This window comes from Nymphaea colorata, chromosome 2 (genome assembly GCF_008831285.2).
Source record: "Nymphaea colorata isolate Beijing-Zhang1983 chromosome 2, ASM883128v2, whole genome shotgun sequence".
Taxonomy (NCBI): domain Eukaryota; kingdom Viridiplantae; phylum Streptophyta; class Magnoliopsida; order Nymphaeales; family Nymphaeaceae; genus Nymphaea; species Nymphaea colorata.
This window is the reverse complement of record NC_045139.1, coordinates 11,932,507-11,993,454: the sequence shown is the minus strand read 5'-3', so window position 1 is coordinate 11,993,454 and position 60,948 is coordinate 11,932,507. Positions and strand designations below refer to the sequence as shown.

The following is a 60,948-nucleotide window of genomic DNA, read 5'->3' as shown; positions in this document are numbered from 1 at the left end:
GGATAAGGACTCTAATTCGATCTCTTTACGAATTCAGACCACCATCATGATACCATGCGATGACGTCTGACCACAGCAGTCCATCATCGTCAATGGCCATGGTCTCTGGAGGAAAAAGTGAAGATGTATTCGTTCTAGTGCTGTATCGACAGCAAGGTGTGGTGGATATTATGCATGCGGATAGCAAATATTTTGGGTCTTCTTTTCCCCTCATTATGCAAAAGCCATGTCATCCAACAAATTCTAAATTTTTTGTTTGTGTGAATCAATAAATCTGACTGGTGGTAAATTTCCTCAAGGCTTCGTTTGAAAATACTTGGTAAGAAATGTACTAAAACCTGAAACGGAGAACGTTGATCGGTGGTTGGAGATTTCATCATACAAGTCTTCGGAGAATTAAGAAAAGTTTCAAGTTCAGTGACTTGGTGGAGGCCGCGCGAACGCGTTCCCCCGCTACCACAAATTATGACGTCCACTCTCCCACTTGGGGAGATGGTAGAGGGACTCTCTTCCCGAGTGCAATGGAGGCAGTCACCCTAGGCCATCGGCCTTCTTGTTCACCGATAGACCCCGTCCAGGTAAGTATGATTTAAAATTGCCCAGCGAGCACATTTTATGGTTCCACTCAACTGCCCTCTCATGATTTTTTGAATACAGGACTAAATTTTCTTGACCGCTTATGTCCTGTCCCCATATTTGCTCCACACGGCTTCTCCCGGCGAGTAAATATGTCTAGGCTTTCTAGTATATCCTTCTCAGGCGTGAACAGTTTTCTGTTCTTGGCAAATTTGATTTTTAAGTTTATGGAGTCTCAATCTTCTTCCTCTTTTCTTTTCTTTTATTTTCCTTCTTTTTTTTCCCGCTCTCAGAGTTTTTGCTCCACTCCACAGCTCCACTCTTCATGTTCACAATCTGGTACCTCCTGCCAATAAAGAAAGAAGATTCTGTGCGAATTTTAAGACGAAGGAATTTATCTGCCTGCTTCTCAGTTCAGTGCGCCATGTCGTTGCCATTTCCCTTATCCTTATTTGATCATGTGTCCTGTGATATATTTTTTCTTACCAAATGAGTTCAAAGAGTTCGATCGTGAATGTCGTTTGACATCATTTTTGGTCAAACAAGTGCAAAAGTACAGCTAGTGTCAGGCCTTAGCATCCTGGTTAACAAATATTCACTTCAGTGTCCCCTGTCCATGCCTGATGATGTAACAGATACAGCTAGCCGCAGGTCTTAGCATCCTGGTTTTCAGAATCCGCAACTTTTCACATGCAGCTCTGGCATTCAAAGAAATGGGCGTGGTATCAGATTCGATCTCACAATGTATCTACAGGATCTGTCCGGAGAGGAGGAGAAAGAAAATGGAAAAATCAACAGGGGTGAGGACAAAGAAAGAAGTCGAGAGTTCTCCAACCAAACAAAATGTTCTTTGAGCTCAATCATAAGTAGCCAAAGATACATTTATCTGCTGGTTTTCGTGCATTTACCTCGCATCTAATACTATACACGCCACGTTTAAGAAAGAGAGTTGTTGTATATGAACAGAGTCAGATGTCTAAAACATGCCTGTGGTCATTGCACAAATAATCTTTGGGGAAGCTCAAACGTTTGGTGGTCTCAGTTAAACTGATGATTCATGTGAGTCTCCGGATTCAGTGAATCTTTAAGCAGGGATAAAATTAAGCTGCATGGGCCACTCGGTGAAATATATCTCACTTTTTACCCAAACTTGCGGTGAATGTCGACCCGCCGTTGCCCCCATAGAGGTGTGACGCTTTTGGGAGTGTCTCAGGCAAATCATCTGACTGTCTCGTGACTGAGAGTCCGATTTGGGAGGGGTGGGGGGAGTGGTGGTGTTTATTTGACGTTCTGACTCGATGATGCATGTCTATCATGCCCTTGTTTTGGTTGCTCCTTCTCTGGGCGTCCTTTCCTTGAGCACGATAATAGTTCTTTCATTCCTTGGCCTAATTATGAGGGGATAAACCTCCATCAATGTGGAGGCTTTCGAGCCAAACCATCTAATCAGGTGCATAGATAAAACCGTGCACTATGGTAGGATGTTTGGTTGCTGATCTTAACAATTAGTTCTTTGAATAAAGTAATTTAGTCCAGGCATCTAATCAGTTAGCACCACCAGTCATGTATTTCATACACAACTTTTCCTGCAACATAACTTAATATAGGCCTTTGTTTTGGATGTACATCCCTGTTTTTTGCTGTGTGGATGACCTTCAGTGATATTTTCAAGATGTTTGTGGTATCAGGACTCGTTTGGCTTCTTTAAAGTTTGGTTAGAGGTGAAAATGGTAATCATGTGCAGTACATTATGAAAATGGTAATCGCGTGCAGTACATTATTATCTGTATGTTTGTCATCTGACTTGTACCTCTGCATCATGTTGTTCCAATCTATCAGCATCATTGACCTTGGACATCACTTGTTCATGGATATCATATTGTCCTACAAGTTGAAGATTGATCATGTTTAGTTTATCACCATTTCTCATGTATCATTCTTGCAGTAATTACCGGGCCAGATGGTACCGTACTGTTTTTTGCTGTGTGGATTTTATTTCATGCCGATCATTATCTTCAATAAGGGGAACACAAGCCTCAAAGTTCATACTCCAATTCATCATTCAATGCAATTGGTTCTTGCATTTGTTGTCATAGAAGGAATGAGTAGGGAGATTGATGAACTTTGGTCGATATTGTAATGAAAAGAAACACTCAACCTTCAGTGGTAACTTCAATCTGGCGATGGCACCTGCATATATTGCAGAAGAAGAATGACTACGAATTACTTGGAGTTGGCCAAAATGGTCACAGAAGTTATTAGGTCATACAACAGCATATTAGCACGACCGACTGATCCAACAAGATATACTTTTTTGGAGGAAGGTTACTTCGATATTTTTCTCCTCCCACATATCTTGGAAGAATCAGTTCGGAAAGCCGCTGGAGATGAAGAATCCGGTCGAATGCCACCATCTGTGATGGGTGGCCGCTAGAGATTGGTTTTGCTTCTTCAGACATCGCGGTTTACAGTTGCAATTCTATCTAACCGTGACTCGATCCAATAAGTCGAAAGGAGAATTTACAACCATAGAAGTTCGGGACAGAAGATCCATTAAAGTTCGGTACCACCATACCATTTCATTTGAAGGAAACAAAAGACATTTAGTTAAGGCATTGGTGGGGGCCGCGCGAACGCGTTCCCCCGCTACCACAAATTATGACGTCCACTCTCCTACTTGAGGAGATGGTAGAACAACTCTCCTCCGAAGTGCAATAGAGGCAGTTGCCCTAGGCCATCGGCCATATTGATCACCGATAGACCCCGTCCAGGTAAGTATGATTTACTGGTTCCCCACGAACGCCTTTTATACATGTTCTCCAACCCCGCTCTCTTCTACGTCCTTCGATACAGGACTAAATTTTGTTCCCTACGGCTTTAATTTCTTGGCCCCATACTTGATACCTGGCTGCCCCAGTTTCTTAAAAATCACGGAGGAGGTCGGAGTTTTACCTAATTTCAGATATTCATCAGTTTAGCGCATTCTCTTTTCAGGGCTGAGCTATCCCCTTTTGGGTGGTTTTGATTTTAAGCCTATGAAATCTCCATCTTCTCTCTCTTCTTCTTCTTCTTCTTCTCTCTCTTTCTGTCTCTTTTCCCCGTTTGCTCCGCCCTGTCGGTAATCTGAGTAAAGATGATGACTCGTGTCAATGTTCCTAAAGGTAAATTCTGCCCATTTTGCAACACTCTATCTTTTGGATCTTGTCTTATGATATTTTTATAACTCTGCCATCGATCTTCCTGTAAATATATACGGGCATGTTTTATCTTGAAAATTTTCTTTTTCAGGACTTACTTTCCGCCCATAACCTAAAAAAAATTCAATCTTATGTAGATTTCCAGAAAAAGCTATATTTCTCATAGGAACTGTCAAATAAGATCGTAAAGTTTAAACATAAAGTGAAACATATAAATTTAATAATAGAAGGTAATGTTCAAAAGCTAGGGAAAATAACAAAGGATGAAAGCCCTCAAGTCGAAATCTCACTCACCAAACAAAATATTTGCAAGCTCAACCACAAGTAGCCGGTGGCACACCTTTTATCCACTGGTTTCCGTGCAGTATGTTGCATCTGAAACTCGACAAATAAAATGGTTTGGTGTTCATCATCTCCGTCGCACGTTTAAGAAGAGATTTGTTATGTTTAAACAATTACAAGATGGGTAAGAACGTGTTCATGGTCACTCCTTGAACATTGGACTGCGCAAGGCATTCCATTACATTGGCCCTAAAAGTCTATGAATAAAACACAGAGAATGACTTACATAAGGAGACCAAACTTTCACTTGAAGGATTGGTAGGGGTGCGCCTGGCCCGTACAGTAGTGCAACGCATGGGCGACGCTCGAGGAGGCCCCAGTAGCAAGCTACTGGTGGTGGCCAACCTCCCCCACAAGAAATTAATTTAATATCGTGTGGTCACATGGACCACGTATCAGATATTAAACTGATAAGAACAGATACTACACTTGATCTTAGCCAAAAGGCCGAGAAAGGTATGCTTCAAAACGGTGCAACAAGTCCCCTTTTATAGCTCTTCCACCGCATGTCCTTTTTACTTCAACTTCGATACAGGACTAAAACTAAAACCAACGCTCTTCTCCGTTTTCCCACCAGGGGCCTTGTCAAATTGAAACAATAGCTCTGCAGACTTCGGATTCCGCCCTGAATACTTTTTATCGGCTTCGGACCGGTAACTGGCTGAGTCCAAGAATACCTCCTCCCTCGCATTCGCCGCGGCAAGGGAAGAAAGAGAGAGAGAGAGAGAGAGTCTCTCCATGACAGAACACTCGCTCTGGAGCCATCTGCCATTGTTGGTGAGGTCTAACTCCAAGGACTCCGTCGAATTCATCCTCCAGACCCTCTGGAAGACACGCAAGACGGGGCTGGACCCCTATGACAGGGAAACCATTAGAGGCGTTCTCCAACTCTCAAACGACGCCGAACTCGACCCGGTATGCGTCAAACTGCCCACCTCCTCCCTCCCTCCCTTCTCTTATATCGCACCGGTGTTGCTTCCTTATAGCTCAATCCCTCTCCATTTAATATGTTAGCCACATGCGTCTTGGTTTCCTCCTTAACCGCTACTATTTTTCTTATTTCTTCCGTTTCTCCTTGTTGGGTGTTCTTGATTTTGTTTACGGTTTGTTTTCCTTAGCACTGAGTGAACTATATATTATTCTTTTTAACGCGCGACTGGTTCCCTTGTTATATTTGGGTCTTGTTTCCTGAAACGACGATGAGTCTCTGTCTATGGACCGACCGCGGCTTCCTTTTGCTTTTGTTGTGTTTGTCATGATCCACTCATCCCTTTCGATCCGTGTCGTCTCTTTTAATTTCGTATTTTATGATGCACCTTCTCTCTCCGCCAATACGTTTGGTAATTGAGAAGTAGAACCTTAAGTTTCAGACCGTGTGTTTAGGTGATGCTGGTCGGTCTGACTGTTCAGTATAGTGATTGACTGGTGTGGCTACCCTTTTGAGGATTATGGATGTGACTAGAATCCAGTGTCCATGCTTCCTCCTTTCAGCCTCCCCAACGCCCTCCTGAAGCCGGGTGTCATGAGGCTTAGTGAATTTGGTCTTCTCATAGGTGCTGTTGCAGACATAGAATCGTCTTGCTTTGGGAGTAGTAATGCACTATTTAGGGTTTAAGCTTCCGTTATAGTTATGAACTGGAGTGTTTTGAACTTAGCACTTTTATTGATAGAACATGTAGAAATTGGATTGCTTGTTGCTTTGCCCATGATGGAGAAGGAAGTTTGCTGTGATGCTTCTCGGCTGGAAAATATCTTACGATTTTTGTAAGAGCCTTTGTGGCAATTCCCATAGTTTTTTTTTTTTTTTTTGGGTTCATAGTAGGAACCATTATTTGAATTTACAACATTCGCATCTCTGAAACAAGTGAATTATTAATGTGGGATTCATCCTTTAAAATTTTTGTACATTATCACAGTAGAAAACCCCTGTCAAACGGTAGTCCCCTCCAGTTACATCGTTGAACATGTGCTATCTCTGGTTTTGGAAATGCAGCTATTGGTATGCCTTCGTACCTTGATCCGCAAGTGTGTACATGGAAATTGCAAAAGAGATGAGGTCCAGAATCTTTTCCCTCCTGAAGTCTCACCTGAAATACGAAGATTACTTACCATTTTACTACAGAAGTTTCAGATAGAATGGCAAGAGGATGCACGTGATGACAAGGTATTCTTTAATGCCATTTACTGAGTCATAAGATACTTGCCATTTGTAATTGGCATGGCAGTGAAGAAGTATCAATTTTTTTCTGCTTGAACTGAAACACTGCACGGCCACAATTTTTATGTTTGACTTGTACGGTTAACAGAGAGTAAAAAGTTTAGGATAATCTCTTTTCCTTGTGTTTTACTTGAAGTGGTTTTAGGACATTTATATGTGAAACTTGCAATTGTCTGTCAAGCATGAATGTTTCTTCTGAAACCAGAAAGATAATTATTGGCTAATTAAGTGTTTTTCTGTTTTCCTTGGGCTTGTTTAGCACACCCTAATTAGTTTCTCTACTGCATTTTTTTGTTTTACAAAGGTAGGTTCAGTATCATTCTTTTGTCTTGTTGACATTTTGCAGAACATGTTAGGACTGTGTTGATCTGTGTGTCATATTTCAGGTTTCTCTGCCTCGTCTGAAGGCCATGTCGTGGAACATGGCCAATCAAAATGATGAGCGTGTAGATCATGCTGCTATCATCAATTTGAAGGTATGTTGTGGTTTGGTCTTTTTACCACCTTTCCATTGTCCACTAGCATCAAGATGAAATTGCAGTTCCACTGATTTTTAGCTGTTTAAACTTTAAATCACTAGTACCTACAATGGTTTGAGAAGTATATAAGCTATTCTTGGAGCTGCTGTGACTTTTGGGTGTGCCGTCCATGTATTCTTAAAATACTCTCTCCAGCTCTAACAGCTTCTGGAAGATTTACCCTTCTCGCTAACCTTATTCCATTGAGGTTGCATATCAGCATGTTCCTTTAGTTATACATTTGAGTTTTGCTGTCTATAGTAGTGCATGTGTCTCCCTTTTTAATGGTTGTAATTTCTCTACAGCTTCAAGACGATACCCAGTCAGTTTCTGGTGAAGTGAATGTCAATTTTCAAATAACAAAAGACACCCTGGAGACAATGTTGAAGTCAATGTATTATATAAGGGACCAGTTGTCAAATGTAGTATCTCACTGGTTTGCCTAATACCTACTATTGGATTTAATTGAGGGCCTTAGGATATGCTCTATGTTTCTCATACCATGCCTTGGTTTTGTTGTTAATGTTGGTAGGGTGAGGCATCAAGCAGACAGCTACAGACCAATGGACAGCAGAAAGATGTTTGAAGATTTGCTTGTGAGGCAAAGTCTTTGTCATTTGAATGTAGGCTGTCATAACTTTATGGAAGTTGTCTTCATTCAATGTGATTTTGTAGATGTAAGTTTATATGGCTAATGAATAAAAAGCAACTCTTGGAGAGCCCTTTTCATGCTTTGAGTGAACCCAAAAAACAATTTTTTCCAGTCTCTATCATGAAAACTACAAAGAAGACAACACAACAGACTTTCTGGGTCTTTTTGCCTGTACTATGAAACTAATTCAAATGCCATCTTCAGTATGAAGATAAGTCGAATATTATCTTCAATAAAGGGAAGACAAGCCTCAAAATGCATATTCTATTTCATCGTTGATATTTCAGTGGTCCCAATTTGTTCTCCAGTTGATATCACATGAGTAATTAGTAAGAAAATTAATGAACTCTGGTCAATGTAAAATAAAAGAACTCAACCTTTTTTGCTATAAATTTCACTCTCTCGATGGTTCCTGCTATGTATAACATAGGAATGATTATTACAACTCATTTGGAGTGGGTCAAGATGATCACAACTGTCATCAGGCAATACAAGAGCATCTTAGCATAACTGGCTGATGTATCTGCGTTGGAAGTTTGAAGAATTACCATATCAAGTACTGGGCCACAGAAATCTAGATCTCTGTTCTGGCTCAGAGAGTAGCTTACAAAAGTGATGAGAGTTTCTTCTGCCACAGGTTTAAATGTCATTGAAAAATTTTGTGCAATGCCAGCGCCTTTACTTTGTAATGTGAAATTGTGAGAAGCTGAACCTGCTGTAGCCCCCAGGATGAAATTTCCAATACAAGAATCATTAGCATCTCCCATGGTGAATTGCAAGCTGTAAGTTGAATGTTGATCAAGCATCAGAGTCTGTTGCATCCCACCTTGAATGCCTGATAATTCAATGGCTGCATTGCCATGTGGGACAGAATAATGTTTGGAATCAATATATTTGACTATCCCTGTGACAGACCAACCTTGTACAGGTGATCCTGAACTTGGATCCAGTAATATACCCTCAGTGGAGTTGCCTAAAAGCTCGGGCCCCAACTCAAAATCCCAGTTTACCAGCAGGCTGTGTTCTGCACACAATAAAATCAGTAAGAACCAAACTGTTTACTTTTGACAGCATTAGTTGTTTCTTTTTGCTTATCTGTTCTCTGTCAGATTACAGAATGATCTCCTTTGTGTGAGATTCCAGACTAAGGGAATTTAACATGATCAGCCAAAACATATTGTCGTAGCATCAATTAAACACTTTTACATTGGTTCTGCTGATTCATACGAGCTTCTCTCTAACACTTTTGGGATTTGTCAGGTCATCCAGAGGGTCAGGCTGCCTTGCTGAACTGTGCTATAGAGTTGTTAGTAGCTTACATTTTCAAAGGGTCTTGCTTCTGGCCCTTTTGATTACCAAGTTTATTAGCATCTAATTTTTCTGTAATATTTTGAACGGTGTTATGATCTATAACAGAATTTGCTGATTTCTTGGGAGTATCCTAGCTTTCTCAGAATATTAATTGTCCAGGCTATCCGAATAACCCCAAAGTAGCTGCTGATTCTGTTGATGTTTGAAGCTGCTTACATCTTGAAAATATTGTGATCTTATGAAATGCCTCAAAAAACCATATTTTTAAATATTCTCTTATTTTGTGGAAATACCTGGACAAGGTTATCCATGAATGAGAGCCAATATGTTTGTGTTGGTGCGTCAATCAGAAATTTGAGGCATTTTCACATTTCCAAGCAAAATGAATGTGCTCGTTGCACCAAGTAGGCAATGAAATGTACCTTCCTGTATCGGAGGTGGAGCACCCTTGAGCAGGAGTGTGTCTATGGCAAGTCCACATGTGACATTGTCTCCAACCTCCAAAGCTTGGCTCCTTAAGCCTTACAGAGCCTCCCTTAGGTTGTGAATTGATCCAGCACCAAGCGTGGCTTTCCCACTTCTCCTTCCCATACTGCTGCTGCAGGTAAAACAGTGCGGAGCTATCTGAGGCGGATATATTCACTGCAACATTGCTGGAACAATTCTCGTTAGTACTTCCAGGGGACAGGCTGAATGTTAATGCATAGGCGTAGGAGCCATCTGATTTGAAAGATTGGCTGATGCTGCCATCTTGGCCCAACTGCTGACCGCCTCCGGGCAAAGATATGTTGGCTGTAGAAGTGATGTACTCGACGGGCCATTGAAGCTCCAGCCTGGAATGATGGGGTTTGCTGGTGTCAAGAGCAGTGCTGGTACGGTTTCATTCAGAGCTGCATTCTTTGGGGGCAGTTCAAACTTCAAAGTCCCCATTCTGCCGCAAATCTGTGAACAAGAGAGGCAGAAAGCGATAGATAAAGAGAGAGAGAGAGAGAGAGAGACATTACATATGAAGATTTGAATGCATTGTGAGTGGAAGCCTGAAGGAGATGATTACCTGCAGCTGCAGCTGCTGCTGCGAAAAGGAAGAAGATGAAAACTCTCATGGTTCTGAAGAGAGAGAGTTGACCCTGATGGGTGGAGGTGGAGGAGGATATTGTGGTCGTCGAGGTACTGCAGGTGGGGTTGCTGGTTGGCACTGGTTGAATTTGAGCACTTCACGCTACGGACTTCTGATACGTTTCCTTCTGCTTTTAAATAAACAGGATCTAATCACTTATTCTGCCCTCAGCTTGGGGCATATAGATACCAAGACGCGACCAAGGTGTGGACACAGAGAAAATGTTTTGGCCATATGGCGCTTCTTCTTCTCTCTTTGTGCGTAATTTTCCTTTTCTTAAAATGAAGAATTAGAGTGATGGGGAGGAAAAGAGCACGAAATTGACTCAGGGCCTCTGGAACGCCTTGCTTTACCAAGCAAGCGAGTTCCCGGGCTACCAAAGAGGCGTTTAACTGGCATGTTTTTCCTTAAATTGGACTGTTCTCACACCCTGCTATTGTACTGCCTAGGCTTTCACATGGTTTTGGCTTCCCAAGGCTTGATAAGAATGTAGAGAAGCAAGCCGGGCTTAGTCCGGCTCAAGTTAAGCTTTATAAGGCGAACTCAAACTCGACTTGATAAAGTGTCCACACGAGTTCGTCTCATTTAAGCTCGTATATATATATGACACGACCTTAAATGAGACGAACTCGAGTGGACACTTTATCAAGTCCAGTTTGAGTTCACCTTTTATATATATATATATATGACACGAGCTTAAATGAGACGAACTCGAGTGGACACTTTATCAAGTCGAGTTTGAGTTCACCTTATAAAGCTTGACTATATATATATATAAATGAAAATGAAAACCATGAAAAGGGTGTTAGACTTTGTCAACAATTATGGGCATACCCATGAAATGCGGTTGAGTTTTAATTTCAAGCTCATTCGTTTATTAAATGAGCTAAGCTTACACGGGCAAGTTTAAGTTCAGCTAACATCACTACGACTTGGTGGGGTTTACTTAAGGCTATTTTCCTTTTGAAGGTTTCTTTCTCCTGAAAAGACGTTAAATTTATTTGAGATGGTAAAATTGACAAAAGTTTTGAGCTTACTAATAATTGATTGGAAGCATGGGTGGGCACTGTGTGGGCAATTGCCACATATATCCACAGAAAATGCTTATTTTCATATTGATATTCTGGGATAATTTTTTTCATTTGCAAATTAGTGACTCTTAAAATTTTAAATTATTTAACTAGTATCCCTTAGCCGGAATAGATTTTTTGGGAATACTTTTTTATTTTTTTATAGGTTTGAAGCTTGGAGCAATTGGGCCCAACCAACGGCACCAATTTGGACCATTGCACATGATAGTAAGCATCCATAGAGGACAAAAATAAGATATGGTGGAGGCAAGTTGGTTGGGATCTCATAAAAGCTTATGCAAGTTAAATGTCAACATTTTGGGTTTAGATTTTAAAATATAGTTGTTCTGATAACTTTTAAATTGAAATTTTTAACGTAAAAAACGTATTTAAGATTAAAAACCTCAATAAATATTTGATATTCGGGGACAAAATCTTCACAAATATTTTCTTTTTCATGTAAATCTCCAATCTATGTCGATAGAATACTTAATCGTAAGTGATTGTGAATTAAATGTAAAAAGTAAAACCTGATGCAAATTAATATTTGATCTTAAAGACGTGTCTGCATAGCTTTTGTTTAACAGAGATGCCGCAAGTTAGAATAATTCCTCCCTGACAACATCGATTGTGTGTTTCAAGATAGAGGTAGGGATGTCAATGTATTCAATTTGGATCGGATATTTGACCGAACCATCTTAAAAAAAATTGAATATGAAAAAAAAAATTAGTTGATTAAAAACTCATATTGTATTTAGATTTAAGAAATGACATCTGATCCAATTAGGATATAAAATAACTACCTGATCAGATTCAGATTTGGAGTTGGATTCAAAACAAGCTTAGTTTTAAATAAATATCATATATCCAATGCTCTTACATTTTGCAATTCGACGAGATTCGATTCAAAATTTAGATCATATTGGATTCAGATTGTGAAATTGGTTTTCAGTTCCTGCTTCATTTATAATTTTTCTTCGTTGGTATTGGAATCGAAATTTGAATCCGAATATATGAATATTTGCAAAAGCATATACAATTAAATGTACATCCGATTTGAATCCAATCTATTAACAACTCTAGATAGAGGCCTTACTCATAGACCAAACTGCTGAATCTGAAAATGCAATCCAAGTCCAAACCCGATTAAGAAATATGCAATTGATATGATCCAATGTAAGATGCACTATGATCTAATTACTTTTCTTACTTATAACTGCCATGGGTGAACCAACATGGCATTACTCTGTAAAATTGGTGTTACCATTGATGGGTCTAGATTCAATTATCATAACTTTTTTTTTGGATAAAAATGTAGAATATTTCATCCTACCACCCAATGAGAGCCAAAGCCCCCACCATTCCCTCCATCCCCTCAAGTTGCTTTCGCCATGCCTTCATTATGCTTCAACTTACATAACAGTGTCTCCTACCATATAAGCTCGAAAGAAAGACCAGTTACCTAATAGGCCTCACTCTTTCTATTGCATCAGCATGATCGTCCTCGTAACCGTTGTTATTTGGTAAGGTGCTGATGGATCAGGTTTAGGTTAGACATGACAATTGCAATATCTGGTCACTGATCACATACCTTGAATAAGGGTTTTAGGGCTGAATTAATTTCCTTTGTCTTCTCAATTAAAGGAAAAAAACATGAATGAAATCTAGCTGTACCTTACTTTAAATTTTTAGACTTAACAAAAATGGGATATTCATCAGTGTCAGATATCTTAAATCAAAAGCTAACACTGATAATATCCATCAACTTGAACTCATTTTAAGAATTTCCATCATTTTATCATATATGGTTTGATGTATGTCCAACAAACAAGGTCCAAAAGTAAAGGATATTTATGTATTCTCGATTGTAACTTTAATTTGATTAAGCCCTATCTTGTTATTTTTATTTTCACAATACTTTTAAATAACATGCTTGGAACATCTTTCTTCTAAACATAAAAATTAAAATGAAAGTTGATTTGAAAAATAGAATTATAAGCTCATATGGGAGTTGCATCACCGACCGAAACGAAGCGATATTCTTAATTTGGAGTTTCTTCTCGATATTTTTTTTTTCGTTTTTTATATTTGCATTATCGAAGTAAACGTCCAACTCATTTTATAGTTATCCACAAAGGCTAAATTCGTCATTTCAAATTCAAGAAGTTCAACGCAGTCTCACTTGGCAAACGAAGTGGACGAGAGGTGGGGTTACCCTTGCGGTTGGCACGAGCAGGAGGAGCTTCACACGTGTCGACGGCCGCCATGATCCCACTCGCCGCCTGCATATATGTCCTTTCTCTCTCGGTCGAGAGAGAGAGAGAGAGAGTGAGTGGGAGAGAAAGAGAGATGGCTCGCGCAGAGGAAAAGTTGGAGATCAGGTTAGAGGGATTGAAGCGTCCGGACTACGCCAATTCGGAGGCTCTTCTTGTGGAGGAACTGAAGAGCCCAGAGGCAAAGCTTGGGATCACTGTGGAGGAGTTGTGGCGAGTCCAGGAACCGCTGCTCACCCCCTCAGAGAAGCTCAACTCCTGCTTCGAAAACATTCCAGTGTCTTCCTTCCCACCTTCCTCCCTGTCTCAGAGTATCTCCATAAGAGCTCCAACTTTCTAATGCTGCTGTTTAGTTGTCTCTTTTTGAGTCTTATTTGGAATTTTTTTTGGGTTTTACGTTTTTTTATCGACCTGTGGTGTCAGTTTGTTGCGGACACTTCAATTTTTTGTGGGTAAATCCATCTTTAGCGGGGGAATTAAGGTTTTCTTCGTGATGGCTTTGTAGTAATTGAGATCAATTCGCACGCGAGCTTGGCGGAGGCTGTCGAGATCCTGTCGAAACACAAGATTCTGAGTGCCCCTGTGAGGAACGTGGAGGCCGAAGAGGGTGCGGGTTGGATGGATCAGTACATAGGCATTGTTGAGTTCGCAGGCATTTCTGTTTGGCTTCTGCATCAGGTTAGGGCTCCCTCTGTTTTTACAATTTGGTATTCGAGCAAGAATTGAAGTTGATGTGATGGTAACGTTGATGAAAGGATTTAGATATCTTTTCCATCAAATAATGTGTTCATAATAGGAGTCAGGAAATTTCTAAGGAATCACTTGCTTGGTTTCTCGTAGAGAGAAATTCAATGCTTGATACCTCTTGTGATTTTCTCTCCCGAATTAGGAAACCAAATTAAGGACCTCATTTTGTGTGGCGCATTGCACATCCATCGCGATTAGCCGATCTATGGTGGTTGGAATCGAAGTTAGCATATATCGAGTCAGTCAGTCTCTTGTATGAGACAATTAATGAGTTAGGAGTAGGACTAACTTTGGCAGGAGACAAGATGTATCGGAATGGCATAGAAACTGAGAATCGAAATTGAAAGTTCGTTAAATGGAATAAGAGCATTGTGGATGAGTTCCTACCCGAAGTACAATGGAAAAAAGTACCCGTATTTTAGGATTGTCTGGAGTGTTTTGAATTGGCCTGCAATTGCTGCCAGCTTCTTTGACCACGAGCCACGTTGGAGGTGGACTTGGATGATCATGCCAAGGAACTTACTTTACCTTTTTCTTTTGCCAAATAGGGGCATGCTGGGGCCAGCCGGGCCAGGAGGGACATGCTTACGCTGGTTACTCTGTCCTGTTCTGGTTGTCCCTTATTTTCGAACCCCCCAAGGCGTACAACTCGAGAGTTGAACTATGGATCTCTTTCAACACAAGGGTCTGAAGTTAGCTTGCCTGGTCAGGCTCTGTTGGATCCCTTACGTTAAACGTACTTTGCATTTCTAAATAGAAGGGGGCATCACAGTTGTATGCTTTACATTTATAAACAGATATTAGGGAGTTAAACGTATAAAAGCATGCAGGTAAACATGTGGAAATGAGATTTATCATGGTCCACGGTTATCCAATTTTAATTAGCACCTAATGTATTTCCACCTGGGGCATAGTTCGTTTTTTACTTGGGTAACATAAGGCGGGCATGCCAGGGAAGGACCTTGCTTACCTGATGCTTGCCATGTGGCATCCGTGGTAGCTTTCTGGCTATTAAGTGACCTTTTGACCAAGTGTTCATTCCACTGGCTTTAGTAACATAATTAATCATCAGCACCGTCCATTGTTTTATAAATAAGATACGTGAAATTTTGAATCAGATATGGATATTACCTTCGACAAGCTTGCTTGACCTTGGTTGGCTAAGTATTGTGCTCTTTGATAGTGGAGCTGCGGATGTGTGGAACTTCTTGAAGTGTTTCAGGTCCATAGTATGTACCACCATTGAGTAGGCTAAGTTATTTCAGTTTTCCACAGCAAATACATATAAGCAACTGATTGTTCTACTTTATGAGAATGTCATCTCTGATATGCAATTTTTTTTTCACAATTATTTTATTAAATTTTTAATTTAAAATTAACAGATAGGAGTTAGACGTTAAGTGTATCATCTCATTTCAGCAAAACTCATCACATAGATCATGTGTAGTGCTTTTCCTAAAGTTCATACATATTTACCATTGCTAAGTCATCAATACCCTATTTGAATAATAATTTTCATAATGCCACATTCCCTGTTGACCCTAGCTGCCATCCTGGCATGTAGGACACTGTGTGGGTGGTGTCAGAGTTCTGTATGTTGCATGATGTGCCTTGATCATAAAATTTTCTGGTTTCCATACATGTAATGGTCAAAGGCTGATAATGCAAACCGCTTCTATATTTATTTGATCACATCATTGTGGATTTTTTTTGTATGCAAATGTTGGTTGAACCAGCTGAAACTGGTGTCTAAACCTATTTACATTTCCGTAATATGGTGCACACACACATTATCCAGGTTATTTGTAAGGCTTGTCAATCTGATGATCCTTGTGGTCATCTTTTTGTCCACCACTGAGCATACAGACATCTGGAAGTTTATGTGCATTCAACTAATTTTCAGTAGTCTTAAATAAAGTGACATGGAGCCTCTGCTTAGGAGCTGTCATTTCTGCCTGCATTATCAAATAGCTGTTATGGTAGTCTGTTGCTTTACTGCCGATAGCAAGTTCTTTGAAGGAAACAAATTATGATTGGCATGCTTCTATTGCAGTCTGAAGATGCAGAAAGAAAGGCAGATGGGTCCACTGTACCTGGGCTTGTTAATGGAAGTTTAGTTGGTAATGCTGCTTCTAGTGTGCCCAGACCCGGAAAACTAGGACGCTCAGACTCTGTTGCTTCAAGGGGAGCAGACTTTTTTGAAGCCCTCACTTCATCAGATTTCTATAAGAATACAAAGGTTGTTATCTTGTTAAAATTCAGATCCATCTTGGAGCTTTTAGATATTTTTGCTCACTAAGTAACTAAGGGCTTAAATTGTGCACATATTCGGCAGGTTAGAGACATAGCTGGATCTTTCCGGTGGGCTCCTTTTCTTGCCCTTCAGAGCTCAGACTCTTTTCTGACCATGCTTCTGTTATTATCTAAGTACGGGATGAAAAGCCTTCCTGTAGTCGATCTTGGTGAAGGAAAGATTGATAATGTCATCTCACAATCTTCTGTTGTACACATATTAGCTGAATGTGTGCGGCTTCCTTGGTTTCAGAATTGGGGCACAAAGAAACTATGTGAACTTGGCCTTCCAGTTATGAAACCTAATGACTTAGTCAAGGTGCTTCACCTTATACTTTATGCAGTTATTAATTTATGGACCTTCCTTCTGCATCAACTTTATTGAAATCTAGTGTTGTTTCTCCTATGAAATATGCCTGTTGTCAAATTGTACCAGATTTATGAGGATGAACCTGTCCTTCTGGCCTTTAATCTGATGAGAGAAAAGGGGATTGGTGGGCTTCCAGTTGTCGACAGTACCGGATTGAAACCACTTGGAAATATTAGCATAAGGGATGTGCAATATCTTCTGACTGCACCCGAGATGTACAAGGATTTCAGGTAGATATATCAGACCACTTGGTCAGTTTTTTAAGAGTGATTTAGTAAACCCTTCTAAGTGATGGTTCAACATGCATTCTACATATTGAAACCATAGCCACAGATATTATGTTTTTGTCCAAAAACATGCAATAATAACATGAAAAAAAGAAAATAATTTTTTTGGAAAAATTTGCATTTAATCTTTTTTTCCCATTTTCCCTTTTTTTTTCATTCTTCTTTTTTTTAAGGATAATATCATCATGTCTTCAATTTTAAGTTTAAATTAAAGCATCGGTCATCATTAAAATATTATTTTTATCATTTTATGTAGTTATTTTTTTATTGCTTATTTTTAGTTTACCTAATTATTAGGATCTTTTCTAATTTTCTGAGATTTTCCCAAGATTCCCTAGAGAAAAATAACTTTGCTGAAAAATACCTGAACTCTTCTAACATTAGGAGGATATTCATGGCTATGACTGAAACATACATGAAGTCAATAATTTTTTTAGGTTTAGATGTGATTTGAAACATAAAAGTTAACGGCTCTTATAACACTATATGTTTAGTGTACTATTAGATATTAGAAAGAAATCAAGATTGTTCATACAATCGACTTGAATAGAAACATATTTTGTACTGATTTATCACTTACTGTTGAGATTATTTTTGGAATATTTTTTTACATGCATTCTAAATGGTGTACCATTGGTCTTTCATGTAAGGGGTTTGAGATATAAACGTTCCTCTCTCTCTCTCTCTCTCTCTCACACACACACACACACACACACACACACAGTTTATATATATTATTTATCTCTTCGCGCAGGGTGTTGTAAATTGTTTCTAAAGATGGTTTTGACTTGGCTAATAACTTAATGTGCATCTCAATCGTATCTACTAGTCAAAATCTGGATAGTTATTTTAACCTGCTATGCAATACGGCCATCATATTTAGTAAATAAACCACGATGAGTCATCTGTACTTTTAGAGTTACTGAAAATACATATTAAATGAAAAGTTACTTGTTTGTTTAAATTTCATGGTGTCCACCTGTAGAAAACTTAATCCTTTTGTACGGCTAATGCACAAGTTTTACTAGTGCCTGAACTTTTTAGCTTTTGCGGAATACCGTCATTCATCTAATTGACCTGAAGCTAAAGTTAGTTCTCGGTGTCAATCAAATTATTATTAACTGAAATTTCTTATTTGCGCTAGAACCCGATCGTCAACTGCTGGTTCAGTAAATATAATTTTGCTGTTGTCCAATGATAGTGATTTCAAACCATTTCTGATATGATCGCATCAGTAAGGGCTTGCGATGCATAGACTGAAATAACCAAAACAACCAGGAAAGTACTTGTGTATGAAATCTTTTGATGTTTGCTCTGAAAAGAAAAGAACGAGAAAAGGCTGCTGAAAGCAGTGGATTGCGTAGCAGTTTGTAGTACATAAAGGTCACATGCAAGAATGCTGGTCTAAGTGAGGCAATAAATGGTGGTGCCTATTCATCAAGAAGACCAAATTGGTGTTCCATGAATAGTTGCAGAATTAATAATAAGCTGGAACTTTAGGTGGATGTACATAACTAACTCGTGTATATGCAGATCAATCACTGCCAAGAACTTTCTGACAGCCATTAGAAGCCACCTGTTGGAGCACCATGAATCTTCCCCTATGCTGCTGGGAACAATTGCTTGCAGGAGCAGTGACACATTACAAGATGTTATTTTGAAGCTCGATGGTGAAAAGATACAGAGAATATACGTTGAAGACGAAGGAGGTCACCTGGAGGGAGTCATAACTTTAAGAGACATCATCTCCAAGCTTGTTGTGGAGCCACCCGGCTACTTTGGGGACTTCTTTGATGGGGTAGTACCTCTACCCCAGAACAGCAGAGTCTGACTTGTTTATCATTTTAATGACGTTCTCTGCTTGTTGTCTGTGTATTAAGGACATAAATTTCTCTTCTGATGCTCTTCTAAGTAGTTGTATAGACTTTCTTCCTCAATGAAAATATTGTTGATGTCTTCATAAAAAAGGGAGCAGAGCAACTGATGGTGAGTGACCTCTTAACGTGAAACACCGCTAGAATGCACACGTTAAAGCTGAACATGAATGTGCGCTTCCTGTTAGTAAAACTATTTTATGTCAAGGCAGAGTGACCCGTCAGGCGACCTGAACTACAATAACAGGAATGAGGAAATAACTGAAGTAGTAGAAAAGTTAATGGTTTGAACAGTTGCCTTTTCCTCAAATTACGGGAGAAGGAGAATCAGGATTGCTAAGGTTTTCTCAAGGTAAATGATTGTTATTATTTGTTCGAACCCATCTTATTAGCATGTTTGCTAATATATAATACAAGCGTTGATAGGGAGAGATCGTAATTTGTTAATGCGTATCTTTAGCTTTTACTGGTCAATGGTGGCATCTGAATGTTTTGAGAACCGTTGAGCTTTTTCCTTTTTCCCCAGTAACTAGAGGAAATCACGTTTACACCGACTAAAGAGTTTACTTGCGTAAAAACACTATCGTAGTGACCTTTTTCTTTTGGCTTTTCCATTTGATACATAGCATATAAGAAGGACATTGATAGATGGACTTGAATGTCTCAAGGGCATTAGTCATTTTCCAGTGTCATGTACAAGCCACTTCTACCAAATAAAAGGAGCTTTGTCGCTTTGTCGGGGTACTGATTATGACGTATTAATTTTTAGTATAAACTTGTGAAGATCTTTTAACTAATGGCAGGTGTATTTACACTAGCCAAAAATGATGAGCACTCGGTTCACAGTAAGATGTGGTCTATGGCTTTCAATAGAAGAATCAGGAACGACAAAGGGCTGCCATAATGCGGCCAATCATGGATAAGTGTAGACCCGGGTGTAAGAGGGAGGCTATTTCACAGCAAAGGAGCCTTCTCAAGAGAAATCGCTTCTCCGTGGGGAGATATGAATGTTCCCGTAAGAAATAAGATTTAATATCTAATGAGTATATCTGCCACATTTCCCTCAAGAGAATGTCCTATCAATCTAAACGAAAATGGTCTACTGAAACCTTTTCCTTTTAAAAGAGAGAGAGAGAGAGACGAGCGAGGGAGAGAGAGAGAGAGAGACGAGCGAGGGAGAGAGAGAGCATGTTGACTGTAACCAAGCAATACTCTAAAAGTATATACAATTTTCATAAAATAACGATCGAAGCACAGGAGTATTTCGCCAGGAGCCGAACATGCAAAATCTGAAACTACAACTTCTATTGTAGCAGCTAGCACGGTAAAAATCGGAGTTTTAATTTAGATACAGGAAACAGTGATTGCCAAACAACTGGGAACATGGGTAGGGCAAAATCCACCATGGCTTTATCATCTGTTCCAATCATACAGAAGAGATTTCGTAGAACGATGAAGGTAAATCTCTAAATCATATCCCGCATCACTCATTCTCTGCACAATTTCCAGAGCCTCCTTCTCTCTGTCACTTAAGCAAAGATGCCGTAGCAATCTATTGCATATTGGCGGGGTTAATATAAAACCCTTCCCTAATGCGTACAAAAATACTTCTATAGCTAAAAGTAACCTCCCTTCCTGCAAGAGGCAATTTATAAGCACTACACAAGTGCTGAGACTGATGTCAAGGTTGCATTCTTGAAGAATATAAAAAATCTCCAGTGCTTCATCTACTCTTGCAGCCTTGCACAAGCCAACAAGCCAAATTACATATGGTGACGAATCAGACATGTTGCGTCTGACGTCCAAATCTACCAGCTCTTTAACTGCACCAACTACGTCCCCTTGGTCCACATATCCCTGCACTACTTCTATTGTTCTTGCTTCTTTGTCAGAATGATTGGCCTGAGATGATACGTACCTCAACCAAAGAGTGCATGCTTGAGCAACTTTCCCCTTTCTGCACAGGCAACCCATGACTGCATTGTAAACCTCCAGGCCTGGAGTACAGCCATATTTAACCATCTGCTCGAACACGCTGAAGGCATCATCGTCTCTATTGACCCGTTGAAGACCATCAATGAGGGTATTATAGGTGATTGAATCAGGTTGGTAGCCCTTTATCTGCAGCTCATTGAAGAGCTTGAACGCTCCATCAATGTTCTTATGTTTGCAGAGGCCATTGATCAATATATTGTAGGTTACTATATCTGGAAGAACTCCACTCGCAGCAAGCCCCTTCAAGAGCTTGTAAGCCTTGAGAATTTGCCCAGAATCACAGAGTTTCTCAACCATCTCCCGAAGTTCATCCTTGTTGTGAACACGATCAGCACCTTGTGATAGACGAAGAAAGAGGGAAGGATTGCTCCCCATTTCCATCCTATAGAACAAAATGTGCGCTTGCCGTAGATGCCCAGCGTTACATAACCCATTTATGAGGGAGTTGAATGTCACTACTGTGGGAAGACATCCGAGCTTCCCCATCTCGTTGAATATCTTCTCGGCGTCAGAAATTAAACCTTCCTTGCACAATCCGCAGATGAGAATTGTATACGTCGCAGAATCGGGGAAGCAATCGGTTTTCGAAATCTCAAGCTGGAGCGACCGAGCTCGATCCAGAAAACCACAATCGCAAAGACCTTTAATCAACGTGTTATAGCAATATGTGTCAGGAACGAGTCCCTTTTCTGTCATCTCTTTCAGGATTCCAAAAGCATCGTCTAGTCTGCCCGAACTGCATAACCCTTTGATCATAATGGTGTAGAGAACACAGTCAGGAGCTATTTCCTCCGTTACCATGTTCCTAAATAATTTGCAAGCGTTATCAAACAGACCAGCTCTAAACAATCCATCAATCAAACAACTATGACCATTCAATCCTAAACTGAAGCCATTTTTCCGAAACGATTGAAGTAATTCCGATGTTCTGTCAATCATACCGGCCTTACAGAATCCATCTAACAACGAATTGTAAGAAATGGCATCCGGACTACACCCGCTCTCTTCCATGTTCATCAACAACAACTGCGCATCATCAATTCTTCTAGCTCTACAGAGTCCAGAAAGAACGATCGTATAGGTCATGGTGTCCGGACGAATATTTTTTTCCGTCATTTCGTCGAACAGTAAGAGGGCGTCACTCATCCTCCCGGCCTTGCAGAGACCATCGATCAGAATATTGAAGGTCGATCGGTTCGGGCGGCAATCCCTCTTTACCATCTGATTGTAAACTGCGAGGGCGAGCTCAAACACCCTTTCTTCGATGAGAGTCCAGAGAATTGTGTTGTAGGTGAAAGTGTTCGGCCGAGAACCGAACTCTCCCATCTTCCCGAACGCTTCAACCGCCTTCTCCACCATGCCTGACTCTGCATAGGCCGAGATCAGCACCGCGAACACCTGCGGTACAATCAGATGATGCCCCTTCCTCATCTCCTCGAGCGATTCCCATGCCGAATCGAACCCGCGATTCTTTACCAGCGACCGAATCATGAACCCATGGGACGCCCAGCTCCTCAAACGCTTCTCCCTCATCGCCCACGCGAAGAAACGGAACTCCCGCTTCACGTTATCGAGCTCCGCGAGGATCCATGACACCATTTCCTGGGAGAGGACGTCCGCCCACTTATGGAACGCGGCATCGATGGGCGTATCATCTTTCAGAATGCCGACGATCTTCTCGGAAACCGATTGACACTCACCGTTTAGGACCACTGAAGCCGAAGGTGATGGCGGCCTCGGTAATGGGGCGAGAAATAACGACGGTAACTGTGCAAATGTTAGTTGTGATGATGATGAAAAGGCCCTTGATACCGATTCATGGAAAGATTTCCGGATGGTGGTCTTAGAGAGAATACGGAGATTCATCTCTCATCCTCCTCTTCCTCAATGAGCGTACATGGGCGAGAACTTCCGATTCAAGCAAAGAAATAACCATCTCCATCAAGGTCAGGAAGTAACATGAATCTGAAGAACACGAAAGTGCAAATAGTGATCCAGAGAGAGAGACGATTTGGGTAGCCAGAGAGGCGGAACCGCAGAGTGGGGATGGCGTGAAAGAGGATTTCAGGTTTAGTTTGACAGAGAGTCGGGCGCTACCTTCTTCAGACTCTCCCGATACAGATACGAACCGAGCAGATGGTGACTCGGTTCGGTTCTATGGCTGAGAGACGTCGTTTGCTCTGCGAGGAGTGCGTACTGACGTTGACGATCATACTTTTGATACACTGAAACAAAAAGAGGATTTGAAAAGGATAAAAAAAATATAAAAAATAAAAAGACTACAAAGTACAGTTTATCATAAAAAAATTATAAAATGTGTCTGTCATCTTTTTTTTTTTTTTTTTTAAACAAGGGCGGATATTTGGTTGCTGCATTGACTGTGCACGCAACTCAATCTCCCCGAGCAAAAGTTTTTCCATGGGTTGCAAGTTCTTATTGGCTTGAGTTTCTCCTCAGTCAACTTTGTCACTTGTTAGTTTTTTTTAAAAAAGTTTATTCATTTTACTCAGTGTATTTAGAGGTTATTTAGCGACAATAACACATTGTTGCTGTCTCATAAATTTACTCTTAAAAAAATAAAACAGATTCATGCAACACTTATTACAATGTTCTACATATACATATTATAATGTTCTGCCTATACGCTCCATATTTTGAAACAGGTTCATGTGACCATAACAATTACAAACAACCCCTTACTTGTTTGAAAAACATCTATTCATCCTGCTAGCATAAAATTTGACACTCATATTGGTTGAGTCTGAATCAAATATTGTACTTGGGTTCAGATTCACTTATACGATTGAAATATCAAATCAAAATCTAATTAGTAACCAGATCTACATATCTTTACCAAATCCAATTAAACGTTACAAATCGAATTGGTAATAAGATACCATGCATTTACATGCCTACTCAATTGCATTATTTGAGAGAGTGATGCCCACGAAAATGAAATAGTCATGGCTTGCCTACCACACCTATTCTTTTCAATTTTTCGAATTGACATTTTTCTATTTGTAAGAGCAGAAGATTGAATCATTTAGGCCATGTTTGAATGCCTGGTATTAATTTGGCATTAAAATGCGAGACATTTAACTTCAAGCTATGGTTCGGTGGAACAGAAGTTTGAGGTTTCAAATACTAGATCGTGTGTGATGACTTGAATTTTTTTGTTCTAGGCATTTTAATGACTTGTTGGAATGTGTATGGAGCTAAAATTCTACCCATCAACTTTTCAGCATTTGAGTGTACAAGGAAAGCAGACACCATATGAAATGCAACCGGCAGAAGAAAATGTCGGGCATTGTTTAGGTGAACTTCAATGCTAGTACAAAAAATACCACATCCACCCAAAAAAACCAGTATTTTAATGTTGTAGTATTGTATTATGAATCTGAATTTTAGTTCCAACGCTAGTATTGCTACTATGGAATACTGGCTATTGAAACATGGTCTTAGGTTGTGTTTGATTACTTCAGATGAGTTCCATGGATTTGATGTGGAGCTTATATGGAAAAAGATCTATGGTTCATCAAGTTAAGGATCTCAGGTCCAACTTGAAATCCTTGCTTTACGTTTTTATTCATAAAATGTTCGACTTAAAATAAGAAGATAGAGGGTTGTGCTCTTAAATCCATAGATCTGAAATTTTGAGGATTTTAAACCAAAAGCAATCAAATGCCCTCTTCTGGGTCAGCGGGTTTCCTCCTGTCCAAAAGAAGGCTGAAGTTTCTGCCCAACCCCCTTATCCCCTTAGGATACATGACCTATTTTTGGTGTCTTGGGTGCCATCCCTAACATGCTTTGGTTTGCACGTCAATAGTCCCCTTTTTGCAACACAAAAGGTTGATACCATAGGGATTCAGAACATGAACCAACTGCCTACGGCCCCTGCCCCAACCATTGCTCCAACCCCCCCCCTTCCACCAACATCACCATAAGCTCAATATGTTAAATCGAGCGGCATATAGTAATCAAGAGAGCCTGACTTGAGCTGGTGAGATTAAGTTTCAGCATAATCTGGACTTTTTGGTATAGGAAGGCGAATTCCAATATGAAGATCTAGGTTTTTATGTAAGTGAGCAAGGTTCAACAACTAAGAAATCATGTAATGGTTCAGACATGTTACATTTTGAGGACTGCTCACTAGGTTTATAGGACACTCAGCTCATCTGGTTCCCTTTTTCAGTTGAACAAGATAGAACCCAAGGTTGGGCAAGAAGCACACGTGTAGATCAGTTATCAGAGTTCCACAGTCTAGTAGTAGATAGATAACTTTTTGGCACATTTTGATCCACCCTCATATTACATACAAAGGAACGTGTAATTTTATCTAGAGAGAATAATTCATTTTGTCAGTAAAGGTAAGATACTGTGAATTGGTAGTTATTTATTTTATGTTACCATCAAAAATTTAAATTTCTGTTGTGATTTCTGTTAGATTGTTGAACCTGTAGTGGATTACAGGTTTCTCCTCATTCCTAAAGTTAGAGAGTGACAATTTGGTGCCAGAGCAATGTTTAAAATGCAATTAGCATGTATGCATTTAGAATATGTCGTTTGGTGTGGAACTCATTATGATGGCTGATTTCATAGGATATGCCGCCTCATGGTCACGTATGTGGGTGAGGGGTTGAGGCAACACAGAATAGTTATGTGGAGATGCCTCAAGATCCTCAAAGGGCACCTCTAGTAAATGCAGGAGGTATAGTCTAGCAGTATCTTAAGTAGGCTCGATAACTGGGTGCTCTGATTTTCTTAGGCACTACGACCCCCTTGTAATAGAAAACTGGTTGAATGAGATGGATAAAATCTATAAGTAACTGGGTAGCAATAATGAGGAGAAACTGCATTGTTTGGTGCCTTTACTGTGTGGTCCAGCTAATGCATGGTGAACGACTGTCCACGGGAGTTTCGTAGACGGTGGTGCTCTTACTTTGGGATGACTTTTTAAGGGAATTCGGAACAAAGTGTTATCCTCTCATGTATATAGAAAGTAAAACAAAAGAATTTTGGACCACATATTGTAGATGAATATGAGCAAAAGTTTATAGGTTTGTTTAGTTTTTTTTTTCCGATATCAAGTTGGTTGAGGTAGAGAAATGTCGAAGATTTGAATAGGGTCTGAATTGAGAAATCAAGAAAAGATTGCTAACAGCAGGATATCTATGAGTTTCCTCAACTCATAGAGGCAACACGATGAACAAAGATGGGACTCCCTGAGAGATAGGAAACTTTAAACCAAGAAAAGGAGGCATTAATATTGGACTATGTGAAAGTGGAATAGGTAAATCTCAGCGGTCAAGGGTTGTAGCAACGTCATTTGGAAACGACTTTTAGAGGCAATAATAATTTAGTGACCACATTGTGGAGACCTCCCTATAGTGCGGCTAGAGGTCCTAGATATGCTGCTTCAGGTGAGGGATCAACTATGAGAACGTTTGAATGTATAACATTATGAGAAAATTTTAGACGCAGACACCTTGGTAAATGTCAAAAAGGATTCAAATGTGTTATGAATGCAGCTAGCTGGGACATATTAGAAGAAACTGCCCAAGTCTTATGAGAGGCAGGATGAAGACTCCATATCCTTAAGCCTTAGGTGTAGCTGCATCAAGTTATGGCAGGTCTACAGGTTCAACATCAAGCAGTCGAGAGCACACCAACTCATCACATATCAGAACTTGAGGTAGAGGTCGGGTCTTTCCATGTCAATTCAGAAGGCCGTAGCTGCCCTAGATGTTATTTCAAGTAAATGTTTTTTTTATGATATGGAGGCGTTTCAAGGTCAAATTATTATTTCGTATTCCTTGTGGCCCATTTCATTCGGAAACCCAACGCCTTGCCCAATAGTTACCTCTCCCTTATGGCATGTGGTGGCAGTTGGGGATGTTTATGCTGCATGTGTTATTTCTTGGGGTGACCATCATATTTATGCAGATTTGATAGTTGATACCCATGCACATTTAAAAATTTCAGGTTATATTGGTCGTGGATTGCTTATCCAACTGTCGGGCTATAGTGGACTATAATAAGAAAGAAGCCACTTTTTGTATTCTAGATGACATAATAGCAGTATTTCAAGGTGAACATAAAATTTTACCCACTTCCACTATTTCTTGTCACTTGGTGCGGAAAACATTAAGTAAAGAGTATAAAGTTTTCTTACCATTAGTGATCAATATGCCACTTCAAAACAGGAAGTCAAAGATGTTTCTGTGGTATGTGATTTCCTGATATATTCTCGACTTGGATTGCCACTTGAACATGAATTTAAGTTTGCTATTGAATTTACTCTTGGAACTCAATTCATTTCCATTACTCCTTCCAGAATGGCTCCAACTGAGTTAAAAAGTTTGAAAGTTCAATTGCAGGAGTTAGTGAAAAAGAAAGTTATTTAGTTCAGTATGTCGCCATGGGGTGAACCAGTATTGTTCATGAAAAAGAAGAATGGCAGTTTAAAATTATGTATTGATTATAGACAATTGAATGAGGTGATTGTGCACAACAAGTACCCTTTGCCCTGCATGGCTGATCTGTTCGATCAACTTGGGGGTGCATGGTATTTTCAAAAATTGATTTGAGGTTTGGGAATCATCAATTAAGAATTAAGAATGCAGATGTGCTTAAAACTGCATTTCACACCCATTATAGACATTTTGAATTTCTGGTCATGCCATTCAGGCCGGCGAATGCCCCGATAGCTTTTATGGACTTGAAGAACCAAGTTTTTAAACTCTATTTAGATCAGTTTGTGATAGTTTTTATTGATGACATTTTGATCTAATGAAAGAGTAAAGAAGAACATGAAAGACATCTCAAAAGGGCATTGTCTGTATTGAAATAAAACAAATTTTATGTCTAGTTTAGTAAATGCAAATTATAACCGAACATAATAACTTTATTGGTTGATGTGGTATATGACAAAGGTATCAATGTAGATCCATTCAAGATTGAAGTAGTTATAAATTGAGAGCAGTTTAGCATCCCTATAGAGATTTGCTGTTTCTTAGGATTGGCTACATATTGTAGAAGATTCATTAAGGATTTCTCTCTTATAGACGCACCAATGACCCATTTGACTAGGAAGAATATTAAATTTGAGTGGGATACAACTTGCGAAGAGAGTTTTCAAGAACTAAAGAGAAGGCTCACAACAACTTCAATGCTTGCCTTGCCTAAAGAAGGGGTTGAATTTGTGGTATACAATGATGCCTCATGCAAAGGATTGGGATGTGTCTTGATGCAAAACGATAAGGTTATTGCATATGCTTCTCAGCTATTAGGAAAGCATGAGGAAAATTATCCTACACATGACTTGGAATTAGCATCTATGTTTGCATTGAAGACATCAAGACATTATTTATATGGTGAGACATGTCAAATATTTACAGAATATAAGGGTTTAAAGTATTTGCTCAACCATAACGAGTTAAAGTTACATTGGAGAATGTTGTTAGAATTGATAAAGATTCTGATTGCACCATTGGTTATCACCCTCAAAAAGCTACCTTGTTGTCGATGCATTGATTAGAGAGAGCTCAGGCACCTTGTGCATTTGTAGGTTGTGCACATTCCTTTATTGTTAAAAATGTGATCACTAAGAGATGAGCTGGATGTAGATAATGTAAGAGTCTTGTGTGCACAACTTCGAGTACAGCCTATTTTATATGATCGAATCAGAGAATTGCAAGCTCAAGATGAGAAATTGCAAGAAGTTTGTGCAATCACATAGTATGTCTCTAAGTGCTAGACTTGTCAAATGGTTAAAGCAAAACAGTAGAGACTAATTGGATTGTTACAAAACTTACATATACCAAAGTGGAAATAAGAGCACATTACGATGAATTTTGTGATAGGGTTGCCTCACACTTAAAGTGGAAACAATGCGATTTGGGTGATAGTACACCGATTGACTTAGTTTGTACATTTCTTAGCCAAAAGAGAAAAATTTTCATTGATAGATTGACCAAAATATTTGTCAATGAAATTCTCAGATTGCACAGAGCTCCTGTATCAATAGTGTCTAACAGACGGAGATTTGTGTTTTATGCCAAAATTTTGGTCGTGTTTTTGGTCATGGTGACCAAGTTGAACTTTAGTACTACCTTTCACCTATAAACGGATGGCCAAATTGAAATGTCTAGTCAGACATTTGAGGACATGTTACAAACCTACATATTAGACTTCCAATGCTTTTGGGATATGCATATACTTTTGGTAGAGTTGGCATATAATAGAGCTACCAATCAAGTATGGGTATGGCACTTTATGAGGCTTTATACAGAAGAAAGTGGAACATTATGTGCTGGGATGAGGTCATGAGGTCAGTGAAAGAAAACTATTGGGACAAGAAATAGTACAAATAACTACTGATAAAATTAAATTAATCAAGGCAAATATGAAAGTTACACAAGACGGAGCAAAAAGTTATGCAGACAATCGGCATAAAGATCGTTAGTTCGGTGTGGGTGATGAGGTGTTTCTTAAGATATCCATGAAAAGGGTAGCTAGCTTTGGAAAGAGTGCAAAGTTAAGCCCGAAGTATATTGATCCATATGAAATAACCAAAAAGATTCATGATGTGACTTATAAGTTAAAACCACCTTCAAAACTATCTAGAATCCATCATGTATTTCATGTATTCATGTTGCAAACATACATACTAGATCATGAGCACATTTCGAATGAGCAATCAATCATATTAAAAGAAAATTTGACATATCTAGTTAGACCTGTCTGTGTGATGGATCAGAAGAGTTCACATATTCATATGAAGCATGTCTTTTTGGTAAATGTGCAATGGACACATTCATCTGAAGCAGGTACCACGTGGAAAAGAGGGGATGACGTGAGATTCCACTACCCGTATCTTTTTTCTCCTTAGGTCAGTAGAAATTTCGAGGATGAAATTTAATTATGGAGCAAAAGAATTGTTACGCGTGAAATCTGTGGAGACTATCTATTTTGAAAAAAAAAATTATGAGGTATTTGGAAAAGTTTGAAACTAGGTGGGTTGATTTTAAAAAGATTTTCTTATTTGGGGAAAATCGCACCTCTTCTCCCCTCTTTGGTTTTTTCTTTACCTAAGCACCGAGAGAGCGAGAGAGAGGTTGGAGGAAGAAGAGAGAGGGAGAAAGGAGAAAATGAGAGAGAGATAGAGAGGAGAAGAAGAGGGAGAGATAGGGTTTGAAGCCCAAAATTGGTAATATGATTTCTTCCCTCCATTTCTTTGGATTTTTCTTGATTTATCTTAGTAGTTTGAAGCCCAAAATTGATAATATGATTTCTTCCCTCCATTTCTTTGGATTTTTCTTGATTTATCTTAGTAGGACAACAGATTAGAATACTTGATTTGTAGATTTTGATTGAGATTCATTTTTTTTTTTTTTCCGTATGGGTAGAAATTTTAGAATATATGATTGTTGTTCATCCTCTTTAATTATAAAAAAAGTTTTGTGCTTAAATTAATGGGTGGCTGATTTGATATTTTTTTATAAATTTTTAGATGAAAACAACTCCAGGAGTTGTAGTATAGATTTGAGGACATGAGAGGGAGGTCCATAGGTAAATTTAGTATATACTTACATTGTTTCACATGCCTAAGTGGATTGGCAGGTATAGGCCCACACGAAGATGGTCCCAGACACCCTACCGAGCAAGAAAGTTCTTTCCTTCTTTCTATGGTGAGCAGATTTATTTAGAGCATGCATAATTCGTTGTGTTTGACCCAATGCATGTTCCTGACATGATTATATATATATCGAAGGTAAATAAAGATTTGTGGGATAGAATAAAATCTAGAGGTAAAAAAAGAAAGCTAAAGAACCATGTAAGAAAGGAATACTTGTATGCTTAAGCAATTGTTTGTGGTTGTGATAATTAGGTATGTGTTGTACCTCTTAACACTCTTACATAGTCTAGAAAGTAGAAGCAATTAAATGGACCAGTTCCTAACACTCATTTCGAGTTTATAAACTGGTAGTGGATTTATAAGCAAACCTCCTAACACTTTTTTGAAGGCTAAAAGTTGGAGGTTGAGTATAGATTTATCTTCATAACATTTATTTGGAGTTTAAAAATTTGAAGGAGATTCATATTAAACCTCCTAACATTCTTTCAGAATTTAGAAATTAGATGTAAAGTTGTCACTAAACACTAGGTTATCAAAGAAATGAATGTTTTAATAATAGAAATTTCACTATTGTGCTTACTTGTTATTTCGTTCCATGATTTATGCTTACTTTGCTACAGTACTGTATCCATTGCAATTAAGTTTATGGTTTTCTTTTGTAGAATGCTCACTAGGTCTGTAGAACTCACAACTCATCTGTTTCCCTATCTCAGTGGAACAAGATAAGACTCAAGGTTGGGCAAGGAGCACATGTATAGATCAACTATCAGAGTCTACAGTATATAGTAAATAGACAGCTTTAAGGGATATTTTGATCTGTCATCATATTGTATATAGAAAAATGCATAGTTCTCATCTGAAGTGAACAATTCATTTTGTCAGTAAAGGTAAGATACCTTAAATTAGTAGTTGTTTGCTTCATGAAACCGTTAAAAATTTAAATTTCTAGTGTAATTTCAGTTAGATTGTCCTTTTTGAAACATGTAGTGTTATTAGAGGTTTCTCCTCACTCTTGGGGTCAGGTAGAGAGTGGTTGAAAGAGAGGGATTGAAAAAAAATGGAGGACTGACGATGGCCATTACGACCACAACCAATGGCTTTTTCAAACGAAACAAAAAAATAAAAAGAAAAAAAAAACGAGAAACCCCACCTGCCCCTACATTGGATTTTCTTTCCTGAAGCCTCGGCGATGTCGTCAACCAATCGCCGCCGGAGAAGGGTGATGGTGAAGAGAGAAAGAGAGAACGGTTGGGTTTTGAAAGAGAGAGAGAGAGCCGATAAAATGGGAATATATAACAAAATTTGAGGACAAGAGGTCCCCTAGGTACATCCGCAAAAAACAAACCGCAAAAACAGAATTAGGAAGAGGAAATATACAATACAATGCACAGAAAAATAAGAGAGAGAGGGAAGGCATCGTGGCACAGTCACCCAGTCGCAGACGGACAGCGGTGCTTCAACCGAATGGCAAACTGGACATCCCCTTGCACAAGACGAGCCACAGAATCTGGCGAAGAGAAGGTGTCCCTGAAGACTTTGTTGTTGCGCTCCTCCCAAATGTGCCACCAAGCTGAAATGAGCCACGGCCTCCAGACATGACCCCAAGAAGCAGTCAGGTGGGGGGAAGGACAAAAGAGGAAAAGAAGACGAATGGAAGGCGAATTTGGAAGACTACCAACAAGAGAAGGCCAGACATAAGCAAGGACACTAGAGAAAAAAGGGCAAGAAGTAAAAAGGTAGACCCGAGACTCAGTCGCGACAAGACAAAGGGGACACTGGTTAGCCAAACTGATGCCAAGGCGTTGCAGGTGGTCAAAAGTGTTGATATGGCCAGTAAGAAGAAGCCAGACAAAAGCAATGGCACGGGGAGACGGACCAGGAGACCAAAGGGACCGGGGTGGGAACGACGCGACAGAAAGACCAAAGGAGGCCAGGTAGCAAGAAGAAAAGGTGAACTCACGTGCAGGTGAAAGAGGCCAGGATGGGGACGTGGACGATGAGAGGTCAGCAAGGAGGAGGAAAAGAGGAAGGACAGAAAGCATGTCGCACCAAAAGTGGAAGGGGGAAACGAACTCATTGCAAAATGCAAACGTACGAAAAAATTCGACAGGGAAACCATCAATGTCGGGCGCCTTACCAGAGCGAAGGGCCCAGACAGCGTTCTTGATCTCTTGATGCAGGAAGGGCCGCTCAAGAGAGATCACACAAGAGACAGAGAGAGGGGAGATGTGAAAATCCGGCAGCGTGGCACGGAAGGGAAGATGTTTGGAGTAGAAATCTCGAAAATGAGCGCTCAGAGCCTGAAGGATGCCATCACCAAGAAAAACCCTGCCCCTGATATTCATGGACTGGAGCAACGTTTGACGGCGCCTTTGAGAGGCGACCAAGTGGAAGAATCTAGAGTTCTGGTCCCCATGCGCAAGCCAACCCAACCTAGAGCGCTGCTGCCAGTGGATAGACTCCCTAATCCACCACTCCTGGGCAAGACATTGCAGACAAAGGAGACGAGAGGACTGAACCGCTGAAATATTGTCAGAGGCCTGAAGGGACAGGATCTCCTCATCCCAATCGGCCACCTCCAAAAATTTGCCGCTCCAGAAAAAGCGCTTCCAGGCGAGGGCCTCCCTCCTGATGAAGTGCAACTTCCGCGAGAGCCTGAAAGCAGCCCACCTACCATCGACTGCACGAGCCCACCAATTAGGACGGTAGCCACAAAGGAATCATCTCGGAGCCACCAAAGCTCAAAACGGAACCTGGCGTGCCCAAAACCAGCCCTACCCCGAAGAAGGGAAAGGAGCAGCGGAGCGTGATCAGACAAGTGCCTCGGACCAAGAACAAAGGAGGACGAAGGAAAAGCAGAGAACAACTCAGGCGAGAGGAAGATACAGTCCAACCTACGGAGGATCGGAGGGTTCCTATTGTTGGACCAAGTAAACGTACAATTAGTCGAAGGCACGTCGAAAAGACCGAACTCATCAACGAACGACCGAAAGGCAGACAAAGACGGGCCAGAAGTGACAAGGGAGGATGAGTCAGCAGGGCTAAGCAAACAGTTGAAGTCCCCTGCCAGCAGTCAAGTTGAAGCTGCAAGCTGGCGAACCTGATGCAGCTCAGCCCACAGCTGTCCACGCAAAGCTCCAACGCAAGGGCCATAGACCGCAGTAACCAAGACCGGACCATTAGGCCAGAGTCCGCTGAGAGAAGCAGAGATAGAGTACCTACCGACATGCACAACAGCCCCTGTAAGGGGCCGAGACCAAGCCAACAGGATGCCGCCAGCAGCTCCACAAGCTGGAAGGAACCCAAAGGACGGCTGACGCAACAAAGTACGAACACAAGCGTGAGAGATGACAGGTAACTTGGTCTCAACCACGATTAGCACCGAAGGTCCATGCTGACGGATCCAATAAGAGAGATATCTACGCCGATAACGGGCACTAAGGCCCCGCACATTCCAACATGCAACCCTCATGGGGAGACCACGTGAAGCGACGCGCGCCTGGTCGCCCGGGCGGCACCAGGAGGGAGGATGGAGGCTGCGGAAGCCCCAATCCTACGCAATTCCCGCAGCAACCTGGCCAGGCTGGAGCGGGAGACCGGTGCCACAACGGCATCAAAAGAGGAACGCAACAAATCAAGTTGCTCCGGCGGAAGAGAGACCTTAAGAGCGTCAAGCGCATCCGGGAGGGAGATGCCTAACTCAGCATCCAACAAGGGGGCAACAGGTGGCAACCCATCGGGCAGGGAGTGATCAATTACTGGTCTAGTGGTGGAACCAGGCAACTGAACATGGGAGGACGAGGGGGCAGAGGTGGACGCAAACTCAGACCGCAGGGCGGGGGAAAAAGAGCCAACACAAGGGAGGTGGGGGAGGGCAGGGCTAACGGGTGGGAGGGGCAGGTAGGCGGGGTTTTGAGGAGAGCCGCGACTGAGTCTAGGGAGCAGAATATGTAGGGAAGGCAGGTCAGAGCTAAAGCTACTGTCAAGAGAAACAGAAACAGAAGAAACCCAAAGCAGATAGGCAAAGGAGTTCCTGAGTGTAAGGGGGGGCATAGAAGGGCCAGTAACCAATGTAAAGAGTAACACACAGGAAACAGAGGGAGAAAGGCTGACTGAGGGTGCCGAGACGCCAGAGGCCAAGACAACGCAGGCCGCAGTCGAACAAGAGCGAGCAACAACAGCAACCTCACGAGGGCGAGCCCCAGCCAATGGGCGGGCAGCCGAAAGTGACGGTGCGGACGATGGGGCGTCGCCAAGGTCAGACTGATAAGCAAACATCATCTGGTCGAGACATCTCGAGTCGCGTGAAGCCCCAGCTCGCAAAGCAGGAAAAAGGGCAAGCAGGGTACCTCAGGGGAGCGCGGCAGAGAGCAGACTAGACTCCTACGCTGAGGAGAGGCTGGCGCCCGCGGTGAGGGAAGCAAGGGCGGAAGCTGTGAAGGCGCCGAATAGCACTGGTGCGGCGGATCACCTGGGCTGTAGATTTGCGGAACCTGTACCGAAAATGGCGGACCCCGTGCACCAGGACAGGCAGGCCCAGGCCAAGGAAGTCTGATAGAACCAAAGAACATATAGCTCTCATCCGAAGAGGGTGACCGCTGAACAACTGGCAGAGGAACCTGGACCCAAAAGGAAGAAGTGACCGCTGCAAAACCATGCCGTTGAGCAAAAAGGCGACGATCATTCTGACAAGTATGAAAACAGCATCGGGAACACCTGACGGCCCGGTGGCCGTTCAAGGAAGCACACCTCTGACACCACCATTGGCCCCATCTGACGCGGATAGAAGCGACAGACCGAAGAAGGTGACGAAGCCTGGAAGCACGCCGAGAAGAGGGGACACACCGAGGTGAGGGGGGCTGGCCTACCAACGGAGACCACCTTGGGAAGCCGCGGCCGCAAGGAACAATCGCCCATCTGCAAAAGGAGAAAACAACAACGTGCGGGCGGGAGGAAAGCCTGGAGGAGTCCGCGAGCTTCTCTCAGCTGAAGTGAGCCGGCGAAAACACAATTGTAGATAGTAGACTACCAACTGAAAGACAATGCCCTAGCCTGACGAACCCCCTCAGGCGAGCAAAGGAAACTGATCGCCGCACGACAAAGCAAGCGGTTAAGAGGGAGGGGGTTACTCGGCCTGATACCACAAAGACTAGGACCCCCACCCCAAGCCCCTGGGGGCGATCGCGAAGGCGGGGGAGGAGGAAGGGCTGCCATGACACCAGCCACGTGCAAGAGAAAAGCTGGCTACGCCCCGAAAAGGGCCTGTTCCTCACAGGCGATTCAACAAACAGGTAGTACGCAGCTCGCTATAGGCCCAGGGAGAGACGCCGCCCGGCTCCAGCGCGCCCCAAGCGACCGAGAGGGAAAGGGGAGCTGCATTGCGCGGGGAGAGGAACAGCGCTGGGCGGCAAGGGGTGCGGGAGGACGCTGGTCAGACGGAGGAGACCGGTGGAGACGGAGCCTTCGAGGGGCCGGCAGAGACGGAGGACGCCGGTGGAGACGGAGCCTTCGAGGGGCCGACAGAGACGGAGGAGACCGCCCACCCGAGCGAGAGAGAGCTGGAGGAGGTCGCCCGAGGGGCCGGAGGAGATCACCTGACAGGAGGAGACCGAGCAATGGCGCACCGGGAGATTCAACGGGATTTGCAGGCAGGATCAGCCAATTTCAACAATGTGAAGCAGAACACTCGAATGGAGTCCAAAACTCCCAAATCAGAAGCTAAGAAGCGACGAACCAGGAAAGAATCCACGGGAAAAGGGAAAGGCGAGATTAACGGGGTTGCAGGAAATGCATGCAGATGAACGTGAAAAGGGTTGCGTGAAAAGGGTTGCTGGAGGATACAACGCCGGTGAACATGGGTCGCGGAAGAGAGAGTTACTTGGGCCACTTCCGGACGCCCAGCTCGGAGCGAGAGGAGAGAGAGAGAGAGCAGAGAGAGAGAGAGAACCTGGTGGATGTCTCCGTTAACGGCTGTACTGACCAGAGAGAGAGAGAGAGAGAGAGAGAGAGAGAGAGAGAAGATTATGAAAAATGGGAAAAAAAAAACCCGCACTAATGGCTTTATTAGCGGTTTATAAAAGAATTTCATATCCACTCCACTATTTTCACACATTTACAAACGGTGCAGCCTCCTTTCTAAAAATACTTCAACATCCTCCCCATTGTTAAGAACTTTTAGGAATACTGTTAATCCCTTAAAAAATCTTTCATGAATAACCCACAACGTATAAAGAAAATTTAAAACAAGGTTTTAGTTCCATTTTTGATCCGTTCTTGTCCGACCAAGACAGAAATGGGCTCCCAAGAAACCCAAGTTACGCAAACACTAATCACTGTTGGTGTCACGGGCCGAGTTTCTCCGACCCGCGCGGCGCCGAAGGCGTTTCCCAAAAGCCTTCGGCCAGCCTAACACCTCTTTTAAGCTAGCGGAAGCATTCATCATTATTCGGGACTGTGGACTAGACGAGGAGTGCAAAGCACTCGGCACACCATCACCCAGGTTTTATCCCCTTGTCGACCATCGGCAAGCCGTGGCCATGAAGCCCTGTCAGAACTTCACCATTCTTCCAAGTGCCTATCTACATCCAAACGAAATCTGGGTGGGGGTAGACTTCCCTTGGGAGGAAGTCCCCAGCCGAAGCCAGTTGACGACTATATGTCATTAAGTAAGGCGGCCGACCATCGCCCTACTCGACGATGAGCATTCACTTGCTCACCCCCGCGTGACTCTACGCGGTTGTGGAACGCAGCGTATGCGCCCACTGGAGGAATTGCCCCTAACCCACGCGCACCCCTTGTGTATCCAAACACTACGCGTGGGGAACCCACTGGATTCCCCAACGACGGACTTGTACTTCCAAAGGGACTGCTGATCATGATGCATTTAAACGCCTTGTCACTGCACCACCGCGCTGCACATTCCACGTGCATTGCTTTCTGCTTGACTCGGCGACCGATTTGATCCCACATGCCTTCCAACTATGCCTAAGCTGGCCAAGCAGCATTCCCTTTTACTGGCTTGGCCGGGCCAGACACAGTCGACCGGCAACAGTTGGAACCACATTATATATTTATATTTCTGATTCCATCAATTCCAGAATCAACATTCTGAAGTTAACATTCCAGAATGTTTATTCCAAGGAGCAAACGTTATTTAATTCCAGAATGTTGATCACAGGGAGCAAACGTTATCCAAATGAAGTCGAAACCCATTCTGTCAAATGCACGGATTTTTCTCTTTCTGAATTATAAAACCATGGACACGTTCCTCACAAAACATTCGATCCTTGGATCCTGTAAACAAACACAGTGACTACCTTCATCGTGGGAATATTTGCTAAAACCATACATAAAGAGTGGCCAGTGATCCAAACGTTCGGATAGATAATCCTGCTCAACATGCTGGAATTGAACATTACGTAGAACGAAAGGGGCCAATGCAAACTGCCTCAGAAACCCTCTCTCCCTCGAAAAGAAGATGGCAGTCGAGTAAATGCAGCAGTGAGAATCCTGAAGTTACTCTTGTAGCATGAACACGAAAGCATTCAGACACACTACAGTTTACATGTCATCAATACGTAATAAGAATGTTGGCTGAACATGCTTTTTCATGCAGAGTCGTCGTCCTCCAGAATCCAGGTTTGCCTACCCGGCGGCTGGCGCCTAGGCCAGAGTCAGTGACGACGATGACTTTGCCTTCAGAAAGATGAATCCCGTCTCCCTTGCTATCTATGGAATAGGATAGAACAGAGAAGTCAACATAGGAATAGCTCCACCCCATTCGTTGGCCAATCCATCAAAAGAGAAATGATTCGATGCAACCCTACTTTTTCTTTCGATAAAAACCATACTTGCTGACGTTGTGGTTTATCTCCAATCCACCCACTGAAACAAAAATCCAGCAACACTTCACTATAAAGATGTCCTTACATCCATATCTCTGTTTCACTCTGTGCAAGACAACTACTTTAGACAACAAGCTGTCAAGTTCACATTGCCAAACTCCACATCAAAATGCCTGCCTATCAAAAATGAAAAGAGCCTATGCCTGATCTTCCCTGTTTGCTGTGATTCAACCAATGACATGAGTTGGCAAACCTGAGAACTTCTACATACCGCACTAAGAATGCACCCTAGAAGAAGGTGGAAACACAGAAATCAGAGGCTGCACCTCTAAGTGAAGGGTGTGCAAGCAATGGTGAGGCCTGTAACCAACACTGGTAAGGAAGATTCAAAGGGAAGGCAATGGGACCAGAGACCAACGTGCAAAAGTTTATGCACCAAAACCAAGAAGCACAATCTACTGGACCTCTAACACCTAGCAAAAGAGGAAAACTGTTTGCACATATCAACCCACACTGAACGGTCACTCATGACCGAAATGATAGATTTTTATACAAGGAAACGATTCCACATGCACTTTTTACAAGAAGTTGCATCCTTGCCTGGCATTACGAACCTTCCATTATCCCCCCTTAGGCATTGGAATACACGACTGCATACAATCGTGCGCACAGATATGATGCTGTATAACTCCGGCTTTTGGTTATACAGATTCCAAATTCTTTTTCCTTCAGAAACTTTTAGCCGCGAACATAACCATCCTCGATACTCTCACCACTTGTACCATACCTAAAGCTTCTAGTTCTGCTCTTATGCCATCATATTCAGATGGTATTGGCACAAACAGGAAAGCCATGGTACATGTATAAGCACAAGCGTCGAGCAGCAAGTCGAAGTAAAAATGATATTTCACAAAGGCAGCATTCTAGAGTAGGAAAGCTCTTCTAAAATGGACCTTACAATCTCGCCGTGGTCCAATGAAATTCCCGAGAAATTACGATCTCAAGACCTATGAGAAGTTCAGGAAGGAAAAAAAAAGGTAAAAAAAAAAAAAGCTACCCACCAGTATGATGCTTCTTTCAAAAGAAAATTGAGTAATCATCATTATATGATTAAACATACATAAGGCCATAAAAATGGGTTATCCAGTTTAATCAGGCTTCATACAAGTTCACCGAACCCAATAATCCAATATACATGGTTGGAGTCATGAGCATATGTACACTCCTGAAAAAGGGTACAGCAACAAGCATCTTACAGACATATAAACCATAACAATAACTCATAAAAGCTACAGCAACCGGCTATGCATTTGTATATTCATAAAACTGGAGAAATTCGAACAGATTCAATAAGTAAATCACTTGAAATAAGCACAGCAACCTTAGTCTGAGAGCCAGAGCCTACCAGTTAATTACAACAGCTGGTTTTTAATCAATCATCAGCTCTTCCTCCGTTGATGACCCAACGTTAAAGGCACCCCTTCGAATAAATCTAGCAGATAAGCCTCCAAGTCCTCCGGCGTATACTTGATATATTTATCCGCATGCCTCCTTGTACTCTCTAAATGACTCCTGAATCTCCCCATGAACGATCGGTACGCTGGAATAACCTTCTCCGATATGGATATGCGGAGTTCCTCCCTGAGCTGCGCGTGCGGCACATTCCAAGCCGTCTGGTTCCTGTAAATATCTTCAAATCCCAGGTTGAAACTCTTGAACCTTTCCTTCAACGCAACTTTAGAGACACTACCCCCTGAAAGCGAACCCCCGGAACCGCTTCCAATCCCTTCATCTTTTAGACAAGACAAAACCTTATGCCAGGCAGATCGTAAATAGCCAGTCGCGTATTGCCTGACTTGGCCCCTCCGTTTCTTTACCCACCGGTCACCAAGAAGTGCACTTAGCTCAGAGTCCTTCACTCTCTGCACAATGTACTGTATGTTGTTCATTAAGAAAATGTACTGAATTGCTGCGTCCTTGTAAAGCTTCGATTTCTCGACCACGTTGGCCTCAAGCAAGGAGAGCAATGAGAAGAGTCTTCTTGCCATAGGCGAACTACTCCCCAAGTACTTGATCTCCTCGTCCTCTTCCGAGATATTTACGTCCTCGGAGTCCATTAACACATTCAGAGTGTCACTGTAATCGACCAGCAACTTCAAATAATTCATGACGTACCGCACCAGCGGGTGGATTGCGCCTCCCTGGATAGGAGTCCTGGAAGTCTCCCTTCGAACTGCGTTCTCAAATTCTGCGAATGTCCCCTTGGCCGCTTCCCCTAGGCTCACCAGCAAAGTCTTTGCCTCCTCAACCACGTGATCGCCGGAATTACCGGAGAATAGAGACCCTAGATTAGGCAAGACCTGAGCGAGGGCGTCATACATGTCCAGGATCCTGAAGAGCTTCTCGGGCGATCTCCGCACGATAGAGACGGCCTCGCCGAAGTTTAGGAGCTGCAGAACCGCTCCCTTCGCTGCCTCTACGAAGCACATGTCTCCCATCTTACCATCGAGGTCGCCGAAGATCTGGTCGCAGAGCCGGTGCTCGCCGGAGATGATGCCGCCGATGACTACCTTCACGGCCTGGATCCATCGGCGAATCTTTCCGTCCAGAGTGTTCCACTCCATTTTCTGAACGTCGTCAATGCTAAGTTTGTCGACGCCCAAGATGGAGAGGCACTCCTCGAGGACGTCCCGCCGGACGCTGCTGTAGACATGGCAGCACTCTTCTCCATAACCCGATCGGATCATCCGATGGGCGATAACCTTGAGATCGGAGATCGCCTCCTGCTGAATCAGGTCCAAGGCAACAACCCCCTCGTCGTCAACGCACTCGCCCCGATCGGCCGCATCTCCCTCCTCGCTCCCGCCGCCGCACTCGGGTTCGCCGCCTTCACCAGAGCACTCCGAGCCCACATCATCCTCCCGACGGGTCGAGATGCTCCCCTTCAGCCGATCTGCCTCAAGCGGCACGGTGTTCCGAATTAGAACCTGCTGGAACTCGTCCTCAAGGCGGTCCATCGCTATCTGGAGGGCGAACTGCGCCCGCTCGAGGAGCTCGCGCTCGTCGTCGCTGGCAAGAGAGAGCTTCCCCAAGCTCTCCGTCAATCCGGCCACCTCGTCAACGGCGCCCAGGAAATCTTCGGCCTCGTCGGAGAGATCGCCCCAGAGCGAGGAGTGGCGCCCCGCCGAGGAGTTCGAGTCCCAGTGCATGATCTTCGCCTCGGCCACCTCGAGGCGCTCCTCCATCTCTCCGGTGCTGCTGCCCCCTAGGAGCTCCGTCATGGTGGATAGCCGGTTGTCGAAGCTGGAAAGGATCATGATCATGTCCTTCGTCACGTTCTTCGTCGTGCCGAGGCTCTTCACTATCTGCTGCGCCGTGGCGATCACCCTCTCGTCCCCTTCCGCTGCCGCCATCGCCGCTGCTCCTGCTCCTCCTCCTGCTCGGGAGCACCAACCCCTAAAATGCCCCAAATCAGAACCCCCGAATCACCGCAGAAAACCCTAATCCCAACCCTAATTCCTCCTCCCGACGGATAAACCGAATCTTCTACCCTTCCTCCACCCCCTTCTTCTTCCTTTCCTTCACCTCCCCTCTCTCTCTCTCTCTCTTCCCCCCCCACCCCTTGGCTACATCGCCCGCGCCCACAGTGTGGACCGTCTGGTTTCCCCTTTCGCACCGCGTGGGCCCCACTTCCGCCCCTCCTCCCCTCTCTAAATTCACTGTCACGATTTTCGGTGACTTGTCTTTTTTTCTTTCTCTAAAATTCTTCGTTTTTCCCCGAAGCGTCCTTAGAAACAGAAGAAGTTAACAACTGCTTTCTCCATTAAAGTATGTTATAACCGAGCACCCTTCTGTGACCGCATGGTATGTTTCTGACTTTTCTTTTTCGATATTCGTTAATTATAGAGCCTGACTGCAGGATGCATTTTTAATTGATAAAAATTCATATTTATTTTCATTAACATAACTCTTCACCAAAAAAGAGAAAATGACATACAGCACCCTCCTCCCGTTTCCTTTTTTCTCTTTTACATTAGAATGCCGGCGGCCGGCCCTTTTTCTATTGTTGTCTGGTTTATACTGACTTTATAAGTAGACTCGCTTTGCTCTAAGACCATATTTTTGTATTACATTTTTTTTAAAAAAAGAAAAGTGTCAGCACCAAGACCTCGACTTGGAGCGATTTTGGTTAAAACGGTGCCGCACGTTAAGAGTTCGAAACCGAAGAAGGTGGACACCTCTTAATACCAATCATTAGTTGCTTTAACCTTCAAGAATATTTTGCCAAATCACATCAAACTTTTGGAGAAATGACAAATTCGTGTTGGTTTTTTTTGGCTGAATCCAGAGTTTGTTATTTTAAGGCTTATCCTTTGCTTATAAATTCAGAAACAAATATATTTCTGATAGTTTTCCTAAAGAAAGTCATGGGTTTCTTCAGAGAACCATCAAATAAGAAGGTGAATTTATGGTTTTTTTGATATTATATCTATCATAAACTTACTTTCTATTTTTTAAATAGCATATTAAAAGTTTATCGAAGTAAAAACAAGCTAAAAATGTAATTTAATAGAGAAAAATATGGAGAACGAAATCAGAACTAAATAATCTGCCTTTTACTTCGGGTCCTTATTTGATAAACAAGCTTTTGCGGTTGACATGGTCAATTTGATAATTTTAGAGCATGAAAAAAAAATTCATATTCTACTTTTGCCCTTACAGGGGGAGAAGTAGTGCATTCAACAAGTAGGGGCATGTTGGTCATTTTTAGTATAGAATACGATTAATGCCATAATACTACTTGTTTCTAAAGATATCAAGGGTTCATGTGCTCGGAAGTTGAGAACAACTATGACATTATTTCATCTGGGATAGTAAAATACACTAACCCAATTAAAGGGCATAACAAATTGTAAAAAATATAATAATTATTAAAAAACTTATAAAAGTAATAATCATTTCCAAATTACAACGAAATGGTGAGCGTAGATTTGTGCTGTATATGAAACAATTCAAGTAAAAAAAGAAAAAGGTGAAAACTTCAGGGAATTTATTCTGTCGGCAGTACGGCAAAGTTCTACTTGGTTTTTTGCATTTGATACATGGATCGGGCTGAGAGGGAGATCCAGGTTTAGAATGCGGGAAATACCAAAATAATTCATATATGTAAAAAAGGAATCGGATACCCATAATCGAATCCGGTATCCTTCAAATTCAGCAAAAAATGATCCGCCCGATTCGAATCCAATTTGCTAATTAGATTCAGATTTTCTTGCCAAATCCAACCAATTGGATTCTAGCTTGTAACAAATATCTAACAATTATAGAGCTGTTGCATCCCCACAATTTCGGGCATGGATCGGGGCGGGATGAAGAGGGTCAGATGGAGCCAGGGCCAACCCTCCCTAATTTTCTGGATTCTGTATCTCATTGGTACGATCTAAGGTTTTACCTTTTTGTTATTTATGGATTTGAGTCCAGAGACCCGTGACCCACAATCACCTGCGCGGAATTGGTGAGACAAATATATCTAATATCGGGCGCAGATTTGGCAGTTTATATAGTCGGCATGCTTTTTTCTAAGAAGGGATGTCAACGGATTGGATTTTTAAAAATATATCCGATTTGTTTCTGATCTGAATCCAATTTTTAGATTAACGTCGGAATCAGAATCCAAATCCAAATTTTAAGCTAAGTCCTACCAACTTTCAGAATGTAAGGGCATTGCATATAAGATATTTAGTTAAACTAAATCTGATCCCAATCCGATTGGATATTTATGTATATCCTAATTTAAATCTGAATTTGATCGGACGTCATTTCTTAAATCCAAATGTAAGCTGATACTTGAATCAAATATTAAAATTTTCTCCATATCCATTTTTTTAAAATGGTTCATCGGATCCAAATCAGACATATTAATAGCCTATTCACGAACTTGCTTGTTTATAACCACTTTGATAGTGCCGAATCTAGTCATGCTTTACAAATTGACGATGAAGTTAGGGGCTCAAATCAATTATGAGTAAATGTCAAATCTTTCTTTAGTCAGATGCAAATTGGGCTTGAGAAAATATGGGTCTGAGTCAGAACACAAATCCAATTACATTGCATTCAATTACGTTGAATTTGGTAACGTCTAGATTTGATCCAAGCCCGGACGGTTTTCACCAAGTAATTCGAAGACTAAAAGACAATTCGCAAGGCACTGGAACAATTTAGGAGCAAAGTGTATATATATATTCTGTTGATCGGTGGCTTGAAGACGTTTTGGAAGAACCTAACTATGCAGACGGATTCTACGAATATAAGTTTCATATTTTCAGAACAATCATGAATATGATTTATAAATTTAATTTCTGACCATTTAAAAATCAATGATATTAGGATTAATTTGTCAACTGATGAAGAGATCATATAGACATGAAAAGGGTCAAAATTTATTTAATCCTACATTTTTTAGCATTTTGAGCTCATTCGTTTAGTTGGATATATTTATAAAAGATAAAAAATATTGCATATTTCGCATCATATATACTTGAAGAATCTTATAAATATATTTGTATTTATATTTTCTATCCTTGGATGTGCAGTGTAGTTTAGCTCTCATAATTTAAGTTTGTTTACTTATGCTAATGAACGTGGTTAGAAACCTACAAATTGCTTTCTTTTCACGCATGGTTAGGAACCCAAGCAATATAAGTTTGATGCATTTTCAGTCATTGATTTTAGATTGTAGAAAATAACTTACTCTTCATACTGTGACAAATATTCAAAGTCCAAAGGCTAAGCCCATAATGAAACACATTATATGGTTGAATTAAAGAAAAAATGAAAGATGTCTGTCAAACTTGGATGGAGAAATCAACAAATGATATATATATATATATATATATATTTATATATATATATATATATATCTTAGTTGAGATTGTATAGTGTAAGGTTGTTGAGCGAATACAACAGCGTCGACGTGATAAGTATGAACAAAAATGTACGCCAATGGAATTCATTTGATGTCCTTGCAGCCAGTCAGAGGCAGAGCCATAAATTTTTTACGAGGAAGGCCGAATTAAAGTTTCTAAAATTTTGACACGGTCCGAGATATTATTTTTTAAAATTTTTATATAGAACAAGTAAAATTTTCAAAAACTTACACGTAAAATTTTTTTGAGGTGGGGCCAGGACCCATGCGGGCTCCCCCGGTGCAGCAAATGACACCAAGCCGCCAATGAGGCCGTGATATACATGGATGGAGTTAAAATTCACAATCTGAGAGTTGATTTCCACTAAAGAAATTTTTTAAATCACATGTACAAGGCTGATAATCCTTTCATCCCATTGTAGATGTGCTTGCGGCCCCGGAACCAGCCTGTGCTGAGAGACCTTGTTGCTCGCCCCAGATATAAAACCCCCAAAGACAAAGTTCCTTACCCCCTTCGTCCTGGTCCATGTGGAACTCCAAGATGACAAAAACAGTGTCCGCAGGACACGCTGGACAGCGTTCCGCATGTCTCGCATTTGAGTCTTCCATGGGTCCCGCTGTTCCGCAAAACACGGTGCTTAGATGAGCAGAACAACAGTCTTTGGGTCCACAAAGAGACGCTCTTTTGTTTGCAGTGTCAGTGGTACAAACATTGAAAGGCGGAATTGCTCCTAGTGGGTTTCACTGCTTCTTTAGATTATGTTTAAGTGTCACGGTAGAGATAATGTTCAAACTTGTCTCTATTGAAGTGAAAATATGCTCAACCCCCGACTATTAATGGTCAGGTCAGGGGATCAAAACCTGCCTCACGGCCATTTGATAGTAAGGATACTTTGTAAGTGGTGGCAGACCAATAGCACTCATAGAGCACCCCTGCTACTAAACGACACAACAAGCCAATTAGATCTGTTTTTGTTAGTTTTTGATCCAATTTTTCTCGTTATTCTTAAGAAAAATTAGAACAATACTTTCTAATATTCTTCACTCAGATTTAGCAAGTTCAAAATTTGCAACTGGAGTTCTCTTTCTCAGGGAGCACAACCATTACGTGGGTGGGCCTTAAAGCTTCTTCATTAATAAAATTAATAAAGAAAAGACACTAGTTAGTTTCAAAGGTTATAGCATAGCTAGTCAGCCTAAGCATCGTTTTGACATCGCATCCTCAGCTTGATTCTCGTGGATGCTACTCTTGTATATTGTAAATGGCTAGGGGTGGTCATCATGAACGGATACCCAACAATACCTGGCACCCAGCCCAACTCAAGCCCAGCCCTAGGCCTTAAAATTGGGCACTAGGCCGACCCCAGTCGGTCCAATAACTTATTTTTAATATTGATTTAAATAAATAAATATAAATAAATACAACTATATCTATTTTCTTATAATTAATTATATATATATATATATATATTAAATTACATTTTTATTTTAATCATGCCCAATTGGGCCAGCCTCAGCCTAGGTTTTGGGCAGTCAGGCGAGGCCCAGGCTACGGCTTGGCGTGAAACCCGACTTATTGTTGAGCTGGGTCGGGCCAGTGCCTAGCCCTAAAAACGGTGGTTTGCATATTACTCAAGTTGGAAGATATAATGTTGGACTATTCGAGTCTCAAAGTAGCCCTAGGCCCTGGGATGGGAGCGGAGGGGCGAAAATGGAGGCTAGCTTCGCCTCTCACAAACCGTTAGAATCTGATTCTTTGCACCTAAAAAAATGCCACTAGCTTTTCATTTTCTTTCGCATTTAGGCTCCAACCCTATGAATCATGTTAAATTCGGCTAGGGTACTGTACAAAGCTGTAAGCAATCTGACGCTAACATGTTGCCTAAAATCACAACTTCTATCAACCGGACAATCTTCTCTTTTCAATGCTTAGTGACCATTGTGTGTTATGGGGAGTGCAACTTTCCCTACCCACCCGGTAGCGTAGCTACGGTGTGGCTAGTGTGGGCCACCAGCCACACCAGGCCTTCAAAAATTTCATTTCTGTATGTGGTTTCAGTCATACATGAAGTCCAAATGAAACCAGAGATGATGACTCAAAGTCATGAAGTCCACATGATGATTCAAAGTGCCTTTTAAGCCAAAAAATCCTAGCTCCCCCGCTGCCCCATCCCTCGTGCTGATAAAAGTCCCCCATTCCTAGCATGTCAACCATCTTGAGAGGGCGCAGTAAAGGACGAAATGACATTTTTGGTAATTTATTAAAAGAAAATATCCTCCATTGTCTTTTTTACTTTTTTTTTTCAATTCCTATTTTGTCTTTACAAAAAGTTTTCTTGTTCAATGTGAACTAAGGGTATTTTAGTCATTAGCCATACCGAAAAAGCATTATAACCAAGTTGGAACCATCTTTGCCCGTAAGGCATAAACTGCTAGTGTCAAGAATCTTCAGAAGTGTAAATTAGCAATTTAAAAATTCTACTTGTGGAAATTAGGCACAATCTGAGATACTTAGCCCGAGGATACATGGATCTTGGTACAGAATCTAGCCATGAACATCAACCAATATGGCTTTCTAAATAAAAGCCACCTTTTTCCATAAAAATTCTTAAATAAAGACTAAATAGAAGAACTTCAATTAACACGAGAAACAAAAAATTTAGCTGCAAATTCTTTTTCATATTTCTCCCTATCACTGAATTACATTTTATAAGACTTGTCATTGTAATTAATGAAAGGGATTATTGAATTGTAAAAATATAACTTAATGGAATAGATACTGAGAAAAAAAAATTAAAAAGAGTTGCACAAGTTAACTCATCGTTTAAAGTTACAGCTCCAAAATTGTAAGACCGAAAAAGAGTGGCAAAAACACAGTTATGTTATATTTTCAGGTGAGCAAAAAGTTAACAACCAAACCTCTCCATTCCCCTTGTTTTTGAATTCATGAGCTGCATAAGAATCAGTAATGGCAGCGCTGCACATATTGCAATGTTTTACATTTGCATGTTTAAATTAAACCTACCCACCTGAAAATTTTCCAAGCTTGGGCATGTTTCTATCATGTCATTTAAAAACAATATGCGCCTTTGCAAGCTCTAATCAATAAATTCAACAAATTCCTGATCTCCAATTGTTCGTATAAATGCAATACTACCAAACTTTGCAGTGAACATTGGAAGATAGCAAGTTAAGAGAAAGAAAAACTAGGAAACAGTTTCAAGTGAATCGTTTCTTGGATCCAAACACTAAGAGTTGTTCATGCAACTAGAAACAGTTTTAAGCGAATCACTTTTCCAATGCGACACCGATCCAAACACAGAACCACAGATCAAGAAAGGCGCAGGCAGAGGGTGACACCGTCACCGATACAAACTTGTGAGATCTCGACTCGGTGGTCTGAGGCCAAAATCTTGTTGAATTCCTTGGTGTGCCTCCGCACTCGATCAAAGAAGTCTTCACCAGGGGCTTTTCCGGGTTCCGTTACGGAGGAAATTTCCGGTTCAGCCACCGAACCGAACCAGAGCGTGTTGTCATATGCAATCAGGCCACCAATTCTGACTAGCTTCAATAGGCGCTCATGGTAATGGGCATTGTTCAGCTTATCCGCATCCACAAACGCAAAATCATACCTTCCTTCTTCTCCCTGTGTAGTCCATTAAAGGGACAATTTCTTAGATTTTTTTTCACGAATTTCATATTATTGGAAAAGCCTTTCTTTCCATTAACAAGTTAAACAATTGCGAATGCAAACCACAAACGATAAACAAATTATTGTTGGTAAGAAGTTTTAGTGATTGGTATTATTAAGCTCTTTTGAAAAATGGTAAAACTGGCGATGTTTTTGAAAGAATACAAATTAGAATTTAACTGACACACTGCAAGGGGCATAGCATAACTGGTCGGGGCAGGTCTCCAGTTCAATTTTGTTTTAAGCGGTGGGGTGCGGTACCTAAGTTAAAGAGTGCAATGCTACCATCGCAATCGGTGGGGCCCTGGGGGATTGGCAGTGTGTTCAGACTTCTTTTTGGGGTAATGGGTTGTTAACCTCTCTCACACACCCAAAAAGTTTTAAGTGACACATAAATAATAAAGTTTAATCTTTGAAAGTTTTCTCTCGGGAAGAATATTTGCCATGTAAGGGCCTCAAGTACCTCCATTGAAGAGGGCAATGATTTGAACATGGTTGCATATATTGATATGAATCAAATTCTAATGTGTAAAGCAATCAGATCTATACTTAGTATAGAGTTTTCTTACGAAATCTGAAGGATTCCCAATTTTGACACCCAATTTTGACAGACACAAGTACTTAGTTGTATGTAAATACTTAGTGGTTGTTTAAATACTTAGTGGTTGTTTGGTACTAGTAACAAATTGTTACTATCTAATGAAGCTGCCCAAAAATTGTTGCAGGAGTCATATAACATAATGTCCCACGAATTTAACCTAATTTTTGGAACATAATCATAGGATAGTAACAAAGTAACATATTGTTACCGTCTAGTAAAAAATTCTCCAAAAATCAGGGTAGATTCATAAAACCCTATAACATAGTGTTTCGTAAACTTAACCTAAAATTTGAGGTTAAATCATTGGATAGTAACAATATGTTATGAGTGCCAAAGGACCCGGAAATACTCTTTCTATTTCTATATCTTTCTATTTCTATATCTGATTTGAATCCAACTTCCAAACTGTTTAAGTAATGTTCTATTAGTAATTAACAACTAAATTATATGTCAATTCGATGCATCGACATTCCTAAAGACAAGAAAGTCTATGAAGTTAAACTGATGAATTCAATTTAAAAATTCGAACCCGATATCATTTCAGTGTCTTGGATATGGAAGCAACAGAATGAGTCAAATCGAAAATCGACCCAATCGTAACAACAAGAAAATTTGAGTCCATAGTACTGCTTACCTCTTCCAAGAGCTTATCTAAAAGTAGGTGTGCATCTCCTTCCAGGAAGTTGATCTTGTGCTCCACTCCCGCCTCCTTGATGAATGGAAGCCCAATATTATAGAACGATTCTCTATCCAGATCGATTGCTGTTATCTGAAACAATCTCATAAGACATGTCAAGAGCATATATACTCACAATGATTCACACACATATATATATACATATATAAGGAGAGAGAGAGAGAGAGAGAGAGAGTTTTCTGAATTGATATAAATATCAATGTGGTGAACGGGTGCTTTCGAAATCACTTATTATGAAAGTTTTGTAGTTTTTTGCCATGCGATGTAGATGACAATATTTTCTATACGTTAGTTTTGTCTGTGCGTTTGCACACATTATGTAGTACTAGTTTACACTAACAATTTCCAGTTTTTCATGAGGAAACTTTCATGCCAATATTTCTCTCTTGATAACAAGATATTTGAGGGCTTGTATTAGTTTGTTTTAATTTGACAGATTATATAAAGCAGTGGTGTGAATATATATCACCCGTGTATGCGCATCATATCATCAGACACCATCGACGCAAAGATGGTAAGTGGAACGCATGATATGTGTTGGGGGAAAATGCAGCAAAATTCATATTTAACAACAATTATAACGCTGTTTTTTATGAAAAAACAATCATAAAGTTATTGTTCAGAAGAGCACGGTGATAAATACCACTCACTTTTGAGAAAGAAATTAGGACAAAGAAATCAACATAAACTTCACGTCATGTTTTTTTTTTTTCCCCCTATTTTTGATTCAACTTGAGTCTGGTTGATCTCTTAAATCGTTTTTAGAAAAACGATTGAGCCCTAATTCATACCTTGCCGTTTTCTGGCAAGGCGAGGGCGGTGGTGAGAAGAGAATAGCCGGTGAAGACGCCGATCTCAATCGTCTTGCTGGCGTTCATGAGCTTGAGCAGCAGAGACATGAACTGCCCTTGTTCTGGCGGCACACTCATCAAGCTCCTAAAACAAGGACAAACAAACGTATAGCTTTAGTAATGAGAATATATTGGACCAAATATTAGCATATGGTAGGGTCTGGGGGAAGCAGAAAGGTTAACGAAAATGAATCGTTCTCGGTTATAATTGCATGGGAAGCAAATATTTTATGATATTGTGCAGTTTCTCTTCTAGGCAGGAAGAAATGGCACAATTAAGGGCATTGGACTTCAAGAACTGAGGCATGCAATGCAAGGTGAGTTCAAGAGAGAGAGAGAGAGGGAGCACCATTCATGGGACATGGTTGCCTCTCTCAGCTTCTTCAGTGCCTCATTTTCCCTCGGCAAGACGCTGGTTTTCATTATGTACTGTGAAAAAGAAAAAGGGAAAAGGAATGAAATAAGATCAACACCATGCAAATCACAAGTCTCTGATTCTTCAGAGAAACAAAAAAGCATGAAAACAAAAAAGAAAAAAAAAAGAGAGAGAAAAGTTTGGAAAGAGCTCATGGTAGATGCCTCTTGAAGCGCTTCGCTTTTGAGGATATGCTTCTTCTCCTGAAGCAACCTCTCCATCCCTAATCTCTTCCTCTCTTCCTCCCCAAATCACTTCAACTCTCTCGATGGAAAGAGACGCAAACGCTTACAATACAATCAACACAGGCAGAAGGATGGAAGGGTTGTTATTTATCTTTCACGAGAAAAACGAAGTTTTTTTACTGGGACCAACTTTTTAGATTTAATTCCATAAGTGAGGCTGGCTCTTCCATATTTCGTGACAGGCGGCTACTCTTGCGCGGATAATTGCTAGCATGCCCTTTTATCCGGGAGGCTGTCCTGCTCGCATAATTTAGTGTGAAGTGGTATTTTTGTCTTTTTCAAAAAGTAAATCAAAAGGGTAATTTTTTTTTTAATATTTGCACTTATAAAAAACAGTGGCAATTTGGTAATATTTGATACCGAACACAACTTCATGTAAAAATATAATGCAAGTCTGTGCGAGTACCCACGTCAAAAGCACTTAATCGTTCTTTTAATTTCACTTGTGAACACCATAGTAAGCAACACCAGGACTAGCATGATTGAAAGAAGACAATTTGGCATGGAATGATCCAACTACCTGATGTCATGCCTGAGGCATTTCCATTATTACAGATGAAATACTTTAACAAATAACCTGCCCTAGCCGATTTTTAGGTAAATTTACAATATTTTGTTATAATTATTTTTGAAAAATAGATAAGATATACATGTATAATTTAATTTTTTAACAAAAGAAAATAGTGTATAATATGTGGTTCCCTGGTTCGAGTGGATATAAATTTTCTAAGTGCACCATTTAATGATGGTCAACTTTTATGTATCTCAAATTTTATTACAAGTGTTTTGCCAAGCAGTTTATATTTTATGGCCGCTGACACAGGACCAGGGCAGGAAATGACTAAAATGCCCTCACCCTTAAACTTAAAATGTAAGAGTGAAATAAAAAAAAAATGCTTTTCATCAAATGACAAAAATGTCCCTCTGGTTAAACAATAAGTTAGCCAGAAAAGTTATATGGTCAGGTCTCAACATGCTACGTGTTTGGGCCATAAAATAACGAAAGAAATGCCCTTTGGTGGACAAAAAAAAAAAGAAACTCCCTTTCATAAGGGAAAAAAATGAAATAAGAAAGGTTTTTTGTTTTAAATGACCAAAGCACCTATCTTTCTTTAGAAAATGACCGGCGAATCCTTCAGGATCCGAAGATGTGCACTGGACAGGGTTTTCCGGCCAAGCAACACGGTCTCCTTGTCCGCCACTTGACAGAGAAGGTATAAGCAAAGAAATGAAAACATAAGGCGCTCTTTGGAAATCGGATAATAATGTGCCCTTAAATGAAAATAGAAAGCTCTGACGCCAATATGGTCGAGTGCGACCGCTTCCGGAAGGACGATCCCGAAACTGTTTGGAGTTTTCCGGAGTCCGATCGACCACCTGTACCAAATCGTTCAACACTTGGACCTCTCTCTCTCTGCAACGTGCAAATGGATCGGGTAAAGATCAATTCTTGCAAGGATTCGGATATAAGATTCGGGTCCCAAGCACATCTTTTGCAGCGAAACGAAACTTACGTTGGGAGGCCAAAATTCATTTTGAAGCTTTAAAAATTTTAACTACCAAACCCGTTACGGCATTTTGTTTTTGAACTTTTAATATATGCATCTTTTTTGCTAATAACTTACAACTCTCAGTGTTTTTATATAATGGTTTCGTTTGACAATGGGAATAGTTACTTTGTCACTGTTCCATGAATTTATTTAAAATATTAAAAAAATATAGAATATTATATTATAATATTTTATCCAGACTTATCATGTTCAAGCTTATGCATAAAATAACTAGATAGGACACTTATCAGTTCCTGCCATGATGCACAAGAAGAAGAACTAAGACTGAAAATCTCCTCAGCTAACGGCCACCCTCGATGAGCATAGGCATATAATATTGAAGGTGATCTGGGACCGATCCTTAGAATTTTTTTTCCGATGCTTAAGCCGCTTTCATCCTGCCGTATAAATAGAAAATCAAGAGTCACTTTGAATGGGTGCGAAGATGAAGAGATGCAAGTTGAAGAGCTGTTGAAAAGAATGGTCACAATTATTGGACTCTTCAATGCACGTTTTCCACTCATCCAAGAGATGACACCACCTACTAGTAGGAAACATATCTAGCAGTATATTTCTTACTATCAGAACATCCACTCAACCTCTAAGTGATCTATCTTTCTATATGTTAACATGTAATTTTTTGTCTATTGTATGTACCAGATTACCTTCTTGATAGCCTTCCAGTGAGCAATCTCTACATCTAATTGAAATCTGCCAAGGACCTCAACTGCATACGATTTGTCGGGTCATATATGGATCTGCGCATATTACAAGCTGCCAATCACTGTTGCATATGGTATTATATACGTTTGTGCATTTTCATCTTCAGTCTTTTTGAGGCTCAATTTATCTCATTTCGCTATGGATGCTATAGAAGGAGAACAATTCACAATTCCATATCTTTTGAGGATATTTTCAATATAAATTTTTTGAAAAATAACTAATGTGTTTTTATTTATGTCTCGACGAATCTCAAGGCCGAGAACATAGGTAGCTTCTCCCATATCTTTCATTTTAAAATGAAAGGAAAGAAACTCTTTAGTCTTTGTCACCATATCCTTATCGTTGGTTGCAAGTAAACTGTCGTCTACATACAATACTAAAATTATGGACTTATTCCCATTTATAATCTTAAGGTACACACATCGATGAATGATGTTTTCTGTAAAAATAAAAATCAAGATGACTTTGGTAAACTTGACGTGCCATTGTCGTGAAGCCATTTTAAGTCTAGATATTGACTTATTTAATTTGCAAAGCAAACGATCTGACTCTTTTTCAAAGAAACCTTCAGGTTGTTCCATATGAACATCTTCATTCAAATCACCATTTAGGAAAGTTGTTTTTACATCCACTTGATGTAGCTCTAAATCAAAATGAGACAGGAAAGCAAAAGTAATCTTTATTGACTCTTTAGATGAGACGAGAAAATGTCTCATTATAGTCAATGTCCATTATTTAAGTGAAGCATTTAACACTATTCTTGTCTTGTAACTCTCAATTCTGGCCTTAGAGTCTCTTTAAGTCTAAAATGCCCATTTACATCTTATGAGTTTGACTCACTTAGGCAGAGTGACAATGTCCCACACTTGATGTTTAGCTATAGAGTCTAACTCTTCATTCATGGCTTCTGTGAAGTGTGCAGATTGCTTGCACTCAACAACTTCCATAAAGGTGATTGGATCATTTATGAAATCATTGGGCTCCTACAAGTACACCACATAATCAAGATGAACAACATATCTCATTGTTCTTGTGGATCTCCATATAGGTGGTGCCTAGAGTTCATATCAAACTTGCCCTTCCTATAATTGCTCACCAGTGTTTTACGTAGGTGCTTCTCCTATAGTTGGGATATTAGTGACTGAATCAACATTCATTTGATTATTTGAGTGAATGATGATACAAAATTTGTTATTCACTTTATTTTCGGGTTTAAATATTGTGTCCTTAATCTCCTTAAAAAAGAAATTTTGAAATACCTTTACCCCAACAAATCCATCTTCAAGAAATTTAGCCTTATCCATTTCTATTATTTGTGGTGAATGAGATGGACAATAAAATATATAACCTTTTGACATTTCCAGATAATTAAGAAGAAACCACTGATTGTTCAAAAGCTTTTATCTGATAGTTATACAATTTAACTTTTGTAGGACAACCCCAAAAGTACATATACAACAGTGAAAGCTTCATAGCCGTCCATAACTCATAAGGAGTTTTAGAAACAGCTTTTGTAGGTACCTTGTTTAACATGTGAACAGACCATCTCTTTATATGCACTGCTGAGCATGGTGAATTGAGGCACAATGCCTTCTTATTTAAGAAAATGTGATAAATGTCCCTCTCCTTGTCTCATCTTAATAAAATATCCAAAATACTCTCCACCTCTATCCGATCTAACTAACATTCTTACAATATAGGGAATTGTGGATCATAGTTTTCAAACAATACAAACCAACATTCAAACATGCAGAGCCAATACAAACTAAATATTTATAAATTTTTGTTTTGCTAACAGTTGGATTTATACCCAAACACCAAGCTTTATGAGGATAAAAATAAAAGGGAAATTGACAATAGGAAAAAGAGTTGAGAGTAGTTTTGATGAGCTTGACACCTTCACATTCCCTCTTTACTACTTGGGTTCCACTTTTATTATAAGTAAGGATGTTCAACTTTGCTCGACTTGAGCTTGTCCAGTTGAACTTGATTCAAGCTGGACTGGTAACAAAACGAGTCAAGTTCGACTTTAAAAATGACCTTGTTCAAGCAAACGAGTCAAACTGAGCTAGCCAGGCTCAGATCGGTTAAGCTCAATTAAACTCGGACAGACTAAAATTATAAAAGTTATTTCAGTATATTAACACAAAAAAAGATAGCTTGAGTGTGGCGGTCTTTTGGCTAGCAAGAGAGAGGTTTATACTTCAAAACTAGTTGCTTGCACAAGCTCAAAAGTTTTTTTCCCCTTTTTTTAATGAAACTACTTGGCTAAGTTCAAGCCAGATCTCAGCTCGAGTGAGCCCAGCCATGATCGAGCCATCTTAGGCTCGGGAATAATTAGCTGGAGCTCAAGTTAAACTTTATGAGTCCACCCAGAGGCGGAGCCTAGGTAGGGCCTGCTTGGGCCCTAGGCCCCACCTCAATTTTTTTTTTTAAATTTTTACATGTAAATTTAAAAAAAATTCACTTGTTCTATATAAAAATTTAAAAAATGATATTTCGACCATAGTCAAAATTTAAAAACTTTAATTTGAAGAAAAATTTTATAACTCTGCCCCGTCAGCCCACCTTTATTCTTCCTCTCCATCGCCTTCCCTCACTTTTACTCACCACCCTTTCTCTCTCTCCCCCTCTTGGCTTTTCCCCAAGGGTCGTTATAAACAGAAGCAGTCAATAACTGCTTTCTCCATTAAATTATGTTATGACGGAAGCACACTTCTGTAACCGCATGGCATGCTTCTGACTTTTATTTTTTTTTTTCTTTCAATGTTCACTAATATTGAGGCGGACTGCAAGACAAATTTTAAATATAGGTCTTGTTAACAATAAATTTCAATTAATTGAAAATGGCTCGTGACGTACAAAGCACTCGCAACTAAAAAACTGGAAAAATTCAAACTCATTTTCACAACATAAATCTTGACAAAAAAAAGAGAAAATGACATACAACATCCTCCCCCCGTTTCTTTTTTTACTTTTTACATTAGAATTCCGCCCTCTTTCTATTGTTATCTCACTTGTATAGACTTTACAAGTAAACATACTTTGCTCTAAGAACATATTGTGTATTATAAAATTAAAAAAAAAAGCGTCAGCAAGAAGACTTCAGACATACTTTGCTCCAAGACCATATTTTTGTATTATAAAATAAAAAAAAAGCGTCAGCAAGAAGACCTCAAGCGAGTTTGGTTAAACCTTTCCTACTTTTTAAATAGCATATTAGAAGTTATCAGAGGAAAAAGAGTTAAAAAAGCAATTTAATAGAGAATAATATGGCGGACGAAATCAGAGTTAAATAATCTGCCTTTTTCAATTCAATAATTTTTACTTCAAACCTCTATTAATTATCATGCTTTCCATGACATACCTTTGCAGTGAATGCACGAAGCATGGGCATTTTGGTCATTTTCAATACAACAAATGATCAGGACCATAACGTATGAATTTCTGTGTTCATTTGATATTTGTTTTTAAAGACATGGAAGCAGGTCACGTCCTTGAAAGAATACATAAAAAAAAAATTGGGGACGACTTTGTTGTTACGGCATTTTATTTGCGATGGTAAAATACATGGCTTTTCGCATTTGATACATCAATTGGACTGAGAGGGAGATTTGGAGTTTAGAATGCGCAAAATACCAAAATAGTTCAAATCTGGTAACCTTCAAATTCAGTAAAAAATTATCCACCCAGTTCGAATCCAATTTGCTAATTAGATTCAGGTTTTCTTACCAAATCCAACCAACTGAATTCTATCATCTAGAACTGTTGCATCCCCACAATTTTGGGCATGGATGGGGGCGGAATCAAGAGGGACAGATGAGGCCACGCCCTCATTTTCTTTCTGGCTCCTATACCCTATTTAAAATTACCATAAATCGCATGAGGCTTAGAAGGGAAAGCTCAATCCATTTCTTATATATATGGGCATTAGATTATGAAATCCAGGGTGCGCTTTGGTTGATCCGTGGATTGAAGACGCTTTTGATGAATTACCTAACTATGCAGACGGATTCTACGAAATATAAGTTATATATTTTCAGAAAAATCATTATCATTTATAAATTTCATTCGTGACCATTTAAAAATCAATAATAGTAGGTAAAATTGTCAACTGATGAAAAGGTTATATAGAATCAAAAAGGTCAGAATTTATTTAATCCTACATTTTTTTAACATCTTGAGTTCATCTGTAAAGCTGGATATATTTGTACAAGAATAAAAATATCACAATTTTAGGCATCATATATATTTGAAGAATCTTATAAATATATTTGTAAATCAATGAAAGCAAGATATGAAAATTATATTTTCCATCCTTGGATGTACAGTGTGGTGTAGATTTCAAACTTTAAGTTTGTTTGCTTAAGATGATGACTTCAACGTGGTTCGAAACCTTCAAAATGGTTTCTTGTCTGTGTTTTGAAAAGAATTACAGAAACAATATAAGTTTGATGCATTTTCAGTAATTGATTTTCAGATTATAGAAAATAACTTATGCCTCATATTGTGACAAATATTGAAGGTTGATGAAAACCCAGATTCATAGTGCAAAGTTTGCCATACTGAAACACATTACATGGTTGAATTAAAGAAAAAAAGTGGACGCACATTATATGATTGTCTATATATATATATATATATATATATTAGTTGAGATTGACGTGTTGAGATTGCATAAAACCCCAGAACTGCCCCTTGGTCCTGTCCGTGTGGAACCCCAGAATGACAAAAACAGTGTCCGCAGGACGTGCTGGACAGTGTTCCGCATGTCCCGCATTTGAGTCTTCCAGAGGTCCCATGTTCCACAAAAGACGATGTTCTGAGCTTAGAGGAGCAGAACAACGTCTTTGGGTCCACAAAGGGACGCTCTAATTAGTTGGGTACACGCGGAGTGCTTCCGTCGGTTCCACCACTTGTTTAGATTATGTTTAAGTGTGTAGTTAATGAATGCAAATGTTCAAATTATGTTGAAGTGGTTTTTCAGTGACTGTGTTTAGTCACTTTGTCTTGTTATCAGCTGATGTTTTGCATCCCTCTCATTCTTTTTGTACATTCTTCATTCTTTTTTTCAATAAAAGATGGGAGCCTAACTCCCAGCACGATCTTTCATTGGATACAATGTTCAAATTTTTCTCCTCCGACTCTTATTGGACACATATGGTCGTGTATAGAAGGGGACCAAACTTTTTTCTACTTGAATTAAAAACATTATGTATTAGCTTTCTTCATTAAGCCGAGGATCACTTGGCAGTAGAGACACTTGGTGAGTGTGCCCCAATGATTGGGCCAAATTTATGGAACATTAGTTTTAGTTTTGGTTTGTTGACTAGATTCATGAAACACTCATAAAGTGTCTCTGCTGTTAAATAACTCTTCGAAAGATACAATCTTAGTTAAAAACATTATGTATTAGCTCTCTTCATTAAGCCGAGAGTCACTTGGCAGTAGAGACACTTGGTGAGTGTGCCCTAATGATTGGGCCAAATTTATGGAACATTAGTTTTAGTTTGTTGACTAGATTCATGAAACACTCATAAAGCGTCTTTGCTGTTAAACAACTCTTCGAAAGTTACAATCTTAGCTTCTCTTTACAAAACAAGCCAATCGGATCTGCTTTCCGTTAGTTTGTGGCCCAATTTAAGTGTTATTCTTAGGATAAATGACAGCCAATACTTCCGAATACTCTTCATACAAACTTAGCAAGTTCAGAATTTGCAACTGAAGTTTTCTTTTTCGGGGAGCACAACCAATAAGTGGGCCTTAAGCTTCCTCATCAATAAAGAAGAGAAATTTGAATAAAATCATATCAGATTTGGCCCTCAGGATTATAGCATAACTAGTCATAACTAGTCAGCCTGAGTAGTATCATGCTGATGTCATGTGCTCAAATTGATTCTTGTGAGTGCTACTTATCTACACTACAAACAGTAAAAGGTGGTCATTGTGCTGAGTACCCAATGATACTGGGTACTAGTCTCAACTCGAGCCATGCCTAAGCCTAAAATTGGGCGTCGGGGTGAGGCTTCAGGCCTAGGTTTTGGGCAGTTAGCTTGCGCCCAGGATTAACCTATCAAGAGTCAAGACCAACAGAATTCTATGCTTCAATCCATGAAAGTTAGTTTCATTAAGTTTTTAGGTCTTGGCTAGTTCCAAGACTCCTACTCTAGAAGTCAATTCTTAGTTTTGAATTTTAATGGCAAGTAAACAACAGTAAAAAGAAAGCAACACATAAAGAATATCACGACACAAAACCTCCAATAATACTCTAAAACATCACTTAGCAGTAAGGAGATCTCAGTTTTAAATTTTTTGAACGAACATTTCCTCCTTTATTTTCAAAATTATATTCAGAACCCATTTTTAGCAATTTTTAATAAGTCTGAGGGTATCTCTACATAATTTCATACAAAATCATGGTTTCTCACTGAAATTAACTTTCACAAGCCTCTTTTTGAAAAAGTTTTTAACAAAAACGTTGCAGCATTAATTTCTAAAAAATTGATAATGTTTTTGGAAAATAATGTGAAAATTGTGAACTAATTCGGTAATTTTCAAATTTTTAGTATAAAAACCGCTATGAACTCAGTTTTTCACAATTTTTTTTGTTTTTTCCTTCTCTTTCCTCTCGTGAAACCTCTGCTAGGGTTTCGTCCACCTCGCCTCCACCACTGTCGCTGCTTGAACCAACGCCGCCGCTACCACGAGGAAGGTGACCTCCTTTGCTTCTACCGCAAGGAAGATGACCGAAGTTGCGGACAGCAAGCAGCAAGCATCCTTGGACATTTTCATGCTAGAATAGGGTTTGGGTCATTGCGAGGAGGGTATCTGAAGCTTCTGCAGGTGAGTAACAATGCCTGCTGAAGCACCTCGGCTAGACACGACAAGCAAAAACGGCCGGCTGAGCACTACACCCGGTCAGGGCCTTTT

The 60,948-nt window shown here is 40.5% G+C and overlaps 5 protein-coding genes, 3 long non-coding RNA genes and 3 other non-coding genes across 19 annotated transcripts in view; 3 read left to right on the top strand and 8 right to left on the bottom strand.

Moving 5' to 3' along the window:
- Positions 1-426: 426 nt before the first annotated feature.
- Positions 427-586, bottom strand: LOC116249391 (U1 spliceosomal RNA). Its single transcript, XR_004171161.2, has one exon. It is a non-coding gene; the product is annotated as a U1 spliceosomal RNA (small nuclear RNA).
- A 2,427-nt stretch (positions 587-3,013) lies between these two features.
- On the bottom strand, positions 3,014-4,526 carry LOC116247614 (uncharacterized). The gene is made up of 3 exons (XR_004170861.2): positions 4,342-4,526; positions 4,068-4,148; positions 3,014-3,699 (listed from the first exon to the last, which is right to left on the bottom strand). It is a non-coding gene; the product is annotated as an uncharacterized LOC116247614 (long non-coding RNA).
- LOC116249406 (U1 spliceosomal RNA) lies at positions 3,196-3,355 on the bottom strand. Its single transcript, XR_004171175.2, has one exon. It is a non-coding gene; the product is annotated as a U1 spliceosomal RNA (small nuclear RNA).
- Positions 3,597-8,977, top strand: LOC116247612 (protein FAR1-RELATED SEQUENCE 3-like). Of its 7 annotated transcripts, none has more exons than XM_031619808.2 (7): positions 3,597-3,737; positions 4,693-5,030; positions 6,109-6,279; positions 6,720-6,809; positions 7,157-7,287; positions 7,384-7,474; positions 8,432-8,752. In XM_031619808.2, the coding sequence occupies exons 2-7, from the start codon at positions 4,854-4,856 to the stop codon at positions 8,636-8,638; spliced, it is 867 nt and encodes a 288-aa protein (XP_031475668.1). In that variant the 5' UTR covers positions 3,597-3,737; positions 4,693-4,853; the 3' UTR covers positions 8,639-8,752. The 7 variants fall into 7 exon arrangements, with proteins under 7 accessions (XP_031475668.1, XP_031475669.1, XP_031475674.1 ...); XM_031619809.2 differs by lacking the exon at positions 3,597-3,737 and adding an exon at positions 8,764-8,977 and having other exon boundaries at positions 4,663-5,030; positions 8,432-8,545; XM_031619814.2 differs by lacking the exons at positions 3,597-3,737; positions 8,432-8,752 and adding an exon at positions 8,764-8,977 and having other exon boundaries at positions 4,663-5,030; positions 7,157-7,273.
- Positions 4,375-4,575, bottom strand: LOC116249408 (U2 spliceosomal RNA). Its single transcript, XR_004171177.1, has one exon. It is a non-coding gene; the product is annotated as a U2 spliceosomal RNA (small nuclear RNA).
- LOC116247615 (uncharacterized) lies at positions 8,389-10,092 on the bottom strand. Its single transcript, XR_004170862.2, has 3 exons — positions 9,869-10,092; positions 9,237-9,756; positions 8,389-8,527 (listed from the first exon to the last, which is right to left on the bottom strand). It is a non-coding gene; the product is annotated as an uncharacterized LOC116247615 (long non-coding RNA).
- A 3,164-nt stretch (positions 10,093-13,256) lies between these two features.
- LOC116247611 (SNF1-related protein kinase regulatory subunit gamma-1) lies at positions 13,257-18,946 on the top strand. The gene is made up of 6 exons (XM_031619807.2): positions 13,257-13,585; positions 13,780-13,952; positions 16,075-16,260; positions 16,357-16,632; positions 16,750-16,913; positions 18,504-18,946. Exons 1-6 carry the CDS (start codon positions 13,267-13,269, stop codon positions 18,799-18,801), a joined length of 1,416 nt encoding a protein of 471 aa, XP_031475667.2. The 5' UTR covers positions 13,257-13,266; the 3' UTR covers positions 18,802-18,946.
- A 1,087-nt stretch (positions 18,947-20,033) lies between these two features.
- On the bottom strand, positions 20,034-22,894 carry LOC116248791 (pentatricopeptide repeat-containing protein At1g79540-like). Its single transcript, XM_031621764.2, has one exon. The coding sequence runs from the start codon at positions 22,703-22,705 to the stop codon at positions 20,258-20,260; it is 2,448 nt and encodes an 815-aa protein (XP_031477624.1). The 5' UTR covers positions 22,706-22,894; the 3' UTR covers positions 20,034-20,257.
- A 15,393-nt stretch (positions 22,895-38,287) lies between these two features.
- Positions 38,288-41,940, bottom strand: LOC116248554 (exocyst complex component EXO70B1-like). The gene is made up of 2 exons (XM_031621415.2): positions 39,726-41,940; positions 38,288-38,360 (listed from the first exon to the last, which is right to left on the bottom strand). The coding sequence occupies exon 1, from the start codon at positions 41,731-41,733 to the stop codon at positions 39,760-39,762; it is 1,974 nt and encodes a 657-aa protein (XP_031477275.1). The 5' UTR covers positions 41,734-41,940; the 3' UTR covers positions 38,288-38,360; positions 39,726-39,759.
- Positions 41,941-48,526: 6,586 nt separating this feature from the next.
- Positions 48,527-55,551, bottom strand: LOC116248520 (norbelladine 4'-O-methyltransferase-like). Of its 3 annotated transcripts, XM_031621367.1 has the most exons (6): positions 55,528-55,551; positions 51,665-51,694; positions 51,435-51,514; positions 51,026-51,170; positions 50,165-50,306; positions 48,527-48,884 (listed from the first exon to the last, which is right to left on the bottom strand). In XM_031621367.1, exons 1-6 carry the CDS (start codon positions 55,549-55,551, stop codon positions 48,577-48,579), a joined length of 729 nt encoding a protein of 242 aa, XP_031477227.1. In that variant the 3' UTR covers positions 48,527-48,576. The 3 variants fall into 3 exon arrangements, with proteins under 3 accessions (XP_031477227.1, XP_031477226.1, XP_031477228.1); XM_031621366.1 differs by lacking the exon at positions 55,528-55,551 and having other exon boundaries at positions 48,527-48,891; positions 50,172-50,306; positions 51,665-51,721; XM_031621368.1 differs by lacking the exons at positions 51,665-51,694; positions 55,528-55,551 and having other exon boundaries at positions 48,527-48,887.
- Positions 55,552-60,627: 5,076 nt separating this feature from the next.
- LOC126409751 (uncharacterized) overlaps positions 60,628-60,948 on the top strand; it is an 8,914-nt gene continuing 8,593 nt past the window's right edge. The window contains exon 1 of the long non-coding RNA XR_007572408.1: positions 60,628-60,948. This exon is cut by the window's right edge and continues 282 nt beyond it. This is a non-coding gene — a long non-coding RNA (uncharacterized LOC126409751).

Excerpts from the sequence above, each read along its gene's own strand:
- LOC116248520 (XM_031621366.1), bottom strand. The coding sequence starts at position 51,721 with ATGGAGAGGTTGCTTCAGGAGAAGAAGCATATCCTCAAAAGCGAAGCG. Across the intron at positions 51,171-51,434 it reads GCAACCATGTCCCATGAATG|GAGCTTGATGAGTGTGCCGC; the intron begins GTGCTCCCTCTC and ends TCCTTGTTTTAG. Across the intron at positions 50,307-51,025 it reads CCTTGCCAGAAAACGGCAAG|ATAACAGCAATCGATCTGGA; the intron begins GTATGAATTAGG and ends AGATTGTTTCAG.
- LOC116248791 (XM_031621764.2), bottom strand. The coding sequence starts at position 22,705 with ATGAATCTCCGTATTCTCTCTAAGACCACCATCCGGAAATCTTTCCAT.
- LOC116247612 (XM_031619808.2), top strand. The coding sequence starts at position 4,854 with ATGACAGAACACTCGCTCTGGAGCCATCTGCCATTGTTGGTGAGGTCT. Across the intron at positions 6,810-7,156 it reads CTGCTATCATCAATTTGAAG|CTTCAAGACGATACCCAGTC; the intron begins GTATGTTGTGGT and ends ATTTCTCTACAG. Across the intron at positions 7,475-8,431 it reads AAAGTCTTTGTCATTTGAAT|GTGATCCTGAACTTGGATCC; the intron begins GTAGGCTGTCAT and ends AACCTTGTACAG.
- LOC116247611 (XM_031619807.2), top strand. The coding sequence starts at position 13,267 with ATGATCCCACTCGCCGCCTGCATATATGTCCTTTCTCTCTCGGTCGAG. Across the intron at positions 13,953-16,074 it reads CTGTTTGGCTTCTGCATCAG|TCTGAAGATGCAGAAAGAAA; the intron begins GTTAGGGCTCCC and ends CTTCTATTGCAG. Across the intron at positions 16,914-18,503 it reads GAGATGTACAAGGATTTCAG|ATCAATCACTGCCAAGAACT; the intron begins GTAGATATATCA and ends GTGTATATGCAG.
- LOC116248554 (XM_031621415.2), bottom strand. The coding sequence starts at position 41,733 with ATGGCGGCAGCGGAAGGGGACGAGAGGGTGATCGCCACGGCGCAGCAG.